This window comes from Pleuronectes platessa, chromosome 9 (genome assembly GCF_947347685.1).
Source record: "Pleuronectes platessa chromosome 9, fPlePla1.1, whole genome shotgun sequence".
Taxonomy (NCBI): Eukaryota; Metazoa; Chordata; class Actinopteri; order Pleuronectiformes; family Pleuronectidae; genus Pleuronectes; species Pleuronectes platessa.
This window is the reverse complement of record NC_070634.1, coordinates 18,269,828-18,341,916: the sequence shown is the minus strand read 5'-3', so window position 1 is coordinate 18,341,916 and position 72,089 is coordinate 18,269,828. Positions and strand designations below refer to the sequence as shown.

General features: G+C 41.3%; 2 protein-coding genes across 3 annotated transcripts; both read right to left on the bottom strand.

Annotated features, from left to right (window-relative positions):
* Positions 1–33,222: 33,222 nt before the first annotated feature.
* Positions 33,223–50,293, bottom strand: LOC128448377 (hydroxylysine kinase). 2 transcript variants are annotated; one of them, XM_053430985.1, is made up of 5 exons: positions 50,044–50,293; positions 48,667–48,963; positions 35,821–35,963; positions 35,134–35,314; positions 33,223–33,978 (listed from the first exon to the last, which is right to left on the bottom strand). In XM_053430985.1, the coding sequence occupies exons 1-5, from the start codon at positions 50,048–50,050 to the stop codon at positions 33,524–33,526; spliced, it is 1,083 nt and encodes a 360-aa protein (XP_053286960.1). In that variant the 5' UTR covers positions 50,051–50,293; the 3' UTR covers positions 33,223–33,523. The 2 variants fall into 2 exon arrangements, with proteins under 2 accessions (XP_053286960.1, XP_053286959.1); XM_053430984.1 differs by lacking the exon at positions 50,044–50,293 and having other exon boundaries at positions 48,667–49,114.
* Positions 50,294–53,090: 2,797 nt separating this feature from the next.
* On the bottom strand, positions 53,091–58,188 carry hykk.2 (hydroxylysine kinase, tandem duplicate 2). Its single transcript, XM_053430986.1, has 5 exons — positions 58,103–58,188; positions 56,923–57,230; positions 55,906–56,048; positions 55,504–55,684; positions 53,091–55,384 (listed from the first exon to the last, which is right to left on the bottom strand). Exons 2-5 carry the CDS (start codon positions 57,224–57,226, stop codon positions 54,942–54,944), a joined length of 1,071 nt encoding a protein of 356 aa, XP_053286961.1. The 5' UTR covers positions 57,227–57,230; positions 58,103–58,188; the 3' UTR covers positions 53,091–54,941.
* Positions 58,189–72,089: the final 13,901 nt, after the last annotated feature.

Sequence of the window (72,089 nt, the reverse complement as noted above, 5' to 3'; positions counted from 1 at the left end):
GGTTTTGATTAATCTCAGCCGTCAGGGGGAAGTTCCTGTGTTTGGGTCCCGGCAGGCAGGTTGCCCATTCCACATCTGGAAGCTCTAGCCCTGCCATCTCCACACACACACACACACACACACATTTGCACTAAAAGGCTGCTGCCGCCAACACACAAATCAACGGAAAGCTCTCTCCCAGCATACACCTTCTCCACATTTGCTACCTTTGTTTTCTCCTCTGTAACCAATTACTGCCGGGATTTAAACTGTCTTTGCATTTTGATTTAGGAATCTCTTCTTTTCCCATTAATCTACAGGAATTCTCTAAAGAGCCAGTCTATAAAATTGCACTTGTGTCTTGTATTTTAAGATGATATTGACATCCCCTTGTTTCAGATGAAGCCAGAATTGAATAAGAAAGAATCCGCTGCAGAGAAACTTTAAATCTTTGAAGAATAATTCCCAGAAAGACATAAGATATTATTTGTTTTTTGGCTTTTCTTTCCAGTGGATAAGTGGCCACAGTTGACAATGTAATGTTATAGCGATCTGCTACAATAGTATCATCTTCTCTTTCAATCATCGGCCCAAACTGCCAGGAATTAGTGTCAGAGTCATGACACCGATTTTCTTTTGTGAAGCTGCAGAACAACAACTAGCTTGGCAGAGTAGAGCACGGACCAATCAAGCCGCACCACACTTCACACACTCATAGATACAGTATCAGTTCTCTAAATGTGATTGAAATGTGATGACATTTTTGGCCTTTTTCCCCCACGGTTTTTTTAACGTCCTGTCCCACAATGTTCAAGAAAGTGAAAACAATCCTGTTTATTGTCCACTGATTTGGATCCACAGCTACATTTATAGGATGACACTTAAATCATCCATGCACCAAGTTTCATGGAAATCAGTTCAGTAGTTTTGGTGTAATATTTGTACAAACAAACCAACAAACAAATGGACAGGGGTGAAAACATAACCCTCCCTGGTGGAGATAATCATATGAGGATCCACTGCAATTCATTTTCATGTTGGTGTTCATTAATTATATATCTACCTCTGAATAGGAACCCATAGCGTCTCTCCAGGAGTGGGCAAAGTCAGAGATAGCAACAGGCATCTCCAATCTGAAAGTTGAAGGTGCAATTTTCCGTGATCTGACTGTGCGACTATTTACTTGCTGTGACAAACTTTGAAAGCTAACATTCGATTCATGTTTGTAACTTCTGAGAAAACAACCATATGAGTGCGAGGAAAGTTAAATGGTCTGGATGATTATTGAAGATGGTTGTTGGATTAAATGGTGGTAAAGACACTAAAACTAAATTATCTGCAATGTTATTGAAACAATTGAACCTATATATTTGATCTATGAATTGATCATATCCACACACTGCATTACATGGCCTGCAGTTCACTATGTAGATATCATTATCATCTAGTGTATATATTTATCTATATCTAAATCTCATATCTAAATAATGCAGCTCTGCCTTGTGGTTGTACTCTTCTGTTTAAACCTTGTACAGACTCCAAACACATGTAAAAGTCATGTTTTCGCCGCCAGACCCCGTGAGTCCTTGTATCCAGAGCCGAGACAATAACTTTCCCTGAAAACATTGTCTTCAATGCAATAAATCACGGAGCAAACACGGCCAGTAGTCGCATAGCAGTGTTTCAACACCGTGCTATATTTACAGATTGGACCTTTAAGGAGTTAACAGGAGTCTGTCTGAAGTGAATGTATACAGTATGTGGTGTGTCCGTGTGCCAGGAACCGGCTTACTCCTCCATTCTGTAAAAATGAAAGCCAAGTGGACACAGACGCACTGTCTGGGATGAGCATGTGCAGAATGAGAAAAATCAGAACATGCAGGCAAATAAAGCAGCGTATGGACATTTGAACACGGCCACATTTATATTTAATACACTGCTGCCATGATTTTCACACTGAGACACTCTTTAAATGTGTTAAAATAAATGCATTGTCATAGTTTGATATAGGGATTGTTATATTTGATATATTTGGGATCTGGAGGTTGCAGAAGACTGGCTAAAATCTCTAGACTTTGTTTGAAGGTAGCATATGTTAAAACACTTGAATATAGTGTTTAGGTATAAAGGACCAAGTAAGGTTGCAACATCCTGAATTATCTGGTCAAACATATTAAAGAGAATAAATTCAATATCAACCTAGAGGGGCAATCAGAGAGTGCACACCTCCGCCCAACAGGCCCTTCATCAGACCACATTTAAATTCACTCATTCTGCAGTTTTATTTGGAGCTTCACCAAATCGCACACACTCATAAATATCAGTCCTTCACGCCGCACTTTTTATATCAGGAGACATGAATTATTCTCAAAGAAATCAATGAAAACTTTGGAAAACTCTTGACTTCCTGGATTTGCCTGTACCAAAACTTATATTATATATCTCATCCTTCCACCAAGTTGTGTGATAATCATTCCAATAGTATATGTGTAATCCTGCTGAATAACAAACAAATATAACTTACTTTGAGAGGGTATTCAAAAAGTGGTTGAAGATTTGTTGTTCAAAGAAAGAATGAGGCAGGTGTGTGATATACAGGGTCCAATAAAAGATGGAGGAAAATGAGACATATTGCAATGTGCCCTGGACTTTAACGTCCACTGTGTGTAAAAAAAAAAGTTTTTATTATGTGCCGGCCATTATTTTTGTGCAAGTCCACGTCATTTGTTGAGTGGACACTCTTTAAAATGTGCTTGTGACATCCCCGAAGAGAGTGAAAGTGAGACCCGGTCTCTCGGAGGCCGGCCTGTTCTGGCTGCTCCACTTTGACCTTTTCTGTGAGCGAGTGAGACAGGGCACCTTTCATTCCCAGACACTTCGTTAAGTCAACTTCCTCTCTCCCCTCAGACCATAGTGTTATTGTAAAGTGTCACTTGGTGCTGTCAGAGACAGAAGAGATTGTTCTCTTACTGCATGTGAGTGTCTGTGCATGCCTGGTGTGTGTGTGCGTGTCCCTCATTCTGGCCATATATCTTCTCCAACTGGCCTGTGAAAAGACTGTGGAGGTGTGTGTGTGTGTGTGTTTGTGTGTGTGCGCTCTTGTACAGCTGTCTTTGTGAGGACCGGTGTGAATCTACCACCTATATTTTGTATTTTGGGAAAGTGAGGACCTTTTGGCCGGTTCTCACTTTGTGACCCCCCTTTAATGGACTGTGTGGAGGCTAAGACTTGGATTAAAGGTTAGGGTTAGAATTAGGTTTCGGTTAGGTTAAGGCATTTGGTTTGGATGGTTAGGGTTAGGGGATAGGGAATGCATTATGCCAATGAATGTCCTCACGAGGATAGCTGTACAAACGTGTGTGTGTGTGTGTCTGTGTGTGTCTGTGTGTGTGTGTGTGTGTGTGTGTGTGTGTGTGTGTGTGTGTGTGTGTGTGTGTGTGTGTGTGTGTGTGTTTTGGTGGCAGGAGATGGTGCCTGTGTGAGCCTTAGCCGTGACATGACACTGCCACTCAGTGGACTGATGCCAGAATGCAGCATGAGTGGAAGGAGGAATGAGGCCTCCATCACATATACTTAGAAACAGCTGCTGCCATATGTTGTGAATTTAAAAATGCATTAAGTAATGTATATAGCAAGAAACGTCAAGAACTCTGAAGAGTAACTGGCAAAGCTTTCAGTGGCCTGTTACTGATTGATATATGTGAAAGAAAGAGGAAACCCCACGATGGAAAACTCTTTTTCACCTGAAAGTAGTATTTAAAACTTTAACACACTTTGGAAACTATTCATTCGTTCAGCTCATCTAATCTCAGCTAAGTTAGCTTAGCTTAAGAGAGTAGCTCTATATAGCCCCCTCGGGGTCCGTGCGGTAAATATGAAGCAGACTCCAGGTGCTCGTTGGCAGATGCTGTTACTTTTTGGAAAGTGCAGAGTCGAGATGTTTTCCCCCGTCGCCCCTTCTTCACGCTAAGCTATGCTAAACAGCTGCTGGAGGTAGTTCTGTGTTTAATGTGCGGACCTGAGGGTGCTGTTGATCCTCTCATCTAACTGCAAGAGAGTGAACAGCGCTCTTTCATTTAACAATCTTTTAATTTTCAGAGAAGTAAAAAAAACATCGGGGTTGTTTGCTCTAATACCTTCACACTAAAACACCGCTCTCTGCCGTGTGCTCAAACGGGACACGTTTAAGACACAGGATATCTGGTGTCCTAACCACAGTGGAATTCTGATAACACCCCAATTATCATAAAGTGCTGCAGCAATTATCAGAGCGTGACACCGCTGAGGCGAGTTTTAGAAGATAACAGTTGTCTTAATTTAAACTGCCACCGCAGAGCAAACTTTGCTTTGAACTTTGAACATGCTTTTCACCATGAAGTCGCCCCAGATTGGTCCCCCGGGGTTACTTTGGGAGGACAGTGCTAGGACAGCGGGTGGAATCGTGGGACAAATGTAGGTGATGACACAGACGGATGGAGGGAGCGCGCGAGACAGTGAGAGAGGGGGAACAATGCAGAAAGCGAGATGACAGTGTTGATAAAGTGAAATTGGAGATCAAGCCAGCAGATGGAGGAGCAGAGAATGTGACCTGCCAAGTTGCTTGTGGCACCCCAGGCCCGGATAGACGGATACGTACAGTCGGGAGATAAAAAGGGAGGGAGAGTGGGAATGACAGATGCACGGTGGGGAAGAGCCAGGGAGGGGGAAGGAAGAGACAGCGAGATGAGAGGGAGGAACTAGAACAAAGGGGGAAAATGTGCAGGATATGAGTGGGCAAGCAAACGGGGGAGATCCGCCAAATCAAGATGGAAAAAAAGAGTGCGTGGAGCAAAAGCAGGGGGACGAGATGAAAACGAGCAAGAAATTAAGAGAGGGAGAAAAAGGCCGTAAAGTGAGGGAGGGAAGCGAGAGAGCAGGGGAGAGGCCACAGCTCGCCTTCCTCCGATTCAGACGAGGAACAATAGCTGCCTATCAGTCTGTCAGCACCTACAGGCGCAGAGGGAGTGAGAAGGTAGGAGTGACACGGCGCTAGCATCAACGAGCTATTGTCTGTGCTTGAGTCGCCACCGACCCAAATCTCACCAGGTTTCCTATTAAAAAGTTCTAAGGCTGTGAGTAATGGCTGGAACTCAGGGACCCCGTCTGAAGCCCGTAAACAGAGTGATTGTGCAGATGCATGTGAGTGTGCCTCAACGTGACCGAGGTCCACACATGCATAGCAGAATAATACGTGAGTTGTTAAAGATGCACACACACACATATAATGATAGACAAGTACACACGCACAAATATTGAAGAATGGCGTCCTCTAATGACTTCCATTACCTCCCTCCAAGCGGAGGCTCTGTTTCGATTTAAACTTTTATTGTTTCTTGACAACGTGCATTACACCGACGGAGAGTAGAGAAGGACTGGAATAAACATTCAGGGATTCAAAATAAGTGCTGTGCATATGTGTGTGAGTGTGTGTGTGCGTGTGTGTGTGTGTTTTCCCCCCAAGAGAATAACATTTATCCCGTCTATCAATACACTGTAAACATACACAATTGAACTTTGGTGCACCAAAAGTCAAAACTATACATTATAGACTGTATATAAAGATTGATGACATGACAAACTAAGTAATAAATATATCAATAGGATATATTGGCGTCATTTTTGTAAAGTGGGAGGAATTTAAGAGGTGTCATCCATATTTATTTACATTCTAGGATTCAAACCAACACTCGAATGCTGGTGTGTACATCAACTGTGCATAAAAAGGTGCTGTTTCTTTGTTGTCACATCATGTCACACATCTCATGCAGGACAAAACTGTCAAAGCGTTAATTTCCTTGGAATGTTGGCTGATGTTTGTGCAACTTTTTTTTTTTATCTCTGTGAAAAAGGAAGCAGCACTGCAGCAGAACAGACTTCACAATAAAATGTAAATCCCAAAGGGAGCAGCAAGTGGTCACAGCGTCTGACCCTCCAACAAACAGTCTGACCAGTCAGTCCGGTCATGGAGGGTGTCAGTGCACCAGGCAGCACCCCCCCCCCCCCCCGATCCCCTCTCATTCCCTTTATAATATGGTATAGATAACACTTAAAGCCAAATCGTCTTACTTTAAATCTTCTTAAATCTACCCGACTGAACACACGACAGCTGTGCATACATAAAGTACTTCTGAGTGAATTCATTTCTGTTTGTGCATGAGTGTAATTCTCTGTCTTCAAGAAGGAAAAAAAACTAATTAATCGAGTGTATTTGCGACTCCTAATTACAGGATTAATGGATCTCCCCACAGACGCTCAAATTTGACTCCGACAAACAGTAAACACGTCGGAGCAGCAGAGGTGAGACAGTGAATCGTCGTGAGAGCCATGGTGTTTGTCGTGCTGTTGGTTCTGTTGCTTTGTAATTAGCTTTGTTATTCTAGAATTACATGTTTTTTTTGTGCCTTGCACGTGAGATGATTTTCGATAACAGGCAGAAGAAGATGTCAGTGTGAGGAAGCCAACAGACCAGAGTCTTAGAACTGAGCATCTCCATGTTTCTTGCACATAAGACCTGCTTGTCACTGTTTGTGCTTAACAACAGTAAAGCTCCGCCAAGGCCCAACAGTGCCTTTAAATTCAATTAGCTTGCACCAAAAGTCACACACTGGGCGGCTGTGACTGAGGGGTAGAACGGTTGTCCTCCAACATGAAGGTCGGCAGTTCGATCCCCAGTCTTCCCCATCTGCAATGCCGAATTGTCCTTGGGCAAGATGCTGAACCCCGAATTGCCCCTCATAGAACAACAAAGTGCTCGTAATAGATGCACTGTATGAATGTGTATGTATGTGTATGTGAATGGGTGAATGTAAAACTGTATTGTAAATACACACATGTGTGATCATATATCAGGTCCTTAAACATTACAGATCATTTTCCTCTAATTCTATTCTCCCTAGGAAAAAAGGTTGAAACTTGAAGAACATCCTATATCTCTCAAGTCAAAAGAAAATGAAACCAAATTCCTGGATCCACCCCCTGATCCGGATCTGAACCAAAATGTAATGGGTTCCTCTCTCACACATACCACCACCTCCCACCAGGTTTCATCGAAATCCGATGAGATTTGTTTTGTTTAATATTGCTCACAAACAAACAAACAAACATACAAACCAATGAAATGGACAGGGATGAAACAGGACCTCCTCTGTCCGTGTCAGTAAATATTTAACAATGTAAAGTATAGAAAAGTCTTTCTGCTTGTATTAGCAGTAATGACTCAAACTAAACTAATGTGGAAATGAATAAGGAGTAAGGAGAGAACTGTTTTCACACCCCTTAGATTTAATAAAATAGTCTGGCTCCTCTTACAGGTTATTGCTCCAAATCTTTCATATTCAGTGACAAAACAGAGATGACCTATGTTCCCTGCGCTCATAAACTAAAAGAGAATAATCACTGTATTATTTCAAACATTCCTTAAAGAGTTTTTGTCCCCGTTTGGCAAAGTGAGGAGAATGTAAAGTAAGTTTTGACAGCTACAAATTCTCATCATCTGACGAGTCATTGTGTTAAATCAGTGATTTTAATATTTAACCCAAACCCTCACATAAATTATATTAATGAGGCTCTTTGTGGTCGTAAGAGTATTATTGATAACCCTTTTAAACTGCTCGTGTGGCACTGTTCACATGTACCTCTTGTGCAGACCCTGACCACGAACCTATAATGCACATTAGAAACATATCTCCTCCGTCACATTAACCACAAAACCTTCATGTAATTGCAGCAAACTCACATGCAGAGCAGAAGGGGCGCAAACCTCACGTCAGACCAATTCTTACAGCTTCATCAGCGGCCGAATGAATATATACTCCCCAAGTAATTTTGACAAGGTAATCATTCAGAACACCAGGCAAAGCTTATGGCAAACCGTCGGTTTATTTGACTTCAGCCCGCTACATGTAAAAACATGGCTTTTCTGTGACCTGCTAATATGGTACAGTTATTAGCCTGGCCCGGGCCCAGCAGCGAGTGTGCCCGCTCCGCTCGTTCCACACGTAGAGCGGCTCTGGGTGCTCTGTGCGTTCAAAGGCAGGGTCAATGTGGTTCTGGTTAGGAAAGGAAACGGAGAGACAAAGAAGCGAGAGGACCCGAGTGCAGCCTATGTAAATGTTCTCTTAAATCAACATGTCGGAGCACACTTTCCCAGATGATTTTGACGTTCAGAACTATAAACAGTGTAAAATAAATATCTGCAAACGATAAAGCAGCACTTCTGGGGGTTTATCAGTCCCTTTGTGTGTGAGCACGAGGAGTTGAGTGAGGGGATTGGTGGCTGGGAATGTTTATGTGTATTTTAATGCACACGTGTGTGTGTCGTAATGGGAAATGGAGGCAGAGGAGAGAGTGGCATGCTGTGCGCTCGTCGGGGTGTGGTGCTGGGGGCGGGGGGGGGCGGGGGGGTAAGTGACGGCGGTTTGCTTGGGCGTCTTTTCAGGACTCGTGTGTATAAATATCCATGAAAGGCACATTTAGAGAAAGCAGCCAACCAGCTAACCAGGCAGCCAACCAGTCACACAGACTGCCAGACATTCCACAGCCCTCATTTCCCCCCCCCCCCCCCCCTCAACGTTTCCTCCGTTTTCTCCTTCACCAGCAAACAGCAACTCTCTTTGATTCCGTATCAACTTGTTATCTATCCTGGTTTTACAAGCAAATGGGAAAAACGTTACAAGCCGTCTGTGGTGGCTCCACATTACTTATGCTCTTTGAAGTGCATGTTTCCCCAGAACCCCCCCCCCCAAAAAACATCCTTCTCATTAAAATCTTTTAATTCAGCACCAGAGTCACGAAATATTTATTTTCATTGCTAGTCCAGTTAATCAAATAGAGCATGGTATATTTTTAGTTTATGACAAATTGGTATAAAATTAAATCTATATGTAAAGGGATATAAAAACATATTTAAAATTTCCTCGCTGGTAGTTTTCATCATTAGGGTCAGAGTCGTCAATGTCTTTTATGATACTGCTGCTTTTTTCATTTGATCTCGTTGTTGAATAATGACTTCAATTTCAACTTTATCGGAGTAGGACTCGGCAATTAACCGGTAATGTACGGACTTAATCTTGCTCATGTCAGTTAATTCAGTCAATGCTTTTCCCCGATGGGTGCATTCACGAACTGTCAGGTTTCCGCTGCGTTCATTTAGTGCTGTGTTGTCGTATTTACCCTGACGCACGTCCTCCCTCCTCACTCCCCTGAACAGGAAACACCATCGCTAATCAGAAGTTATCAGGACCCGGACACAACCGTTTACTTTGTGTTTGTTTGATTCGCTCTAGACTTTATGAGACATTTAAACACTTTCAAGTTCAACATTTTGTGTGCACGCATTTCTAAAGTGAATGGAACGAGTGGATTTATGATCCGACATCATCGATTGATATCTAAATACATGTGATCCTCAGTTTGTTTGAAGATATCAAATAATCATTCAAGTTTTTTACAATCATGATATTGATTTGAAGTCATTTCACCCAGCCCAATATCAGAGCTGGGAGAACCATTAGGTTACTGCTAATGTTCCTTGAACTTACTGCACATTAAGTACCAGTAAAAAAAACGATTTATCACCATAATTAGCTATCATCTGTTAAAAAGCAGAACATTTCAGTTTTTAAAAGCCTGTTCTAGTGAGACCTAATAACATTGACAAGCTACAGTGAACAACAGGTGAATCATTGCAATCAACACATTGCACACTTCCAACTCTTTTTAAAAATTTTACTAAAATACAATCTAGTTTCTCTTCTTCTGTAGGTTCTGTAAATATTTGCCCTATAATTAAACTGCACGAGCTATTACCACAAGTAACCACAGGTGTCGCCAAATCAACTTTAAAGTTTTCCTCCCTGTATGAATCTGACTCGAAGACAAAATAATATCAAAAAACATTTTTGACATTTCAAATCTTATTACATGAGAATATTTGGAAAGATAATACAATTCTACGAAACTGCTGTATATCTCATTCAAGGTTCTTACTGGGGATTTATGAATAAATAATAATCATGTTAAATAATTGTATGTATCATAATTTGTTAAGCGGGTCTAAATGTGTATTGAAGAGAAAAGGAAATAGACACAGAGCACAGAGGAACACAACAGAAGCCTGATATTTGCATGCACGTTTCCGTAGGTCACTGGTGTAAAATCAGCTCACAGCCCACATTTCCATATTTTGAGATAAAGCAGACCACGCTCACAAGCCAGTCGAGCGTCCTGCTCTACCCTGTGGACTTTCCATTCTCCTCTATCTGACTGACATGCTACGGAGCAGGAAGGGGTGGGATGTGCGCTCAATGGTTTTCACGGTCACAGTCCACTGCACGGGACCCCATAAATGTCATTCCGCCTGGTGGGAGGGGGGGGGGGGGGGGGCGAAGACGGGGAGCTGAGGGCGGGATCACCCCGGTGATAATGTGTTTCACAGCCACTGCACTGTAACCACCTGCAGGTTTGAATCAAAACCCACCGGCTCCTTCCCGAACAGTGGAGATTGCTCTTTGAATGTCTGCAGCACAAACCCCCGACATGCCCTCACACTCACATTCCTATAGTTCTGAGATATATGGAAGTGGGGGAGAGGACGGACTGGTGGTGGGGTTTCTTCCCAGCCGTTCCAAACCACGTTGGTGTCGCACCGCCATCTTGTGAACAGCTGGAGCCTGGTTAGTGTTGGTCGTAATCACAGCGAGCAGCCATCACCGAACAGAGAACCTCGGTAAGATAAGCCAGCGTCGTTCTGCTATTGGAAGAATTGGGGGCTTTCCTTTTTGGAAACTTTAAAGTGGAGATCGGGTTTCTGTTTGTGGGGATGTCTCCTCGGTGAGTAACACAATGAACACAGGGAAAATCAAATCTCATATTTCCGCGTGATTTACGGCCCCTTTGAGCTTCTCTGGCGTTGACGGGCGATCGGGGGGTTTTGCGTGCATCATCGTGGCGGAACTGGCTGAGAATAACCAGAGTTTCATTAAACTGCGATTATCAAAGGAAACACGCTTTGAGATTACGAGCGCCGTGAGACTTTATGATGAATTTTTTTTCCGAGGGCTCCAGTGTGCTGTGTGACATTGTGCAGTGACACAGTGGTTGGAACTGGCTGCAGCTTGTCATGCAAACTCCACCAGCAAAATACCCCCCCCCCCCCCCCCCCCCCCCCCCCCAAAAAAAAAGGCCCGGTTCATTCATGCATGTGCTGCGGTTATCAGTGTGCGTCTGTGTGTGTGTGTTTATGTACATCTCAGCCTGTCACTAAGCATTAAATACAGCGATAATAATCAGAGGTGCTAATAGTTACTGATTGCACCGCCTGCTCCTACGCATGCAAAAGCAAACACACGGAGAAACATAAACACACACACGGAAAACCTGCACACATACACACACACACACACACATGAGTCTGGCAGGGCTAATCCAAACAGCAGGGCTCCTCACCAGGCTTCCTCAGGCAATTCTGGTGTCGGTGGCTCGCTGCCCTGAGGGCATCAGCCAATCACTCTGCCTGTGGGGCCTGACCGGACCTCCAAGCCTCGGGGGCAGATGCTCCCCTCCACCGCACCCAGCCACCGGCTCCTCTCTGCTGCATTATTAATGAGCTCCTCTGCCCTGTGGAACTCTCTCTCCCAGCCTCTCCACTACACAGGGCTTCTGCTGCAACAGAGTCTGAAGCAAGACGAAGTCGGATTGGACTTTAGGAAGTGGAAGAATGTATGAGAATGTGTGTGTATGATTGTGAGGGTGGATAGATGGACAAACAGGAGACTCTGACTGCATGAGTGCTTTCTTGGCCTCTGCACCGGGCCCCGCAGGCCTGTTCAGTGAAACAGTGTGTGGTGTGAAATCACACATGTGGGTCACGGATGGAAAATGCTGATAAGCAACCTGCCTCCTTCTCTAGGACCACTCATCGGGACTTTGAGGACTTGAAGAAAAACTCGCCTCTATATCACCACATATCCAGAGGGAGGAGAGAAAAGGGGCTTCCGAGGGGATTTCTGAGGAAACTCAGCTTTGTGCGTAAGTCTGCATCCAGCTGGAGCAAACCCTGCTGATGGAAAAATAAAGAAAGCCATTCTGCAGTGTGCAGGTATTGTACGACGGTCTGAGAAAGTGAACTCGTGAATGCACTGTACTGTGTGGACAGATGACGAGTAATGTTCTTGTCTGAGAAAGAAAGTTCACATCCAGCCAAAAAAACCTGGGAGCAACCCTGGGAGCCTTAAACTGGCAGGGATACCATAAAGCCTCTCTTTTAAAAGCCATAAATCAATGAGAGTAGACTGTACTTTTCAAATAAATACCGCTCTCAGGAGAGGGGCGGGGGGGCAGGACCGGGGGGATTTGGGGTCGGGTTCTGGGCAGTGAGTCACTGGCAGAGGAGCGGGGCCGTAAGAAGGGTGAAAGTTAAAAGTCATCCACATGGTGGGTGACGTTATAGAAAAAATGGCAAATTCTTTACTATAAGCTAATGTGTTGTGACCCATGGAAATGTTTGCACTTCTAGAAATGGTACTCGTAATTACATACTTTTTTCTAACAATATTTTCTATAAAAACTGTAGTTAGTAGTTTTTAAGATGGACACTGCAAATTATTTTTATTCTCTCATATCTTGCTTGTTATATTTTGAATATAAAATTCTTCCATTTCTGAAAGCCTTTACATATTGTTAGAAAGATGGATTTCTCTCCGGCCTTTCCCCTTCACATTCTTGGCCCATGAAAACATGATCTCTCTGCTTCTTTGCTGTTGTTTTTCCACAGAATTCACACAATGATGTGATTAACTGACCGACAGTGAAGGAAAATATTTGGCAGTGACAATGTTTGTAAAGGAGAAATGAAACTCTTAAAACAACATTGAGTATTTGTCAATTTCAATAATCAAATGTATCAGTATCTGTCATCATCGGCTTTCGAGACGGATTCAGTGAGGCCAACTCCTATCTCGTACCCAGAATGCTGTGGGTCATATTGACACAGGGGATAATTCATTGACATGTACATGACAATTTTATAACTTAATAAAATATTAAAAGAGTGATGTGAAAAGACGGGAACTCCTTGTAAGTTTACATAACCAAATTTTGTAAGCAATTTACAACTTGTCAGTGAAGAGTATTTGGTCTCTGTGCTCCTCTTGATTTAAAAGCTTAGCATACAACACAAACTCCCATATTTCCTGCGTGCCTACAGTTGCTTTATGTAATCAACATGTGCCAGAAACGACAACAACAACAACAACAATGGTGGCTGTCTCCCTGTTTCTCCACACACAAGGTCTTTAGAAGTTTCCAGCTTAATTAAACGCTGCTGCCCGACGCTACCCGCAGCGTTTTCTCTGGCATTTGGTGGATCATTGATGTCGACCTTAAGTCCATCGGCTGGACTGTTATGCTTCTTTGAGCGACTGTAGTTGTTATTGTGTTCTCGTTTGGACAGAGATTGATCCATAAACCCAAGGGAAAATTACCACTTCAAAAAGATACAATCTTGACAAGGCCTAAAGGTCACCTCTGTGCTCCATGTGACCTCCTCGCTGCGCCTGTTGGAACGTGTAACCTGTCTCCTCTCTGGAGCCCAACATGCTCCCAGACTCTCATAACAAGCCACATCAAGAAGGGATTTCCCTATTGACATGACTGATAGCTTTTCAGTGGGGCATCAGTTCAGATCAGCGGTAGATGGGCGGCGAGCAGGAGATACGACTCCAGGCAAACAGAAGACACATGCAAAAACACCAGCTCGAGGTCTAATCTGATATAGAGGGAGGAAAGAGGAGAAGCGAGGAGCAGGAGCGTGTGAGGGGAGAAAGGAGTGTGAAGAAGTGAGGGTAAGAGGAGGAGGCAAACGAATGGAGGGACAAAAAAAGGGAGTGGGAGACAACAGGGGAGACAGTGAAGAAGCAGAAAAAGGAGGTGACATATGAGGAGGAGGGATGAAAGCTCCCTGGAATACTCTCTCCTTTGTTTACTTAGTGCGCTCGGTGAAATTATGGTCAGATGACGACAGCAGCCGAGCTCGCGCGCTGCAGCACACGAGCAGATAGGACCTGATGTGTCGGGAAGGGAGAGCGGATTGTTTCTGGGCAGCGAGCATCGGCTTGCAGTGCGCCGCCACCAAGCTCGGCTAATGCTGCCTGTCTTTCAGATTCCCGGTGCTGTTGCGGGCAGAGTGCCTGGAGACTGGAGCTGTCAGGGCCTCGGCTGAGACGCCAGCCGCTCCCCCCCCCCCCCCCCCCCGTCTCTAGCCCACCCGCAAATTGCCCTGTTTACCCCTCCTCCACCACCCCACCACCCCACCCCTGCCGTTACCTCAGCCCCATCAGCCGGTAGGCCAGCACGGCTCCCCCGACCGCTGTTTTGACAAGTGCTTTACACATAATGTCACTGGGAACCCCCCGGCCTGCCAAAAAATGCTAACTAACCATAACACTAATTAGTCAGCGGGAGATTGGGGTTGGAAATGGTAGCTTGAGCAGTGAGCGGCGCTGGTGCTGGTGGTGGTGGTGGTGGGGGGGGGACTTGGACCCCATCCTGATTGACTGAGGGTAAAAAGAGAAGCGGGAGATGGGGGATACGGGGGGGGGGGTGGGCTGATGAGTGGAATTTCATGGCTCCATTTCCCTGATTTGCGGACGGCAAGGTGAGCGGCGAGGCTATCGGGGGGGGCGGGTTGAGTTTCATGTGGTGCGCTCCCCTCCCACTTATCTGTGATAGCATCAGTGTCAGCAGGATTACATCTCCTGTAACCATTTAATGGTTTCATCACCCGTGTCCCCGAGACATTTTACAAGACAAATAAAGTCCTTTCTCCTGTTACTAAGAGGTTTCCTGTTTCCTGCGGCTGTTGACTCGGTGGGACCTTTCGGCCGCAGTGTCATAGCTGCTGAAGAAGATGGATACAGTATTAAAATTAATGAATAGCAAGACAATTGTTGATGAATGACCATTCATTCATGTCAAATGGAGGGATCTGAGATTTGCAGATGGTCGTAATATTATTGTGAAATTGGAGACCAGAACAATTAGTCGTGCTTATTGTTTTCTTGGGATGACAAAAGTTAAACGATACTCATTTTCCAATGTGCATCAATCGGTAGATCTGTCAGGGTTTGAAATAACTCAAAGAAAGAAAGCGATTGTGTTTTACTGATTTATCCAAAGCATACGAGGAGAGGAGGAGAATGCCCCACAGCTGCTCTCAGTAATGTAATGTCTGTCTCACTGGCTCCTCTCACTGACACAAGGACGACATCCGAGCGACAGACCCCCGTCTCCAAGCAGTTAATCAACGTCTCTTCTTTTAAAGAGTCACGCGGCTGACAGAAAGAACTTCTCCCCCCCCGCCGCTGCCTCCAAATCATCTTCATGGCCACGCTGGCTTATTTGCTTGGATTGGCCCCGAGTGCAGTCAGTGAGGGGGCAGAGGCAGGAGACAATGCAGTCAGCGCACTCAAGGATATTTTGTTTTATAACGTGCCAAAGAAATACAACCGGAGTTTCGACAGTACATTTTTCACATGTCACAAACGTCTTGTGAAAATACACACGGGCCGGACGGATTCCAGCACCGCGTCCAAAAACATTAAAGAGGCTGCATCCAAACGGTTTCGTAGACTTTCTCAAAGAGTCATGCAAGCAAGAACACAATCTTTGGAGGCGGCAGAGATTGTGTGTGGTTTCCTGAACCACTTTATTCTGCAGCGTTTGACTTTACAGGGAAAACGGGATTAAGCAAAGGGCTGTGGTGTGTTTAATGTTTAAAGCCGTGGGAGGTTTATACTCGTGGTTTGGTTAAATAATATGCAACCGCTACCGGGGTTTATTGTTAATGGCACCAGCTCGGTTTCCAAAGTGAGTCATAGTGTCATACTGATGTCTTCTTCTAATTGGGAATTTGAATATCATGACCTTAACGTAAACCGTCCCAATCAACGATGGGAGCGAGGCGCCTGAATCATTTGTGTTTGGAAGAGGGAAAGTGTTTCTAGTGAGGATTTTGTTTAGAAATTAAACCAAACAACAGAAAAACGAGATGGATCATTAGTCATTAAACATAAATACCCACATATAAACACATTTACAGGTGTGTACTAACACACACTATCACACAACTCTGTGCTAGCAAGGTCCCGTTGATACACTCACTCGACCAATCAGGAGTCACTCTCTACTTTCAATCGAGACTCTTCACCGAATTTTGATTGAAACAAATAACAAATAAAAAATGGAAAATCAACACCTCAACATTGTTATGAGAATGATCTCACAAACAAATAGGGTTAGGGTTAGTATGTGATGTGTACTTTGGCTTTTTAGTTTGGTCCAGGTCCCATCAACTGACATGAAGGAGGAGGTGCAGGATTTATTATCCCCACTGCAGCCAGCCACCAGGTGGCGATCGAGATGCATTGGCTTTATTTTTTCGGAGCTGCCATTTTGTCAATCTTTATATACATAGTGTGTAAATACACACACACACACACATACACACACACACACACACAACCACACACACACACACACATGGGCCACTAATTCTATTTTTAAAGCTTTAAATTATGCAGTCTGCACATGAGATGCTTAAATGATGAAAGTGTTCATTTACTAAGAAATGCAGGAATAGTTAGCGGAGAAAACTGTTGCGCGTTGATATAGAACATTAAATCACTTGTCTCTTGTCGCAGTGTACCCAGTACCATAAAATACCCAAGTTGGATTTTGTAGGATTTTAATTCCTCACTGTGGAAATGAACCACAACTCAATGATGGGCGGAGTCTGAGAGAACAGATTCTGACAGAAATTCGATTTTGGAAACGTTTTTTATTACAGGCTTTGGAAGGCAAAGAGACGCTGAGTAAAAACCATAAACGCACATCAACGTGCACTCACAAAATGCATGGACAGACATATGAATAGTTCTGAAGAGAGCATATCAAATACATAAATGATGTCCTTGTCCTCAGTGAAACATTACACAGCAGACTGAATGTACTTCTACTCAATGTTATTTGTGGAGTGTGTTTATCAAGGCCTTCAATTTAGTGGTGAAATACAGTCGTTACTCTGAATCAGTGCCACTTGCTGAGTATATGTTGTGTTATTATACTGATGCTCAGTGACTCCTCTGATCAGTGAGATGAAATATAACAAGAATTTAAATTGGATGTTGTATTATCAAAATCACTGTCATTGTGATAATGTATTTGTAGTTTTACATAAAGTGATGCACACAAACACAGAAACATGCATCACTGCTTCCAGTGACTACAGACTCCTAACTCTCACATTCCGTCTCCTACTCACTACTTCTCTACCACACCATGCAAATTACTGCAATCTTAATCCAGAGCTAACTAGCATCACTGCACCAAGGTTGTATGCTCCCATCAACCAGTGCAGCTTCAGTCAACATCCTCTTTCATCCAGATTCAGATGAGGACTCTGTGACCTTTGTCCTTTCACCACTGAAATATAATCAGTTAATCTTTGAGTCCAATTTACAACTGGCAATTCTCTTAAGGCAGACTTTCATGGACCAAACAATTTAGATTTTTGAGTCCAACATGGCCTTGACCTTTGACCTCCCAAATTTAATTTATTAGCCTTTGAGTCTGAATGACAATTAGTGCAGATTTTTTAAACAATCTCTCTGGGATTTCTTAATTAGGCAAAAAAGAGTTGAACATTGACATTCAAGGTCCAATCAGGTCATTTGAGAGTCCAAGTCAATATTTGGGCCAAATGTAATGAAATCCCCTGCGTGCTCCTGGTATGTCTTATTCACAAAAGCTTTGTCTGTGACCTTGACCTTTGACCATCCAAATCTCATCAGTTCATCTTCGAGTCCCAGTTAACGTTTGTACCAAATTTAAAGATAATCCCCACAAAGTGGATTTGAAAAGTCACAGCAACCTCAACGTTCGACCACCAAAACCTGATCAGCTCATCCTTGAGTCCAAGGGAACGTTCATACCAAATTTGATGAAACTTTCATCCAGGCGTTCTTGAGAAGTCATGTTTACAAGACTGGGATAGGCCGACGTTTACGGGATGGACGGACAAGCCCAAAACACAAGGCCTCTGACCACTGAATGTTGGGGGCTCAGAAGCATGACACCTAACTCTATAGTGGCAGAGGGCCTTTCCTCTGTGGGTGTGTGGGTTTCTGTAGCCGCACCACCTCAGGTGTGATGTGCTGACACTGTGAAGTAAAGCTGATTCCAGGAAGTTGGCTCGCATGCTGATGAAATCCCACAGTGCCTTTCATGAGAGATGCGGCTTCACACAGAAAGTTAATTGAGCTGGAGATGCTGGAGATTCAACTCGGTTTGGCAAGATGTCTGGGTTTGACAAGGTGAACGTGTTGTTGCCAATGAAGTTTTTCTTTTACATTTGGAGAGAAGTGAAGAAATAATGAGATGATTCAAATCAGGTCTAAGGAGGCAGGTCTCAAACGCTCTGGGTCAAACTGTGAGTTTACCACCCAGGCTTTTTTTTCACGAGCCAAATACTGAGTTCCATCTCTCTGGGGCTCCGTTGCTTCATACACGTCATTAGAGTGTTGCAAGCTGTCAGATTGAACGACTACTGCAGAGCCTCTGACACAGCATTCAATTTGAAGTTACTGGAGGTCAGCCCGGCACTTGTTGCGGGGTCACATCCTGAGCACCGCGCTCTTCCAGGACATGGCCGCAGGCACAGCGGCATCACTTCCTCTGGGCCGAGAAATTACCCAACGTGTTGTTTTTCTGTTAAATCCGAACCATATGAGAATGTAAGTGAAGGACCAGGATTATAGTAAAGGGTCGTCCCCACAGTGACTTATTAGTGGAGCAGGTCATTAGCACTACAAAGAAAATATTTAGTCAGCGAAGAAACTGAAAGAGAAGCCACTGAGAGCAGAGCAGTGTTACCTCAGTGTTTAATAGCTTAGCTTGGATTCTTCCTCTGTATCCATTGTTTCCATGAGTGTGACCCGACAAGTTATTTCCCATCAGTGTAAAAAGGGAACTATATGTCTGTCAAACTTTAAAATAAAATTTTTAAGTAGGTCTGTTGTTTGCGCCAAGTGTTATGGTAGTTTCCTGGCAGCTGGTGAAAGGAGAACTGATGTCTTATGCAGATGATTGTAATGTAGACTTGAAGCATCAAGGAGACCAGAAGGTGGAACAATATATAAACTCTAACACAGTAACATGAGCAATCATCACCCCCAAGTCTCAAGATGTCTCCTACAGCATCCCAGTATGTCTTCCTCTACTTGCTTCACCCATTCTAACAGCACATCCATGAATGGTTCGAGCTGCTATCACTCTCCATGTTACACGGGGTGGCTGTGGCTGAGGGGTAGAGTGGTCGTCCTCCAACCTGAAGGTCGGCAGTTCGATCCCCAGTCTGACCCATCTGCATGCCGAAGTGTCCTTGGGCAAGATGCTGAACCCTGAATGGCCAACCATAGAATATCAAAGTTCTGCGAATAGATGCACTGTATGAATGTGTGTGTGAATGGGTGAATGTAACACTGTACTGTAAAGCGCTTTGAGTGGTCATCAAAGACTAGAAAAGCGCTATATAAATACAAAACCATTTACATGTAGGTGTTCGCATCCTATTGGATAGTTAAGCCTAAAGTTTGAATTCCTAAATTGTGTCCTTACCTCTTGCCACTGGTGAAATACGCAAAAGAGTTTAAGTTAGTGAGAGTTGAAGTTGGTGCATCTGAGTTAGATATGAAAGTCCCTAAGTTTAGACACTATGATTTAATGGTGGTTGGCCCAACCTGAGCTTGGGTACTGTTTAAAGAGAGTATGGAGAATCTGGAATTAGTGGAATTAGACAGGCATTATTCTCCTGTATAGATATAATATGTCATATACAATATACATCATATATAGTGGGTTATACAGTAATGTGTGAGGATGGTCAAAAATTCCTCAACACCAAGGAGGTTAGGTTTTTCGCCCCATGTTCGTGGGTTTGTTTGTTTGTCCACTGGTTTGATTGTTGCTTTGATTGTAAATTAGCTGATCTACTCAAATCTACTGAATGGATTTACCAGTATTCCCCTTGGTGGAAGGATGCTTGATGGTTCATGGAAGAACGGCATTTAAGGTGATATTGAATTCATGTACTTTGACCAGATAAGGGTGGACTTTGTAGCCTCAGTTTATTTGTTGACATTGCGAGTGTGAGGATTGTGCAGCTTGCCTCGCTGCCCTGTCGTCTGTGAACCAGGGGCGTGGCTTCATGTCTCTCTCCTCCTCCTGTAGTTCTGGAGCCCATCCCACCTTCTGATCATTTCACCTGCTTTCAATCATCCTGTCATCTTCTCCTGGTCTCCACAGTATAAAGACCCTGGCTCTCGGTCAGCTCGGCCGATATTTGTGCTTTCACTAACCTTACAGGCACATGACATGTTTTGCTTTAGACTAATCCCTGTCTCCCTGCTCATCAGGTCCACCTACACTCGGCTGGTCTCTTTCACACTGGTCCAATCTCCCTTCCTGTGATTCTCCCTGAAGACAGTCTCATCACTTGCTGAGCTCTGATCTCTCCAGACTCAGCTCATTCCAAATGATCTGCCTGCCACTCGTGTAACCCCTTGGAGTTTCAAAGTGTTGATAAACATGATTGGCTTTTTGGAACGGCTACTTCTACCTCTGCATTCTGCTCCTGCACAGTGGGTCTGGCCTCGTGTGCCACATGAGAAAGTCCGAAATGTTAAGGGAACTGATATCTATGAGCGTGTGGAATTTGGTGTAGATTGATTGAATTTAAGGGGACTGCAGAGCCTTGGTGGAGGTATTCACTCTATACCGTGTGTCGCTCTAGTTTCAAAAACAAGAAGCAGGATTTCATGGATCGTAATATCATGACAAAGTTCGTTTTCCCACAAACATCAATCGCTGTTTCTTTATCAAGGAACATAAATGTCAAAGATGTTGGGAAAATGTTCAGATTCACATTCTGCAAGTACTAATCTGGAATTTGACAGTTATATCATTCCGCTTTGTTCCAGATGTCAAATAGTCACACTGACTGCACTCGCGTTTTCACTCTTGGCTCAGGAAACGCATATCGTGGCCCATCTACTGATCAGATCCAGAATTCAGCTGATCATTCCCGGGGAGAACAAAACAAGCCAGTCAGGATCATAAATCCCTGCTAGTGTGTCAAATAACTCGGTTTGTTGCCGTTTGTCAGTGAGAACTCAGTCTCCAGGCTTCACGATACACCGTACACATCCAAATGTAGTTTGAGTCATAGCTCATACACAAACAAATATCCTGTAATTGATCAATTCACATCAATAGAGCCATGACTCACAGTATGAACATAAATCCTCCTCCACAGACATGAGCGTCATTTTCTAGATTTAGTGTTCCATTGGGATTTTATTATCTTCAATGTCCACTCAGATAAATGGCCATAAATCCCCTATGAATACAAGAAACAGTCTTATAACTTAACCAGTTATAGTAGCATGTACATCTACTGGTACGAATAGGAAATCCGAATATTTATATATTCATATTACTATACATATTTCTACTCACAAACACATGCAAATTGGAACACAGAAAGCTAAGCTGAGATGTAATGATCCCTGTGGGGAAATGAAGAATAAATATGTACACAAACAAGTGTGTTTAAACCTAAGAGCAAAAACATAAACACACACACACACACACGGCACTCATATAAACACGGCACTTATTTCTGTTTGCCTGCTTCTGATCCAGCGGGGCCAGCAGACAACTCTGCGTCTGTGTCCTTCCAGTTTATACACAATCAGATTTATGAGGCTACAGCGTTCAGCCAGAACAACAACGCCTATGACCTCCTTTTCCCACAGTTCTCTGTCTCTCTGTCTATCACAAGGCGCTGAGCAGAGAGACTTTTATGGGTGATGACCCATGTCCCACAGCTTTTTGCAAAAAAACACACTTTGGAGGGTGTTTTAGTGCATTCACAAGGTGCACGTGGGGCAGGATTTATGCACGGCACCACACAAACGCAGCCAGAGACAGACCATTTATAATGTGTGTGCTTTTTAAAACTGCTAAGCTGTCCCACAATCTTAATTGCCCTTATGCAGTAAATTACATGTGTCCTGTAAGATAAACCACTATGTTTGCACTGCATTGCAACTCACCAGATAACACCAGACTGAGAAAGTGAGGCTGAGGCTGAGGAGCATGAAATAATCTGTTGAACAGACAAATTCAGAAACAGGAAACAGAATCAGGTTCTGAATGAGAAGCAGAAACAGCCTCATATTGAGCAGCAGGGGGATTGAGACCCGGAATGGAAGAGGTGCCGGTCACTGGCAACAGGAACGCTGCAGGAGACATGAGACTGTCCTCCCATTAATAACGACCCTAAAGACCCAAAGTTATGTTTCTTCACTGAGCAACATCCAGCAGTTGTGTAAGACAGTATTAGTGTCTCCATGCATTTACATGCTGAGGTCACGAAGCCCCCTTGTGGATGTAGCGATCATTACAGGGGCAATGGAGGAAGTCGGGTGACGACAGATTGGTGGACAGAACTTTGACATGGGAGATGTTGTATGTTTCCCATTTCAAACTGGTTGCCAACATTGTGGTTCCTTTTTAAAACAATCATGTCACCACCTTCATAATCAGATTCAAACATAATATAATAGTAATCATATAAAAATACATAGATGTAGAAATAAAAATTGGGTTTCGTTTCAGTCGCTCCAGCCAAGAATAGAAGTAGAAACAGACCAAGACAACAAACAGGTGAAAGTATAAAATAAAAAGTTCTAAAAATATGTGCATTATCATACAATATAGAATTAAGAATATGGTAAAATAATATATCTACAATACATACAGTATACACAGCCGAAGATAACTTTAAAAAGAATATGCTGACAGAGAGAAATAAGTCACAGGCCGGTCTATCGCCTCAGGGGGTCTGACACTCAGGGAGGAAATGTCTTTGTGTCTTATCATTGTAACAAACTTTTTATTAAAGCTTTGCCACAGGATTGGCACGGTGGTCCAGTGGTTAGAGCCCACAGGAAGAAGGTGTTTGTTCTCATCAGGTCTGTGTTGGTTCTCCATCCTCCCCCACTCCTAAGACATGTAGGGTGAGGTTAAACTCTTACTTGCCCAAAAGTGAGAATGTTGTTTATCAGTCCTGTGATGCGCTGGTGACCTGATCCAATGTCAGCTGGGATTGGCTCCAGCGAACATCAAGGAAAAGTGGTACACATAATTGATGGATGTCACAATCCAAAACGTATCACCGGATCAACCCAATTGTATTTTTATTACAGAGAAATACTTATTGGTGATGTATTTTAAAGAGAATTTCTCCTCGCTGGCTTTGATTTGGAAAAGATCCGATTACCCAAAACAAACACACTCGTACAATCTTAAACAATGATAAATCTGTGAGGTATCTTTGTTTTGTGATGTTTTCTTCCACTTACGTGTTCTTTTAATGAAATCTTGACCCTGGCCCTGACATTTGGCGATCGGACTCCATGTGTTTTCACTTATCCTAAGTGAAAACTCTCAAAACACCGGCACAATATTTAATCTCCTTCCCTCGCTGTGATGGATGAAATTTGTAATTCAGAAGGTGCTGCGGAGCCAAAGCCGAAGGATCCAGGCTACATGTTTGCAGGAGAGCCTCATGGGTAACGCAGCGTTATTTGATGTTGGCTGAACAGACGAGTCAGGGGGGGGCCAACAAAAAGGCCTCTGAGGGGTTTTGCATCATGTGGATGGGTGTGAGGAGTCATCAGGGGTCGCGATGACCCCCTCGATCCGATCGCGTGATTCATGGTTTCGATGTCCACACATCCCACTCGCTCACTTTTCCTTCTCCTGATCTCTTGCCATCCGCCCTACTCTGTCTCCAATGTCATTTAGACTCAGACTCTCTATCTGTAAACACACACGACTCTCGACAGAAACCCAAGTCCTCGGAGCAACTTCCTTAGATCTCGCAAATTAATCCGGAGAGGAATAAAAATATTATGTTCCCTATTGTAACTGCTGAAACATTAATAGAAGAACAACGGGAGGGGAAAAAATGTGAAAGTTTCTTAACTGTGTTTCCTCAATCTCGACAACTGCCGGGAAATCAACCCCGCGTCACCTCAATTTCTCCCCTCAAAGGCCGGGGAGGTTTTGCAGAATTACAGGAAATTACATGTTGAATTAAAAGTCAATTTCATCCATAAACATTGGGCCTTTACGACAGAGACAAAATATTATGGACTGCTGGCAAAAAAAAAAGCTGTGTTGGCTTAACTACTCCTGCCACCCTACATCATTTTACATTACTTTATTGTCTCAGTAAAATAGTTTTTTTCCACCACCAGCTTTTTTCCTAATTTCTCCACTTTGCTTCTAATGGATGTCATTTGTCAAAAGGGAGAGAGATAAACACACTTTCAGTTTGGGGGATTTAAAAGAAGGGAAGACATTCAGCTCTTTTCCTTCTTTCTCTCTCCCAGCAGAACTTTTGGGATTAGTGCTGTTACTCTTCTGTTTTCATATAATGATTCTTGATTCCAGTTGCTGTGCAGCGAGACTCCCAGTGACGCTCGCGGGCTGTCGTCCAGGATGACAATCTGTTCGTATAGTTAACTGTCCACGCAGTAGTCTCTCACTCTCTCCATCATCCTGTGCATGCTGACCCACCAACGCTGACAATAAGCCACACACACACACACACACACACACACACACACACACACACAGAAATGCAGTCCTGCTGACCCACCCACACAGCCACCCATCTACCTACAGACACGGCTGCATTATTTGCAACGTGATGAACTGTGTTTGACTTGTGCAATCTGTTCCAATGAGCGGACCGGCACCTCGTGTCACAGTCAATTATGAATCCACTGAATCACAAAATGTGTTTACATTCACTCTAATGATGCAGCTTTAACCTCAGGAAGATGATGGACCAAGTAATTGTCATGTAAAAAAACTTAAACAAGTTAGATTGGATCAACGAGGACTGGATACGGAGCCGCGTCCCTTCGAATGACTCCTCCTGTATAATCTTTAATCTTGTTACTTTGTGGCGTTTCTGTTCGGCGTACTCACCACTTACCTCATGACATGAAACAGATGCAGGGCAATGGGTTTGAAGAAAAGAGAGGAATGGCTGGAGGTGGTTGAAGGATAAAACTTGTTTTCTGCAGCGACAGAGAAACAGCTGTCGGAGCACATCACACAATGGAGCTTGAGTTAATCACTCTAAATGAATCAGAACAGCATTTAATGTATTATGAGCCCACAGGCCCACACACAAACTCCATCGTCCCATTGAACATTAAGCGCCTCACAACTCAGGTTATGGAGTAAGCAGGTGGAAAGATACTAAATACCTCTTCTTAAGCACTGCCATCAATTACAGCTATCAGGTACTTTATTTGAATTATTTAATTTTATTCCATTTTATCCTTCTCCTCTTTCAATATCACATTCATTGGGCAGTTTTTATTCAGCTTTGTTTATCCGAGAGCTATAGATACCTGTTAGTTAAGATGTGTTTGCCTTCTAAAATGTCAAATGTGTATGTTTTCAAAGAGTTTTAAAAAAGGGAGTAATACATCAGTATGATAAATCAATAATATAAACTAGAACACTCTGAATGGAACCATAATTATGTTTGCTTGCTGTTCCACCTCACACATAGAAGTGTGCTGAAAGAGCACATACCTCTGCAAAGGCTAACGCACTATCTCGCCAAGTTACAGAAAATGAAATATTCCTGGATCTGTCCGTTTATCTAGATCTGCTCCAAACTGTAATGGATTCTTTCTTGGGTCATGCCCCACCCTTCCATAAAAATATCTTGGGAATCCGTGAAGTACTTTCTGCGTAAGCCCTGCTAAATAACAAACAGACAAAGAACCTGCAAATGAAAAAATCTAAAGATCCTTTGTCTTTCGGAGCGTAACCTTCCTCAGAGGTAATAAAAAAGATGTCGGTTGGCAGATGATGCTGCTACAGGCGACCTTCCCAACTAAATTCATAATGTCTGTAAAAACAACTTTTTTCCTCTTTTACCTATCTGTTTGGATTTGAAAGTTCTGTTCAGCCCCTCCTTAAGCTTGACAGAATGGGAGAGAGTCCAAGGTCTATTTCAAACACTGACCGGGCCAAATACAAAAAGCAGAGCACTGGTGAAGTTAAGCTTAGAATTAGAACAGAATCCAGGACTTCTGTTATAAACATAGTACATTTACACTGATTTCTAAAAACTAAGCGGGACTGGAGTCCATCATCCGCCCCTGTGAGAAAGTCAGGTTATTCTCCATTTAGATTCCTCTATTTGTTTTAAATTTATAAAGGTATAAAGTCAACGTCTTTCCAAACTAGCAAGAGAAAACAATAAATGAAGGAAAGAGTGACTAGAATCTGGATAATCTTCTCAAAATATGAATTTGGCATTTTACCCCTTTTGGTAAACTGATACTCTAAATTGTTTGTAGGTTTGAACGTGAGCATGAATTGTTGTTTGTCCCAACGGCAGCTGGGATTGGTTCCAACGACTCTCGAAGGATAAGCGGTGTAGAAAATGAATGGCTGGACCAAATCTAACCCCACAACTTCCTGCTAATTTTGTGTTTTTTTAAAAGCCTCACCATCTAAATCAACTCACGCAGAACAACTCTCTGGAACAATTCGGAGGATTTGAGTCCAAACAGAGCGATCAGGAGTCTTCTATTCCTCCTACGTAGCCGGGCTGAACCCACCTGAGACCAGATGGTTAATGCGTTCGAGAGGATACAGCTCCTGCTCCTCCCCCGCCCTGTGTTTGTCCTTGTTTGTAGCAAACGTTTGTCTCCTCCAATCTCACATTTTTGGACGTGTTGGGTTTTGGGGTCGTTTCCCTGAACGTGTCTCTCACCTTGAGCTGTGCATGACGTGAGTGTCAGACAGAGAAAAGCTCCGACAGCGCTTGCAGGGGAATATGAGCAGCCTCTTATTTGGTGGATTTCTCTTCTGTACAGCTCACTTCCACTCGGCGCTTAATGCCCACTTAACCAGACAAATAACGAGGGGAAAAAGAGAGTAAATTAAGGAATGAGCGACTGCACAGTTATCCCTCTATAAACAAAATGGTTAAATATTATTCTGGCATTGACCCTAATCGAAAAAATAAGGTTAACTAATAGCTACATCTAAAATTTTACTTACAAGTGTGGTCATTAGACTATTTATAAAAATGTGAAATTCCGGGTCTGGAAGGTGAAGCAAGGGTGCAGGTGCCTGTATTCTATAGATTGACCAGTAGAGGAAAGAAGTGAATGAGAAAATGACTAATTCTCACTTGATGTATAAAGTCAGTAAACCTTTTCATAAGGAGTTTATGGTCGAAATGACTAGTTTTAAGTCTTCTTCGATACAGCATGATGTTAATGATGTGAATGGTGGTCCCATTTAGAGAAAATAATGCACAGCAAGCATTGGGACGTGGATTGACGGAGAGACAATATGTCAAACTTGAGACCACACATCGGCAGCTCACAAACTTTGTCACAAGTGAGCAGTAATGCTCTTGTGGTCAAGCAAAGGTGATGCATATGTTCCTTAGAGTAATGCATTACATTTACACTTACAATCATGTTGAGTGCATTTCCTTCCTAGTATGAAAATCAAAAAGCCAGTTTTCAAAATATTTCCACTCACGTTTTTTGTTCATTTACAAGCATACATTTCCTGAATAAAATGAAATGGCAGGATGGAGGCAGGATTGAGTTTCACCTCCCAGATGCATGTGCGTTCATCCTTCTGACAGTCAGCAGCTTTGCAGTGTTCAGCATGGATACAAATTAAACCTCAAACTTTTATTCTACACACTATGTCTGGTTCTGTCAAGCAATAAACCATAAAAACAGGGTGCATAGTTTGTGTGGGCTCTTTTGTAATGAGATTCAGATAGCGTTATAAAAGTTTGTATTGCAACAACGTGGTAAACCAATCCTGCAGTTGGAAGTTTTAGTAACATGTGAGATTGACAAGAGTTGTGTGTCCATTGGCTGTGGGGCATGTGGGGGTGTTAGAAACTATCTTTAGGAGTGAGACATAGTGTGAATTTCTATACTTTGAGTTCAGCTGTACATCTGCTGTGTGGGCGGTTCAACAACACAACAACATCCAGTCAGACAGAGAATGTGAATCACAGAAACAGAAAATTGCAAAGTGTAAAATAATATCACTTATACAATTGGAGAGTAATGGGTGTGTAGATAGTAAATATGTCCACCTTGCTGTTGCTATAAGGATGATGTTACTATGTCATTTAAAACGGGGCTGAAAACTTTATGAAAACTATTTTTTTATTATCATTTCCACCTTCTGCAAGAAGAATGAAACAAAAAATTGATATCACAATGTAAGAACAGCTACAGTCCCCTGCCTTGCTCAAAGAGAAGTGATTGAGATGAAAGCTGGTGCAAAGGTTAATATGGAAATAAAAAGGTACAGATCCGGCTGGTATGAGTGAAAAGCTACAGTTCTGAGCTCTGGGTGCCAACAGCGCGCTGATATAATGAGACAAGAGGCTCCACTGTCACCCCCCCCCCGCTGTGAGCACAGTTCAAGTGTGTTAAAAGCTTTTACTGTGTTTTGCAATGATTATCTCTTGTGCATGGAAATTGGCCAATAAAAATAGAGAATGTACTCTAACAGAGCCGTAGTCACATCTCTCAGTAGGTCCTGATCATCGTTATTCAAAATATTATTTAGGCCCCGGGTCTCTGCTCTTTCTCTCCCTTGATGGATTTGGTATCACTGAGACTCGCTGAGTTGTAATGACAATCAATCCCAGCACATCGTCGTAGTCTGACATCATGTCGTTTCTATTATTACTTTATTATAATAAACAGCTGATATAGTCACACATACAGTTGCCATTACCTTTATCTAGATCATTGAGACGTATTAGAATAGAATATTAGAATAACATTTTATTTATTGTGAACAGGAGGAAGAGACTTTGTTTCTCGGACCCAAGCATGAAGTATTTATCTATGTACCAGTGGGGTGTTGTAGAAACCACTGTATGGAAACCACACCTGTACGATATTGAGGAGATAAAACACAAAACATTCAATATCACAGATATAATGTAATGATTCATTTATTAAAGGGACTTTCTAAAAGCAAGTCTGAACCTTTAAACATCTATTTCGGCTCCTTCCAAGATGTCCTCACTTTCCCACAATGTCCTCACTTTCCTAAAATGTCCTCTCTCCATAAGGTCTGTGTCCAAAATGGTCCTCACAAAGATATTACTAAAAAAAAACATTCAGTGTGGACATCCTAACCAAAACCTTATCACTAACGTTAACCATGCCCACCTTCACATCTTAATTTAACCAGGACCTCAGAAATAAAGTTTAGCCTCATTAGCTTTGGTCCCGGTGAGGTCTACCCGTCCAGACAGGGTCAGTGTTTAAACTAGAAGATGTCCTCAAGAGGTAACAAACTTGAGTACACTCCCACACTCCCACACACACACACACACACACACACACACACACACACACACACACACACAGATTTCTTGCCTGGCCTGCACAGTCTCCCTGTGACTCAGTAAATCCAGTCTGTTTAATCGATTAACCGCCCCCTCTGTGCCCCTCCCTAATGTTGGAGCTCTCGGAGGACACTGTTCTGCTCACCTGTTCGCTGCAGATAGGCCACCATGATGCCTGCTACCGCAGATGTGGAGGCGTCCACTGAAAAGCGCCACGTGATGCTGTGCGAAGGCCTTTAATGAATTCCCGCTGACGCCTTCCCTCTGCTCTCCCGCTGGTGAGCTTTGTACGTCCGATGGGGAACGGTTTGCGATAGACGACCGATTCCAGCATCCGTCTGCAAAGCCCAGACCTTTCTGAAACAAACTGATAAGACTGAAGAGCCCGCCGAGCGACGGCAGCCGCTTACTAATTGAAGCCTCTTCCTCGTCTCCAGATTTCCTCCTGACTGTGCGGAGCGTCCCTTTTGTTTTTGCATGATTCTGCCGGCTGGATGCCGTTGTGATTATGCATCTTTTAGAAAGTTGCCACACTTTCGAGGTGAATCCAACCTTGAGTTGTTCTCTCTTGGAATGCAAATGCTGCACGATAAATTTGTATGATTCAATCAGTCTCAGAAAGCAACGGCCGACGATAAGTGTCAGGCCCCTGCACGCTGCATAGGCTACACAATTAAGTAATGGACTCACATTTGTTTGTGTAAACCTGTTTAGGCCCTCAGCAAACTGTCGACTAACATAATGGATGAGAGACATGTCTGTTAACAGAGAGAGAGAGAGACCCATTAGCCTGGTATCAAACACTGACATCTTGGCCACTTGGCGCGGTCCGGGCGTAATATGCATAACACGAGCGTCTGTCAGGGATCCATGAGGTGAATTAGTCCGGACGGTTCAGCTTGGCAGCGGTGAAGGCTTGGCACCACCGCCACAGCTCTGTGATGAATCCATATTAAAGACAGAGACCAACAGTTGTTTTCAATAAAATAAAGAGGCGAGGAAGAGGAAGAGGAAGAGGTGGGATGATGGGGCTTGTTTTTTTTCCATTAGCAGTTGATAGGGGGCAATACTAAAATGCATGTTTAAGATAGTATCGGACATTTTGAATTTGCGGTGCCACTGACCGAGGGTTCTAATTGGATGTGTGTCCCTCCTCCCTCTTTACTGGACTCTGGATTGTTTTCTGTTTTGCATTTTCTCATGAGCTTGTAAAACTCTCTTAAGAACCTTGTATGGCCCTTTGTGACTCTGTGAAATGTGCTATATAAGTAAACATCACTTAATTTACTTAGTCATTATAATTGGCGATGGCGTTTATTACCTCCGACGATGAGGTTGTGCTTACGGCTGCCTGTGTTGGTTTTTACTCAATCGAGCTCCATGAACCTTTGTGGAGGGCCGGGGCAGATCTGGATTTTTCCTATTCACTTTCTTTTTTACATGAGTTTGTTGATTTTTCAAAAAGTAATTCATGGTAAAAAAAAAGAATCAAGCCTGTTTATAGGACTGATTTATTTCTGCAATTTGGTGCAGATTAAAAAATGATGTATCTGGTGAGTTGAAATGTGGTTTCCTAGCCTTGGAGGAGGCGTGTGCTCTACTCAGTCACATTCTAGTTTGTAATGAAATTAGTTTCTTTTTTTTCTCCAAGCTTTTCCAAGCCAGTATTTGCATAGTTAAAGTGTAGCCTGGCTTTTCAGTAACCCCGTCAATGATTGGTGAAGACTGCGGTAATGCTTGGAAACCTTCACGGTTGTAAAGTCCAACAACATCAGACGAACGACCCTGAGGAGCTGAACCACAGTAACAGAAAATATACTTAAATGGAAATCAGGAACGCTGAGCTCGTCATTTCAGATACTTGTGATTGGCGAGTGGACGCAGTGTGCACCCCCGACAGCGTCTGGAGATGTTGTGTCTTTTGTAAAATACAAAAAGGTGTGAATTATCAATAAACCATCAAAACACAAGTAACTGAGATCTTTCAGTCATCCTTGTTTTTCACTGTACCACAATGATTCCTTTGTTTGAACAGAGCTGGACGAATATTCAGACCTAGAGTCATTCCAGAGACTAAACAATGTGTGCAGCATTTATTTTTAAAGCACTTAACTCTGCCGTTGAAGGCATGCAGATCGGTGGTCTTTGGAGTGTGATTTAAATTTCAGTGCTGCATTTTCAAAAAGGTGCAGTGTGGACCCCGGCGCTCCGTTTGGAAATGCCAAGAGGATTAATGGCGCTGATAAGTGGGGTTGGTGGATCAAGCTAAGTCCTTTGAGTGTTGCCATTTCTGTTTCATCTGTGGTAAGGGAAGCTGTGGGATGGTTGAGATCTGTGCCTCTCTGTGCTCACTGGGCTCCGACGCCGGCTTCAGGGGAAACAGACGGAGAACAAACGTGAATGCAGGCAGACGCACACTGTGATTTCTTTTTCTGCATGACTGGAGGTTACATATCAAGAGCTGCAGCAGGGGTAGAGGGCAGATGGTGCCTTTGAGGTGGAAGGTTGAAATATACAAAGGTAGACGGTATGAGTGTGTGTGGTGTTTACACAAAGCTCTGGCTGAGGTGTCTGGAGCACAGCAGCACTTGTGAGGTGAGATCCAGTTGAAGAAAAATAATCCTGTAGTTTTTGACAGTTTCATCTGAGCATCTTGTGCATTTTTTGTTTGTTCTGCTTTACTCAAAATGATGGGACCAATATTAAACTTAACTTCCTTGAACCATGGATTCTTCATAGGTTCCCTCTTTCGTTCTGTTCATGCTCTTTAATCACCTTCCTATTCACACCACAATGTTTATCTTGCATTTAGAAATGATTTAGTTTTGGGTAAAGATGGAAACATTTTCACATTTGGAGCACTTACTGTAAAGTCACAACATTTTTCACAAATTACAAATGTTTCACAGCATTCTCACGAGATATGAGGCCCCTCCACAGCTCAGTCGTCTCAACAACTTTAGGACCTTAAAGGTTTTTTAAGGAGCATTTCATGCAACATGTGCAGCTGGATAAGTGGTTGGATGTCTCCATCTAGTGTTCAACCTTTTTCTTTCACCAGCTTTCTTTATGGAATTTTCAGGAAAAGGCCAATTATATCAATATAAATAAATATAAATGATTATGAGAGCAATTTATAACCTTGTAATATGTTTCAAAATGTTTTTTATGGAGTACAACAACATGATCAGCAGCAGAAAAAACATATAATGAAGGGAGCACTAAGTTCCCTCACTCATCTCACAGATGTTAAACTTTTATAATTTTAGCTGTGACTTCATGTAAATCTTTATTTTATGTATTTAGCTTAAAGACAAATTACAAGTATAGCTGTGTATATTGACTCTTAGGAATATTTTATATACAAAGACTTGTAAAGACTAATGTAACACACCACACTGTGTTAATCCCTGGTTCTGCCAAACCCCAACCGCTGCCACAATTAACATTATAACACGTGAAATTGTATTGTTATCACAAAATGATTTGTCACACCCGAAATCAGTCAATAACCCAATCACAACCCCAGGGTATTCTGAAGCACTATATGGAAGTGACTGGTGTTCCAAATGTTGGGGATTTAATAAACAAAGAAATGTTTTCTTACGCACCAAATATGTTGAATAAAACATCCACAATTCACTGAAAATAGAGATTATTTATTTTATGTGTGTTGTCAAGAACCCCTTAACCATGTTATTGTCAACATATTGTATTAAAGAAAACCAAGGACAATAAGCAGGGTAATGAGATGATTTTAGAGCAGTCGTTTTTTCTTCTGTTTTCCACACGTTTCCTGATGGACTGCTCTGATCACATCCTGCTGAGGATCTCCATCCATCACTGACAGGTGGCTCTCCACGACCGGAACATTTTGCATATCCCACAGTTCATCGTCCCTTTCACTTTTACTATAAGGATTTAAACCTCCATGCCAATTCACGGAGACACATTTATTTCTTGTTCGAATGTGCTGGCATCTGTGAACCACTTCTTCTCCACTTCTTTCTTGCCCAGCTCCCAGAATTTGTTTAATATCTGAGTCCCACCTTTGGCTGTGGTCAATAGGTATTCCTTGTTGCCGGGGTATTTGTTGACATTGTGCCTGCCATAAACCAAAGACTGGCACAGCCGACCGAGCACCATCAGGTAGAGGCAGTCCCTCTCATCACTGTTGAGCAGCATGACGCTCTCCCAGCCGGCTAACAGTGCGCCACCTACGTCCAAGGGACTGGGGTTCTCCAGCATCATGTACATGATCATTATTGCCAGATCATACACGTGGCACCCGATCTTGAGCAATGAAAAGTCCAGGATGCCTGACACCTCATGGTGCCCATTGGTTAGTGGTGTGACAATGATGTTCTGGTCACTCAGGTCCCCGTGTATTATCCCTGTGTAGAGACAAAGACTTCGAACCTAAAAAGGAAGTGTGGCCATTCTTTTCTCAAGGCTGCTCGAAAGAGATTAGTAGCAGCCTCCTCACACAAAGGGCCTGTCTCTATTGTAAAACTATAAAGATGGATGACATGACATCCTCCCATAAGGGAAGCCTGATCATCTTGATCATCCCCTGGTGGCTGGCTGCAGAAAGGTAAAAATGCCCCTCCTCTATATTACAGGATGGGACATGGACCAAACTAGAAAGTTAAAGTCCAGATGAAAAAAAAAATCAAAAACGGTTTCTTAAAAAAAAAAAAAAGTGTTAACACTGATATATGATTTGGTTTTAATTCAATATGTCATGACCTATAGCTGAGGCTCAACTCTACGATCACCACTGCCTAATCTACACCACTAAAAGGAAGTGAAGACACGTCATCCATCTTTATAAAGGCTCCAGTTTATGGGACCTATTGCAATTGTAATTGAAATTGTATTGTAGACATTTCCCTTTTTTTTTCTTTGCTAATCAGTCAAATTAAAATAAAGAAATGAATAATTAAATTTACACTCTAATATAACTGTATCAACAATAGATCATTTTCTGTGAAACCCTTCTTTCTGTAATATCTGCACGTTGCAGCTGCAGTATGGTTGAGGTCAGGGTAATATTGTTAAACTATTGTTTAAAACCTCAGATTAATTAATACTTAATTAAAGTAGCTTTAATAAAATTTTGTAATTAAAGCTACATTTGTATTGTGGTTATGGTTAAAGCAAAACAAATGTTTACTATGTAGGGCTGTCCAATAGGATGATATACTGTATTTCATTGAGAATAACAATTGAATATCAACAAACAACAATAGAAAATGTTTCATCATTTGGATTACGCTTTGCAATCTTCAGCCTAGAACGGAAACATGTAGGAAATCGAGTCAATATATTCCGGTAAAAAACTGACTTATATCGAGGAATGAGATTTTTTCCGTATTGCTCTTCGTCATTTCTATAAAAACATAATTTCTAGGTACTCTGGCCTGGAGTAGCATTCACACTGTTTACATGTAAACAAAGATAATTTAATAAAATCTGAAAAAAACACTAACAGGGTTTCACAGCAAAGACAAAAACATTATAGCACATAATCAATGTTGACTTGTTACCTTTATGGAAATTGCTCATTTTGGGCTGCACATGTGATTGAAACTGTTGGATGACTGATTGGATCACATCCTGCAGAGGATCTCCATCCATCACTGACAGGTAGCCTTCCACAAGAGGAACGTTTTCCATATGCCACGGTTCATCGTCCCTTTGTAACAGATCCAGGTTTGGAGATGAAAGCTGAAAAGTTTGAACTGTTAACTGTTTTGGCAACATTTGGGCAGAACTCTACAAGTTGAAACTTGCATAAACATTACACATTATGAGCCCTGACAACAGGTTTGACTTCATGTTAGCAAATCCAGGCCCTCAGTTAATCACCACTGAGCCGTTAGCCGTATGTCAAAGAAATGTTATTATGTGCAGCTGTAATTCTAAGAGGTATTTTTATTGAGCTTTGTGAAAGAAAAGTCTTGCAGAGAAGAACCCGATGAGAAGCATCTCCAGACTTTGAAGTTCCTTTTTTATTTTTGAGGTTTAACAGTCCACAACTCTGTTTTGGTTCAGTCTCACCACTATAATAGCTTTGGTTTCAGTCACAGCATGCAGTTGTTATTTTTTCCTCTTTTGTGAAATTCCTTAATTCCCACTGTTTAGCCCCGTCAACTAATGACAGACAGACTTCAAATGTGGAGGAGAAAGTCCTCCTGCATCAGCCATCAAAGGGGTCTGAGGTTAACATGTACCTGAAGCAACGTCTTATTCAGGGTTGCAGCCAACTTGCCCAGATTATACAGATCGTGCTTCGTGACCGGAGACTTTGAGACCATCTCCCCAGGGAGGTAGGTCAACAACCTCACACAGTAGGTTTGAGCACCTTGTCCGCAGTCTGAGGCGAAAGGGTGGATAGAAAAACACAGTCAGTTCAGAACCAGAGCATCGCTATCAAAGTTCAGTGTTTTGCTCCAAGAAAAGTGCAATTAAGGATTAAGATAAGGTCCCATAAGATAAGATAAGGACAATACAACATAAATACATAAAAAACACTATCCAGGCAACTATTTAAAAAAGAATATGCACTATTAAACTAGATATAATATATATATATCATATAAAATACATTTATACCTATTTATTTATATATATAAACATACGTCTTTATATAGTTATACACAAACATAGATTATTTTGTACACCATACATATATACCTATAACAGTCTATATATACATATATTGATGCATCTATTTCAATATCTCGTTATACTAATATAAAAATAAACTTGACCTAATTACATTATTCTACAAAACATATTTCCCCATTGAAAGGTGTATATTATATATACTCCCATATACTCCCTGGATTTGTATTATATCTTTTATTTTTACTATTTGTCTCTTTGTATTTTCGTTTCTACCTCATTCTGACTATCTGCTGCTAAGTGAATTTCCCTCGACCGGAACACTATAACAGTATTGCACATATATCATAGCAGTGCATAGCATTGCAAATCAGAAAAAGATAGACGTACCGGCTTTCCGATTTCTCAATCACTATCGAGCTCCTGCTCCAGCATACCTTTGGTTTATAGTGCCTCTAAGCCATCATCACAGATTCCTCTGGCACTGTGCTTCCCGTACCACAAGCCAACCCACAACAAATCAGTGTTGTGCATGAACGAACTCAAAAGAACGCGCTCATTGAACACGTTCACTTTTATGAGAACGATGAACTGAACGCAACTCAATGACAAATAATGAATTTGAACGGTGAACACGTTCATATTGTAGCGTCCTCGCGTATAGACGACAGGAAACTTCTCTCTTTATGTGTAACTTTATTAAAGTCCAGCGAACACGACACGCTTCTTGTTCGTAACTCTGACACTCCTATCCATAGATATATATAAAGACTAGATGTCTTCCGGCGGAGTCTAGAACGTCATCACTGGCGGCCATCTTGCCACAGGCAGGCTTTCTGGAAGGATCTGTAGAACCTGAGGTAGGGTCAGTGATCTGCTCAAACACTTATACTCTTATCTCGCTGAAATCTTGACGGATTTACAAATGGTTTGGTTTCTTACAAACGTTATTAATGTGGTTATAATTCTGGATGCTTGAACATGTTGAAATCGCAGCTTTTCTCTCCGAAAAACGACTTAATCGTGCAGCTTAGTTGTGTACCACGGCTAGGCTAGGCTAGGCTAGTACAGAGTAATTTTACATTTATGGGAGAGGCAGAATTGTTCTTTCTTTTCAATATAACTTAAGCTGCACATGATTTAACTGAGGTTTCACATCTTGCATTATGATTTATACAGGAAATTGCTGACTTTATTGCCAGTGGACAAGACCAGCTTCTTCCCGGCTGCAACTGACCCCCACCTGTCTTTGACTCTTATCCCCACGCCTCAATTCTGTGTTACATTTACACACACTACAGTTTATTGCATATTGCACATCCTCATTCTGTTCTGTTTTGCATTTACATCTTGTATTAATTTTATTTTGTTTGTTTCATGTATAGTTATTTCTTTCTTATGTGAAGTCCTTATTGTGTTTTTGTAGTACTTATTGTTTTGTTTTTTTTGTTTTTTTTGTTAAATGTATGCACCTTTTTTACCAAAGAAAAATTCCAGGTAGGTGTAAACTGTTGAGATATCTATGTTTCTCTGTATTTTGTGATTATATTTTACCTATATCCTGTGAACAAATATTAGCTGTTTAATCCATATAATCTATAATGCTACAACTGTTTCTTATATTTGGAATGTATCTTTTTGACTCAGACGCAGGGTCAGGCCCAGAGCACGACCACTGAAAGAGCAGGTATCAATCTGAATGCCAATCTGACCCAAAATACAATTCGGAGAAAAGTGTGTGATGGAAATTCATTGTATCAGCCAGAACTAATACAATGAGGTGCTTCATGAAACGTGGTGAGAAAAAGATATGAAATCCTCCTGAAATGTTTAATCTGCTGGGTCTCTCCACTGTAGCAAGCTCCCTGTTTGCCAAGGCCACAGTAGTGGGACACCTGGTCAGTTGAAAGTGATGTGCTTGCAAAAAACTGCACTTTGAGGATGTACATCTGGCCAATGGCTGAATTCCCTCAGGGAAAAAGAACCGCCTCTGTGCCCACCCTGTGTCTGATTATATATACTGTGGACTTAGGATTGAACTGGGCTTCTTCTCGACATGATCCACTGAACCTGGTGACGTGTCCGGCAGAACCCCAGAGACTCTCTGTAAGTATTTCAGTGAATACAATAAATGTTCAATTTCCAGAACTTCATGTATAAGTGTCTAATTATTCCTTCTCAAATCCTGGATCAACAAACACGCTTGTCCAATCGCCGGAGGCGAGTTCAAGTTTAAAAGCCTGGCGACGACAAAATTGGTGACCCCGACGTGATCCAGTGAAGGAAAAAAGGACAGATCGTATTGACGATAAGAGGACATCTCGAGGATCTCGTTGTTCACAGTGAAAGACCGCGGTCAACATAAAACAGGTGAGCAGCGACCTTTTTATAACTAAAACGGCTGTGATTGGAAAAAATAACTAAATTAACTGTGAGCAAAGAGAAATACGAGATGTAAGTATATTAAGAGTGAAGTGAAGGAAATTGTAAGGGTCTGGGACCCTATGGTTTGGAACCATTTACATTTATTGAAAGGATTTGGGATCCTATGGCCAGGGGCCACACTGAGAAGTGTTTGGAACACTGATAAAGTGGTGCATGGAGCACGCACTATAATTTAAGGGATTTGGGATCCTATGGCCAGGGGCCACACTGAGAAGTGTATGGAACACTGATAAAGTGGTGCATGGAGCACGCACTATAATTTAAAGGATTTGGGATCCTATGGCCAGGGGCCACACTGAGAAGTGTATGGAACACTGATAAAGTGGTGCTTGGGGCACGCACTATAATTTAAAGGATTTGGGATCCTATGGCCAGGGGCCACACTCATATCTGTGTCCGGAGTCAGATATGAAGTGAAAAAGGGAATCAGGGATTTCCTAGTCTGGGACTAAAGGGGAAAAGTGTGGGGTGGTTTCCTGTGACATCAAGGTAATTACGAACACAAAGAGTGTTTTGAGTCACAGTTCTGAAAGGGTATTGAGGGTTGGAATAGATATTGGCAGAATATTAATAGATTGTGGAAAAGTGTGTATTTTGGTTGTGTTAAACACCCAGAGAACGGGCGCTACTGAAAATATTTCTGTAGTAGAAGCTTCCTGTTCTGACCAAGTATACATGGCAATGCGTCCTCCACATCTAAGTTCTGCCAACAGTATTTGATAAAAATTGTGAAAAAAGTAGTTAAAGAAACAAACAAAATGACGACTACTAATGCAACATTCCAGGAGGTGATTCATTTGGCCCTTTTGAAAGAAAATAAAATGTCGACCTGCCGTAATAAAATAGAGGCGGTCATTTTAAAAGCCATAGAACACTCTGTGGATCGTGACAAAGCCAGAAAAGAGGAACAGAGAAAATTACACAGGTGGATTAAACAGGTATGGATGATCCCAGTCATTTAAAAAAAAAAAAAACACTTCCCCCAATAACACATAGGCTGTCGGTACTAAAAGGGAAAGAATTACTAATATAATAATTATAAATTAATATTGATTATATAATATAGGGAGTTCTTTCTGAAAGAACTAGTGTGAATGAAAAAGTGTGTCTGTGAAAACGAGAGAGGAGGAGAGGAAAAAGAGTCAAGGTCAGCTTGCTGACTGAGACAGAGAGGGAAACGACTGACTGAGACACAGAAAAAACTGACTGAGACTGAGAGAAAACCGACTGACTGACAGAGGAAAGACAGAAATAATACAAAAACTAGACTAGAGGCTATACGCCTGCCATTTGATGTATGTTGTATGTATGGATGTGAGGGTAAACGTGTAAAGGATTTGCCAAAGAAAGTAAAAGAATGTTGACTGAAGGTTTGAGAGATGAACTAAGGACGAGAAAGATAAAGCTATGTTTAGGAATAAGAAAGATCTATAGGAGTGAGATGTTTCAATTCAGTAATATCTTGCTCTGAGATGGATAATAGAATGTAAAACTTGAGTGGCAAAGAAAATAGGGGAAGAGAAGTGGGAATAGAACGTTTTTGTAAGTGCACAGGATGAAAGGAGGGAGATAAGAGTGTTTGGGAGTCGGAAAGCCATCTGGGAAAGGCCAGAATCCTTACAGGTTGCAACTGGCATTGAGACCATAAGGAGGCTTGGATGTTTGTTTGTCTGTTTGTTTGTTTTTACTATTGCTTCATTCAGAAGTAAAAAACTCCAAAAGAAATTGTTAAATTTACACTTTTGGTACCAATTTGTTATTTTGGATTTTTCCAATATATCCTGTCCATTAGAGGAACGGAGAAAAGCTTTTGGCCTCCAAATTATTACACAAAATCCAATCATTAAATAGCTTATTCTCACACAGCAGGGATAATAGGATACACCAGTTTAATATTTCAGACAATTTATTATTTGATTCTTAATATAACTTCAAGGATGAGTGATTAACCAAATCACATTAATGTGTCCTTTAAAAGTCCATCTCTAGGTACAGTTAATGTGCAATTTTTTTAATTTTTTTTTTTGGGGGGGATTTTTCTTTCTCTGTTTTGTATTATTTTTGAGCCATTTTACATCTTTACAAAAGTGTCACCCTCAACTGTGGTTTTGTGACAATTAAGATGATAATTGTTTTTGTTTTTAGTATGGAGAACTTGTTTCTCTGATGCAATGAGCCTCGTGAAGCTAGACAGAGCTGATCTTGCTTTGCTCTGCTCAGGTTTGATGAGAAGAGGAAATGCTGTTCTATTTACTTGTATTTCTTAGAGCTGAAAATCATTCATGTGCTTTCTATATGAGCAAAATCAATCATATCATGATGAGAAATTCAAACTTTACTTTAAACTTAATTCTGTGCTGCCTAGAATTAGATTTTTTTTTTTTTTTTTTTTTTGGTTTCACCTGAAGTTGCTTTAATTCCACATTCAAATCATCCATTTAAGATTAAATAATCAAGACATGTTTAATCTATTTACAGTTGGCCTTTAAAATAGGAGTTTGATTCACCCTCCATGTAATTATTGTTAGACTCTTGCGACCTAAAAATAAATATGTTTCACCATTGAAAGAAGAATAAATCTTATTCCAATTAAAGGGACAGATGTCTTAAACACTTTAACTCATAGCGTGTTTAATCTTAAATGAAAAGCACAAACCATAGTACAAGCCCCCTTGTTGACACACTTGATTGAATACCATATCAATAATTATATTTTAATTTTTTTGCAACACTTTAACTTTTAAAGAACCAGAAGAAGGGAATTTCTTTTTGTTTGTTTTGTTTCACCAATTATCTTAACGTCCAATGTTCTTAATTTGAAAGATGTTGTTAAGCTCTACTTTTTGTTTTTATTTTATCATAAAGGAAAGTGTGGCAGAATGACTTTTATTAATTTTGTTTTGTTTTGTTTCAGCTGTCTCACACATTTGTCCTTTGTATGTGATGCCTGTTTTACCACAGGGCAGTTTGACGTCAAAGCTTCTGAATTATGATGTAATGAAGCAGTCGATGACTTTTGGAAAATGGTTTGAACACAAATACTCAAATGCTGTTAAATTTGCTGCTTATTGAAATTCAGCTTGTTAATCATTTAATATTTCATGAAATGCCAAAGATTTCTGTCGCTTTTCTGCCACTTTTTGAATCTTTTATTTTTTAATGTCCACTTATTTGGCTATTACTCCTCAAAATTGTAAAGAAATTGTTGACCAAAAAAAGATGGGTCTACCTGTATGTCTTGTTTTGATTATTTGTTTATTTTCCTTTTCAAATATAAGCTTATATAATTTACTGTAAACTCAGTTACGCACTGCAGCATATTAATCACTTTTCAGTTTGTTTTCTTTTCAATCTCTGGGATCTGGGCTCCATGTCTCCACAACCCACTCCCATCCGGTGTCAACTCCACCTCCTCCACCCTGACCGACTACGCCCTGCGCCTGGCTTGTACAGTGCAAGCTTAAACACCTGGCCTGTAGGCGAGTATCAATTCCACGAAAGGATCTTTACAAGGCTGAGATCCAGATCACTGACTCTTAAAATTAAAAAAGCCTCACTGACAATTCTTGACAATTTTGTTCCTGGAGCAGATCTGACAGAAGCTGATATCTGAACAGCTTGCTCCTGTACCCTGTGTGGTCACATAGAAACGAATGGCCCTGGATCTGCTACTGGCAGGAGAGGGTTATGTGTGTGCACTGCTATAGGAAGTTCTTAAAATATTTTTTTTTTTTTTTTTCCAAACTGCCCCTGGTGGCTGGGTGACCAGTGCCCTCTCCACCTCTACGCACCATGACACAACAAGGATGTAGACTCTGAAATTGCTGAATAGATCGCCACGGCTCTGATGAAGGATGCTGTGGAGCTGAAGCTGAGGAAGCTGAGGAAGCTGAGGACGATGGAGATGACGATGCTACGATGATGATGATGTATGAGGACGGGTTTGCACTGGATGGGATGACGGTTGAGGGGTACATGAACTCCCCAGTAAGTGGTTCACACCATTAAATGGTGTGAAAAGAAGGATTGTTAGGATTGAATAATTCTATATAGTGGGGGTCTGACTGAAACTATTTGCAACTAAAGGGGGGGTGGAAGCATGAGCAGTTTGAGCCAGATATTAGGCCTTTATACAAATCATAACTAAATAACCTTTTCCTTCCTACTGTGTCATCTTGAAATTAGAATGTATGTGGGTCACAGTTCTGTTTCGTTGTTTTGGCTTAGTTGTCTCGAATTTCTGTACAAACAGAACATTTTAGCCGATATAGCAGGAACACAATAATACCTTTTCTCCAACAACAACAGTTTGGCCCTCATGGCATCAGCTGTGTCAAGGCCTTGAGAGTGTCTACTGTTCACTTCCTTATTCCAAATGCCAAGAGGAGGGACTACGCGTGCGCACTTTCGAGGAGGAAGAACCAAGACCTACTGTTATAAAATCTTACAGACACCGGCTGTTTGATGCGTTCTAATGTGCTGATGCGTTCTGCTGGGTCTCTGCCACTTCCCCCAGGCACACTACTGATACAGCCTGAAGTGCTAGTAACCTCTCAGAGCTACACCACACCCCCTCTCACACACTGATAAAGATCCTCTCGGCGGGACCTGTGAACCGACGACAGAGTTTTTTACTTTTATTTCCTATTTTACTAATTATTTTAATCATTTAACAGAGTCCACAGTATTAGAGTTTTATTTTTACCTTTTGTGTTAAATTTTTCTATTCATTTTAATCATTTAACAGAGTCAACAGTGTTAGAGTTTAATTTTGTTTCTTCTGTTTCATTTTCTCTCTGAAATAAATCCACAATATCATGCATGTGTTTTAATTAAATAATAAGGAAAAATAGAACCAAGGCAAAGACCTTGGCATCCTTTCAGACACCCTGGGTTATACTGGTTTAGGGGGACATTACTGTTTTTGACCTTAATCCCTTTAGTGATAGTTTTTCCTCTACTATGGTTCGAAAAGAAACTAACCCCAAGCTCCACCACGTTCCCCCGACTCCAACTGCCATCCCTAGGGCACGCAGATCAGTTGATGCATTCTCCAGTAGTCCGGTGTACATGGATGCTATAGGAATTCCCAAGGGGGTCCCAGATGAGTATAAACTGGCAAATAACATTGCAGCATGATTTTTTAGCATGTATATCCTTAGTGCTATGTTCCCAGTTACTCCCAATCAACTATCTCCACTATAACATCCAACGCTTGTCCAATTTCACCAGAGACGCAGTATCTGCGATACACGAACAGCTGTCTGCCACCTCCTTGATTTCATTTCAAAATCGTGTAGCAGTTGATTTCCTGTTAACAGAGAAAGGGGGTGTATGTGCTATGATAGGTGCACAATGTTGTATGTTTATCCCTAACAACACAGCCCCAGACGGTACCTCATCTAAAGCACTCCATGGACTGCGCTCACTCTCTGTGGAAATGAAGGAACACTCTGGCGTGAAACCATGGGATGATTTTATGACTTAATTCTTTGGCAAATGGTCTAAACTGGTTAAGGCCTTCATACTATCTGTCGCAGTGTTCATAGCCCTGTTCGCCATCTGCGGATGTTGTTGTATTCCCTGCATTCAAGCCCTGTGCAGCCGTGTCATAGACTCTGTGATACAAAAGAATGACACTGAACGTGCATTACAACTGCCTCTGCTAGCTCACTCTGAGGAGACAAGGGACATAAGAGACTGCGTTTCTTATGATTTCTGCTCAGATGGTGACAACTTACCAGATATTGACCATGCCTTTGCTCTTGCGTTACAGACTGTCCCCTCAATCGCTCTGACCCCTGCTTTCGGACTTCCCCAATAAGTTGACACTCAATTATGATTAGTCACATAGCCCCAAATGGTGATGTATGGACCCATTCTGGACACGGTTTTGACCCAAATTGGCCCCTTTTGAGTGCATACAGCCCCTACTTGCTAGAAAAAGGCTTTCCTGACACAATATCTCTCACAGGAGCCTTAACAGTGGTTAGAACCCCCCTCTTGCTGCAACTAAACTTAATGTACAGGGTCCCAGGGGGACTACTTCATGCAATAGCCCGATGAAATGCTGGGAGCCTTACCCTGATTTTAGTGACATGTGATTAACACATGTCAACAGAGGGATTGTTGAGATATCTATGTTTCTCTGTATTTTGTGATTATATTTTACCTATATCCTGTGAACAAATATTAGCTGTTTAATCCATATAATCTATAATGCTACAACTGTTTCTTATATTTGGAATGTATCTTTTTGACTCAGACGCAGGGTCAGGCCCAGAGCACGACCACTGAAAGAGCAGGTATCAATCTGAATGCCAATCTGACCCAAAATACAATTCGGAGAAAAGTGTGTGATGGAAATTCATTGTATCAGCCAGAACTAATACAATGAGGTGCTTCATGAAACGTGGTGAGAAAAAGATATGAAATCCTCCTGAAATGTTTAATCTGCTGGGTCTCTCCACTGTAGCAAGCTCCCTGTTTGCCAAGGCCACAGTAGTGGGACACCTGGTCAGTTGAAAGTGATGTGCTTGCAAAAAACTGCACTTTGAGGATGTACATCTGGCCAATGGCTGAATTCCCTCAGGGAAAAAGAACCGCCTTTGTGCCCACCCTGTGTCTGATTATATATACTGTGGACTTAGGATTGAACTGGGCTTCTTCTCGACATGATCCACTGAACCTGGTGACGTGTCCGGCAGAACCCCAGAGACTCTCTGTAAGTATTTCAGTGAATACAATAAATGTTCAATTTCCAGAACTTCATGTATAAGTGTCTAATTATTCCTTCTCAAATCCTGGATCAACAAACACGCTTGTCCAATCGCCGGAGGCGAGTTCAAGTTTAAAAGCCTGGCGACGACAAAACCTACTGGGCAATAAATCCTTTCTGATTCTGATTCTGATTCTTAAGATACCAGACTTTTGTGCCGCCTACGGATGCTCCAATCGCCGATGTCTCGAAACGAGAACCCGTGGGATCACCTTTCACCCGTAGGATATTACAATATTATGATTTAGTTTTAGGATAATCGTTAGTTACTCATTGGAAGTATGTACAGGAACAGCGGGGCTATGGCATAATAGTATTGCTAGATTGTTTGGACACCTTTTTATTGTTTTTAGTGTGGTTCTTATTCTTAATTTACATATATACATACATAAATGAAAACGCGGAATGAAAATGTTGACAATAATTTAAATATCTGGGTACATTTCTCACTTTTTTTTTAAGGTTTCCCAAAACCAGAGAGAGGAGGAGGACGTGGGAGGTTGCCCTAAGAAGGGACGGTTTTGTTGCTTCTGACAGGACGCTGCTCTGCAGTGAGGACTTCAGGAGTGGAGGGCATTAGCCAAATGTTACCACGGTTTTACAGAACTGATCTTTGCACCACACTTTTGGTTTCCTGCGCTGTTTTACCGATCAGCATCAAACATTGTTATTTACAGACGTACAGCTAGGTAATAATGCAACATATCTTTAGAAAGCTAAGATTTTTCTGATTTCACTGATGTAAACCATTTCAAGATCCGATCACCACAGCCGGTACAATCAACGTCTCAGTCAGACCGGAAATAGAAAAAATAACGTTCACAAAGTCGATGCGACTCACCTAAGAATCACCATTATCATATCATATCAGCGTTTTAGGCGAATATCACCAGCCTCTTTAGAGGTTAGTAAATATTATTAGATTTGTATTGATTTCCTCCATCTGTATACCTCCACAGTAGTCTAGTTCTCTCTAGAGAGGGTGGGAATTTTCATTTATATTTTATTTATATTTGTAAATGGAAATCTTACACCTTTTTTTTACTGCAAAGAAATGTCACTTTTATAAAAAGGATATTACTAATATAATACAATAATTTGAATTATTACTTGTTTAAACTAAACATGTAATAATTCAAATTATTTTATTATATTAGTAATATTCCTATTATAAAAGTATACATATGTCTCATGTTGCCATTCTGTATGTTGAGTTTTAGTTGCCTGTATATTCACTTAACATAAAAATCTTGTGCATGTGTGTATTTATGGCCCCATCTGTCCTGTTTCATTATTTTCATATGAAAACCCATGGTTATAATTATTCATAAGTATACATCTCTGTAAAGGGTGAGGATTTTCAACTTGCAGCATTTCTTTATGTATATTTGTAAATGGAACTCTTACACCTTTTTTTTTTACTGCAAATAAATGTCACTTTTATAAAAAGAATGTTACTAATATAATACAATAATTTGAATTATGACTTGTTTAAACTAAACATGTGATAATTCAAATTATTTTATTATATTAGTAATATTCCTATTATAAAAGTATACATATATCTCATGTTGCCATTCTGTATGTTGAGTTTTAGTAGCCTATATATTGATTTAACATAAAAACCTTGTGCATTTGTGTATTTATTGCCCCTATCTATTCTGTTTAATGATATTTCCATATGAAAACCCATGGTTATAATTATTCATAAGTATACATCTCATTTGTAGAGGGAAATTTTGTACCTATTTTAAGAACATTATTCTATTTTTTAGAACATAACATAATTATTAATAAGTATGCAGTGTCATAACTACATCTCCAGCGTTTATAACAAACCAAACCGTTTAAAAATCGGTTGAAAATTGAGCAAGTTATAGTTAATTAAAAAGTACATGTTCCACTACCAACACAATGTTATGGGTGAGCGAGCTGCCTGTGGCAAGATGGCCGCCATGTGCGGACGTTCGACTCCATTGGCCGGCAACGCGGACGAGACATCTAGTGTTTATATATATCTATGCTCCTATCATCCACCACTGTATTCTTCAATCCCCTTCCTCATTCACCCTTGATACGCCAACTCATCAGCCAATGAGAGCCTGGTATCCCACAAAACCCTACAGCCATTGGCCTAGACTGTCACGTGCCCCAGCCCTACCTGTTCACTGACCCTCGGGACATTTCAATACTTTCTCCTCAGGAGAGACGCTGTCTAAATCGAATGCCTTCACCATGTCGTTGCTCAGTGCCCGTAAAATATCCGCGATTTAGCCTAACCGAAACCAACTAACTAGACTTCGCACTACGTTACCCATCACCCATGGCACACATATGCAGACCAAATAAGCAACGTATTCCAAGTGTTTTCTTCTCTGGCCAGTGTCTCGGCTCCGTACCACACAACTTGGTAGAAGGAAGCTTCATGGATCAGCGATGAACCTATACGGCTCTATTGAGCCTTAATTCGGCTCTATTGAGCCTTAATTCGGCTCTATTGAGCCTTAATTCGGAATACGGCTCTATTGAGCCGTATTCATTGAGCCGTATTCATTCACTATACGGCTCTGGTGAATGAATCTGGAATGTTCTCTAAAAAAATATTTTGAGAGTAGTGAACTTGCGCAACACTGCAACAAATATTCTCTTCGTTCAATCTCGGTCAAGACACAACAGTGATTACTTTGATCTTCCACTTTGAAATGGGACCTATACCTCAGGAACAAAGTCAGGTAGACTACTATCAAAAATGTTGGTTTGGCTTCAATTCATTCAAATACAAATTTGAGGGTCCAGTTTTAGTTTGACATTTTGAGAACTTCCTTGCTTTCTGGTGGAATGTTAAACCAGTCTCCACAAGTTTAATTTTTCTCATAAATACCAGATAACCAAATCAGATTGAAACCACATTTAAACTTTGTCATGATGAGAATATTTAGCAGGTTGAGCCCCTAATAAAATTATTTATTTTTCTAGGGGAGACTCAATTGCGACTTTGGAATGTTTTACCCATAACATTAAAATGATCTAGTTTTCTTTGTTGTCCAAGTCCAAAAACTGCAGTTGCCTCAAAGTGAAACATTATGTAACACAAATCCCCGTTTCATTTTGAATATTTGGGTGGTATTTTGGCACTTGGCACAGTAAGATAAGATTGATTCATACGTGAAACTATTCATGGTCAGTGATTAGTTATATAAGTTATGTTTTCATTTGAGTGCAATGTTACCTATTTCCTCCATACTCATCAGCTGCCCTGTGGTGGTGGACACAGTCGTCTGCGTAGGAAATCCATGCTGGTGTAGGAAGGACATGGCGAGGGTCTGCAACTCCAGCAGGGTCGTCTCCTCACTCTCCATTGAGTTCATGATCTTCAGGACGTACCTGGAGCCTTCCTTATCCTCCACGAGGTAGTTCTGGTCCATGTAACTAGGCAGGGGGCTGATCTCCGTCACAGTCACTCCATAAAGCTGCTGCGTCACTTGGGTTGCTTGCTGGGGGGTGAGCGTCGGCCTTGGATCGGCAGCTGTGGGATTTATGCACAAAACAGTAACAACGCAACACAATTTAACACAAATGGTGAGAGAGTACGCAGAGTTTTGCCAGACTGTGAAGCCGAAGCTCACATCAAAGCGCATTGTTCAGTTTGTCAGTCACACAGGATTCATAGACCTGAAGAACGGGTTGAATGAGACGTTGATATTTCAACCAGTGGCAACACTTAAGGATACATCGTGTTTTAGGAATGCATACTTTAGTCTTAACTATCCAATAGGATGCGAACACCTACATGTAACATGGAGAGTGACAGCAATTCTAGCCATTCATGGATGTGCTGTTAGAATGGGTGACGCAAGTAGAGGAAGATATACTGGGATGCTGTGGGAGACATCTTCAGACTTGGGGGTGACAATTGCTCATGTTACCGGGTTAGTGTTTGTATATTGTTCCACCTTCTGGTCTCCTTGATGCATGAAGTCTACATTAAAACCTTCTGCATAAGACATCAGCTGCTGCCCGAGTTCTCCACTCACCAGCTCTTTCAGGAAACTTCCATAACAGATGTAACACCCAACAAGGTAAGTTAAAGACAACCACATCTTCTAGAATCTGCCTCCATACTGGTTTTGAAGGCGGTGAGTGACATTCATTCACTGAGTTTCAAGTCCTTCTGCAATAAATTCCATGCTGCAGTCGCAGACTAAGCAAAAGCATTTCCCCAAATTTGTCTGTGTAAACAATTGGAACAGAGAAAAAATTCCCAAAGCATTTTTACACAACACAGACACACAGATAACGAGGGAGCAGGCCCAGGCAGAATCACACTGTATAAAGGCCGTCCTACCCAAGAGTTTAACTCACAGTGATCTGTCACAGCTTTACACTTTGTATTAATAGTACAAAGCGAATGATCCACAATCTTTCTAATTGGTAATATTCATACATATAAACACATATTGCACACGTTTGAGTTCTACATGTCGTGTGTTCCGACGTCCCTGCAGCCGTGTGCAGCACTTTAGGAGCACAGCAAACATCGACATTCTCTGCAAGACTCAGCAGCAACACTGCTTAATATTATTGAAGAGAAAAAATAAGCACTTACCCATCATCTTCTGCCTAAAGATGTGAGGGGTTGCGAGACTGTAGCAGTACTCTATGAGACCAAGTTCTCCAAATAAGTCAGTTAAAAACAGACGGCTCCACCCAGAACCAAATGTTTTCTGATCGGTTGTTTTGGGGGTTGAAACATGTAATTATCTTTAAGGCTTTTAGGGATGAGGGTACTTTATCAACAATCCCATTAGTCTACTGAACACACTCCTCTGAAACACAGCCTTGAGCTGACGACTGTACTCGCTGTAGTTTCTCAGAAGTAGTTTTTTTCCCAATCAGAGAATGCAAACTTACGCACACCTCTCCCCGCGATTGGCAGATTCCTCAGGTCGTGCACTTAGAGCTCTAGCAGCGGAATGTTGTAAGTGTCTAACTTTGAGTAGCTGCTGTGCAATCCAGGGATTTCATGCTGTACGTTACCTGGCACATCAGAAAGTTCCCTATAATCATCTCAACCATAAGTTCACTGTTGACTTTTAATGCTATGGGACATTTTGCACAAACACCATCATATCCAGGGCTCATAAAAAGTTTTTTCATTATAGGCAGCGTGTCTCTTGCATGTCTTTCGGCTGTTTCCTGCCAGAACATGTGGCACTTGAAGAGAGAAATGTTGTTGGGTGAGAATAGAAAAGTGTCACAAATCAGTCTCCAGGTGAATAATGTGGGGGCGAGAGAGAACTTGTGCAACAAAGTGGCCTGTGGCTGCTTGAACTCCTCACACACAGCACAGGGACAATGTCAACCGTGACCTGATAATATACATTTAAATCAAAATCGTTCCGCATCTGCTTCTGAAGTGAAGGCAAAGCCACCTCAATGGGCTGTAGGAGGGTCTGAGAACCACCAGAGGGCAGTGTTACATCTAATTGTACCCAGAATTGAATAGATAAACTTCACTACAAAGTAAAAAAACACTTAAATCAAACCAATTTTAAAGCACAGTCTTAAAGAAAAGACTGCACGAGAAAACGGTCGATAGGAATCATACTAAATATAAATCAGGAATATCACAAGCTCCTCGATGAAGCCATCCTACAGATATGCTCTAAAATATCAAGATCTTAAAAGTGAGAAAGTTTTAATACATGATTTAATTGGACACATTCTACTTAAAAAGAAATCTGACATGTATGTGTACACAAACGATCTGTTCTGAATGTCTGAGAACACGTTCAGTTTCTCTGTTTTATACTTTCCAAAAATATATTGGCATTGTGTAGCTTTGAGGGATTTCTGTATTTGTTGAGAGATTTGCTGAATTGCTCAAAGTATTGTTGTCTGAGCACACACAGCCATCTTACTGGTTTGGATTGGCTTAGTGTGATGTTGTCATTGGGATTTTGTTCGATTAGAGCAGTTTGTGCAACCACGGATGACATCTTTGTCGTATTAGTGCGTTGGAACGCGATCAAAAAGGTTCCCGAACCTAAAACTGAAATCTGTGATCCTAGTGTAAGCAGTTGCGTCATGTTGTTATTCAGAAACACTCCACGCTACCTAGTTAATGTCAAATGTCACTGACACACCCTCAGCTGCAGAATGGGTTTTAATGTCACATATTTGCGTTCATATGCTGGGTTGCTCAGACATAGTTGCCATCATTGTTCCTTGTTTTTGTCATCAGATTGTAGGTTTCAGAGAATTGCACCCTCGAATGGCCATAGTGGAGACACATGTCAACAACCGACATATTTTTTATTTTATGTCAGCTACAGCCCTCAACATGGTTTATGACCCCCGCCATGGAGGTTACTGTTTTACAACCCGTTTTTTTGTTTGTTTGTTTGTTTGTTTATTTGTCAACTGGATTAAGTAAAAACTACAAATCCAATTGCACCACACTTGGGTGAAGGATGGGGTCGGGGCCTTTAATCCAATTAAATGGGGGATTCAGAGGCACATTCAGGAATTCTTTTCATGTCCTTAAACAATGTTTTATGCCAAAGAAATAATTAAGGTTCCATTCTTACTTTTATATTGCTTCTATAAGAACTAGATAATAACGTGTAGGATTGGAAACAGGAAATACGCTGTTGCTACATTTTCTAACCTTAAACCATTCTACACAGGAGCACGACTGGGACCACTTCTGCCAAGTAATGTTAACTAAGTCCAGTTTATTAATGCTATATTGTGCTGTGTGACATGTTTAACCGAGAAACGTTTATTTAAACAAAATACAGGATTTTAAAATTGATAAACTGGACTTGGTTAACATTACCTGGCAGTAGCGGTCGCAATCGCTGTTCGTCCTTGTCTGTAGAAATGTTTCAGGGAAAAATTGCAGCAACAGCATATTCACTGTTTAGCAGAAAAGCCACACCCGTATTAAACCGAAGGCACGGATTAGTTAAACTGAAGGAATGGTTTGTTAAACTGAGGGAAACGGATTTTTAGTGTAGTAATTGCAAACAGGTTTTATGATGTAGAGTTAAACGTTGTACAAATTAATTTACTGTTCAACAGATAAAGATAAGAACATGAGGGTTAGAACTGTTCTCAGTGCAGGACTTCAGTTATTTATGAATGAGACGGTTGTAGATGAGTAAGTATAAAACTGGTGACGCAGCACTGTCACACATTTAGTGACACACAGTCGTGCTCATTTACTGTTAGATGGATTTAATGTCTTTTAGTTAACTGGCTGATTCATGATGATTCACATGACGCTGACCTACTAGATGAGCAATTAGCACATTAACAGAATAAGTCACAACTTGAAAAATACTACATCAGTCTTTGTTCATTTGCTGCATCATTCACATGTGGAAATGATTAATAGCTTTAATATACTTTCGCAGCAGTAAATATTAATTTAATAAGAGAACCAACAAGAGTGGTTTGACATCACGAAGAAGAGGCTAATGGCAAATTCAAAAAGAACTGTTTACACAGTGAGATTTCAAACAGTAAGTCCAGGAGTTCTTTACTTTGAATGCAGGTGGTATACTTAATTTAATATTTGCAGAAGCTATGAGCTATTAAAAGTTCAATGATTCAAGTGTGAAAAAAGCAAAAAGAAATCTGTCCACATAATGCTATTAGTTTTATTCACAACGTTCTTGGATTGTGAAAAATCATCCTAAAATCTCAACAACAGTGATTCTACACAGGATATTTCATCAAAATTCATATCCAATCAACCATCTCACTTCAAACATGTTTACACTTTTCAGATTATTCAACATGACTCTTCTTTAGAATTTAAACAATCATTGATACAATCGCTTCAGAATATCTACGGCAATATCCACACTACTTTATATATACACAGATCGGATTCAAATATTGAAATTGACAATCTCACGCTTTTCAGTTTGCAGTTCAGTTCATGGTGAGAAACAGGTAAAGTTATAGCATTTAATTATAACTAAACATATCAAAAACTGTAAGAAATGCTCTTGTTTATAGAGATCATTGGAATAGTGTATAAGTTCCAAAGCATTACATTTGTCTTTGTTAAACCAGATTCAAATTTGTTCTGAAGGCACAAAGTTTATTGCAGAGGAGTTGATTCCTGTACATATATATATATGACATATTAATACTGTACATATCGTCCATGTCTCCAATCAGTGCACTTCCAGAATCCAGAATTTATTTGAATAATTAAAGGCATAAGATGTGGCCTGAACATTCTCCTCATTAAACACATATCACATTAACTGGGTTAGAAATAGAGAATCAAACCCTGTTTCATTCTGGATTTGGACAGGAACTTTTACTAACACAGAATATTCTAAATGGTCCTACTAATTTATAAAAATACAATGACAATTTCACACCTACATCATCTCTGGATGAGTCCCAGGTAATAAAAACAGTCCAATGTTCATTTAAGCAAACCATTACCATACAGAGGAATATTCTGTTACACAAGCACATACATAGAAATGTATAAACCCAAGCACATAGGGATGTATAAACCCAAGTTCATAGAAATGTGTAAACCAAGTATATAGAAATACATAAACCCTGAAGACCTTGGGCACTTACTGAGGTATTACACACTGTTTCTTTAAGGTTACAGTGTGTAAGATTTAGGCGAAAAGGATTTATTTGCATATGTTTAGTATACTTTAATCCTAGTGAGGTTTTCACTAGTGTGTTTCATCTAAATTATATGAATTGTTGTTTTATTTAACCCTAAAATGGACCTTTTGTCTACATCTGGAGCGGGTCCTCTCGACAGAGGCCTCCCCTTATTTCAGGTCCACTACAGGTCCTCCACAGGTTCCCTTTCATGTTTGTGAGGTGAGGGTGAGGTATTTAGCTGCAACATGCAACTACGCCACTAGATGTCACTACATTCTACACATTGTACCTTTAAGATACCGGGACTGTCTCTATGATTAGGTTTGAGTTGCTTCTGCAGTTATATCCTATACATCCCTATTCACTACTTTCCCCTAAATGCTTTAGTACTCGCAATCTATTGGTTCGGTTGCTGGCTACTTTTACAGTATATAATCCATTGTTAACATATAGTATCGATATTTCCTATTGCAGTTTTTGTTAATTTACTCATCTCTTACTCAGACACACTTCAGTTTTTATGTTTATGTCATGTATGTCTATGTCCAACAAGGAGGTTGTGTTTTCCTCTACATTTGAAGGATTGATTTCTCCCAAAATAATTCATGGATCTTGATGAAAAAAAGCAGGCACGTTTAGGGTACTGATATTTATGTGTGTGTGCAATGTGCACTATTATTCTAGTTTGGTTTCTGTTGAAAACAAATCAGTTCTATATTCAAGTTGTCTCACTTATTCTAATATATTGTTTTAACTTTTGCTTTTAGAATTCATTCACTTGCACAAACGCTTAAGTGGAATCAACTTATTGTGCTTAGAAATCTGTGAATGGCTTCCTTCGCACATTCCTTACTTTTTGTGAGCAAACTGAGCAGCACTTTGGAACCAGGCCTTCTCGGCCTGCTTCTTTCCGAGCTCCAGGAGTTCACAGAGAATTCGGACGCCCTTCCTGGATGTTATCATCAAATACTCTTCATTTTCTGGCTGCAAGGTCACAGAGTAACGAGCAAACAGCAAAGACTGGCAGAAGCGGCACAGCACCAGCACATAGAGACACTCTTTCTCTGCTTCATTGAGGGGGAGGACACTTTCCCAGCCTGCAAGGACAGGACCACCCACCTCAATGGGGTTAGGGTGCTCTATCATCATGTACATGATAGCGATGGCTAACTCATGGATGTAGTAGCCGCTGTGCAAGTCCCCAAAGTCAAGGATACCAGAGATCCTGTAGCCGTCAGTCTCATCAGGCTGCATGAGCACATTGAGGTCATTGAAGTCGCCGTGGTTAATGCCTTAGAAAAGAGAAATAAAAAAGGATTTGTCAGGTGAATTGAAATACATTATTGACTATTGTATTCAGTGACATACAGGGATCAAAGTGGGGTGTATCATGAGTGAATACAAAACTCACACTTGCGGAAATCCGGGTATTTTCCAACCACAGAGGTCTGGTACTGTTGAATGACAGACTTTACAACCTCCTGAAGAGGGTCTCCATCCAACACATAGAGGTATCCTTCCAGGAGAGGGACATTTGACAGACTCCACTTGAACCCCTCCCTCTGCAGCACGTTGAGGTGAGGGTGTGTCATCTGGGTTGGGGGGGGGGGGGGGGGAGGGGGGAGAATTAGATGGAAGGGGGGAAAAAAACTACACGACAAGAAAATATCACTTAAGATTTGTCAGTTGAGAGCTTTATCATTTCGTGGTGATAAAGCTCGAACTATTGACAAAACAATGATTGGGTTTTTGTCTTGCAGCATTTTACATCTACACAACATTGGACATTTTAAAATCAAAGTGAATAACATACCTCTTTCAGGATTTTGTCCATTCTGGCTGCTGTGCTGCCGATTTCATACAATAACTGGGGCGTTAAATGAAGCTTGGAAACTGTGGTGCCAGGCAGATAAGTCAACAGCCGCACCATGAACCTCTGACAGCCGTTGCCAAAGTCTGCCGAAGTTCAAAACAAACACATTAGATTTTCATTACAATCATGTCCCTCCCTCTTAAAAGTCTCTGACGTAAAACGTGCGTGCTGCAGCCTTGATCAGTGGAACATCTATCATTCCTGTGGAGTAAATAATAGAGTGAAAGGTGTTTGCTCGCCTCGAGGCAGGAAATGTCAGGGTACCTTCTCCGGTGGTTGAGTAGCCCATCACTTATCCTTATGTGCTCTGTGAACCAGCAACTACCCTCTCTCATAGTCAGCATGTCCACACGTGCCCACAGATGATGGATAATATATAATATATATATAAATATTTATTTATTAAGTTTCCCACAGATCTGTTCCCATTACTGAGGGACCTTTAAGAGCCTTCTAGACCTTTAGAGAAATCAGCACATATCTATACTTTGAATTATACATTGGATCTCTTCATGTAATAATTATTCTCACATAATTCTAATTTCATAATTGCCACCATGTAATCCTCATTGTAGCTTCATTTTTAAGTTTGCTTAAGGGATAAGCTAAGTTAAGATAAGAAAGGATACAATAATCGTCCATTAGTTGTCTTTGGGGAAATATCCAAAGTACCAAAGTTACAATCCTGCACAGAAGTCTTTGGTTTTGCTTTTAATTATTCTTTTGGCTACATATGATTTATTGTGAGGTGGATGATAGAATGAATTAAATGGATGAATGAAATGAAAATACTGACTGAGACTGTTGTGAGAAACTGTGCTGGAGAAGATGATTTAACTAACCTACAGAACAAGGATGTCATTTTTAAAGTAAACATATGACAACAATCTCTAACATCTCTCTAACATGCTAGATGACATTTTCCCTCAGGGCAGAGCAGCGTGACTGAACCCGTACCTATTTCTTCCAGACTCATGAGCTTTCCAGGAGCGGTGGGCAGGGCTGTTTGGGCAGGAATGCCGTTCTGTTGCAGGAAGGACATGGCGTACGTCTGCACCTCAATCATGTTGGGGTTCTTGCTGTCCTCCGAGTTCATTACCTTCAAGACGTACTCGCCGCCCTCCGCCGTGGCCATATAGAAGTTTTGGTCATCGTAGCTGGGCAGAGGGCGGACCACTGATGGCGTCAGGCTGAAGAGCCTCTGCACCAGCTCAGACGCCTGAGGCTCACTGAGGCAGGGCTTGGAATGTTGTCCTGACATTGTGCTAAATGAAAAAAAGCGCCATGAGAAAAACATTTATTTAAAAAAAAAAATTGCAATAATTCGCAACACAGAAATATAATGAATGTAATAAATTATACAAATTTACACAAACATTACTGTCTGGCATAACACCAATTATTAACATGCCAGACAGTAATGTTTATTATTGCTGTTGTTGAGTGATTGTAATAAGGACTGTATGCTAATTGTTCCATCTGTGAATTCTATCTCCTAATAAACTGTTTAGATAAACTCTGTATAAACGAGAAACAATTTGAATACTCCATTACTTTGAAGTCATTTATTACAGATACATGACTAGTTTATGTACAAAATAATACAGATCTGCAGATCTGAGACTTTGAGACTGATTTATTTATTGTTGTTTTTGCTTTGTGTTTGTTGCTGTTCTCGTGTCCTAACAGCAAATAAATGACATCTTGAACCCTAGAAACGTGTAATAGCAACTTTTCCTCAGTTTATTTTAGCTAATAAATCTGAAAACTAAACTCGGTTGCAGCATCATCATCATCCTGAAAAGGTTCTGAGCTCCTTTCGGAAGTTCCGCCTCCAACACGTTCTCCACTCTTGCACGTTTGATTGTGCTCGGTGTTTTCCTGCTGGGTTTGCACGAGGTGACTCGGTTCAAATTGCAACGTGTCCCCTCTTCGAGCACAAGTGTGACTCGCAGTAATAACAGAGGAGGGGAAAGTGGGGGAAAGATCATGAAGCACACACACAGTGCATGTGACAGCCGGTGCACGGCTGTCACATGTATGAAACATGCTACAGCGGGATAGCATATCTTTCTGAATCCACAGACTAACGCATGTTTGGTGATGAGCGGAGTTGTGTGTTTTGATCTGTACTCACCTGCAGCTACACACACACACTCCAGAGAGCAGCTCAGAGGAAACGTTACGTCGTTTGACTACCGGACACGTGTAATGCAAACAATTTCCAGCCGCACTATTTATGTCCGGAGAGGCATTTCAAAATAAAACCAAATCCTTTCCACTTCCTGTCCCGAGGTTCGCTCTCAATGTATTTAAGTGAATGACGCAAATGTAACTAAGTGAATGAAAATGAAACTAGAAGGTCCCAACTGCCTGCTAATCGAACCACATTCAAATTCACTTCCATCCATCTCATCCAGATGTGGATTTTGATCTGCACAAAATCATAAATATCGGTCCTGTACACACGCTTGAACTTTTTTCCTCCAAGATCCAGGAATTATTCAATTAGAGATCAGTGAATTTTTTTTAAAAGAAGACAAAAATAAAATGGATTCTTCGCTAACACATGCCGAATCCTGCAACCAAGTTTCGTAACAATCAGTCCAGTGGTTTTTGCCTGAATTAGCAAACTAACAGACAAACGCAGGCGAACACATGACCTCCTTGGTGGATGTAAACATACCAATGTCTCTTCTTTTATCTTACGAGCGATTGCGGCAGAGTCGTCGTAGGCCCTTGAGGTTCTAAGGAAAGTGACATTAAGTGGAGTGATCATCTGAAGGAGGACCAGCAGGGTCAATCCTGGCTAATTCAGTGGCTTCTAACTAGTCATGGTGATATTGGTTGATTTACAATGATATTCCTTGTTCCGGTGAAACCACAATATCGACGTCACAAATACTCAAAGAGAGGTATTCCACTACAACTGAAAACAGCAAATCGAATTTAATTTGACTATATCTGTTGTGGTTATATTTTTGGACTACAGGATCTTAGTCCTACATTCATTATGGATTACCTCACAGCAGTGGTGTAGGGCAGGGTAAACGCAGGTATACCAACTTATTTTTCAATCAGCAGAGTACCCACATCTACATCGCCTGTGGTGCACATCATCATACGTGTTCTGCAAGCAAATTTTTCCCGATTGGTTAGTTAGGACAACAATATCAGATTAAGCTAATAGAGGCCTGGAAGGGATGTCTGTGTTTGTCTTTGTGGTAAAACATCTCACCTGCCTCCTGATTAAAGAAACTCATTATAAAACGCAACTAAATTCAGTCTCGAAGGAAATTCAAACATGTAGCGATCAACAACCCAAACCAAAATGTCATCAGACGTGTCATTACGCTCTGCCTCCTCGGTAGTGAATGTAGTGCCCCATGTCCCCCACCCCCGTCAGAGAGGTTGCTGATGGTGACAGAGATTATACCTCTTTTATAACAATTTAAAGTGAAGACATCAACCACGTTGATCCCTTTTTAATAGCAGAACCTTGTAAATGATGCTGATAACATGCAGTGGAGTTTTTGTATATAGTAATATTGGCAAACTATAATATTTATAGAGTCATATTTGCACCGGACTCAGGTCAAATCATGTTAATTCTATAATGGTGGTTGTACACTGTTCCAAGTAACAGTTTACAAAAAAAAATTGGGCCCATAGACGACTGAGTTGACTCTGAATGTCATCAAGTCGCTGCATCACCTTGTCTTTCATGTCACTGTTCATAACAAGTGACTAATACTAATTAAAAGTAAACCAACTTCTCCAAACAACACTACACCACTGCAACGCTAGTACCCTCTCACATCCTGGAACCTGTGAGAATTGAAGTTCTCCCTATGTTGAAAATGATCTACTGCACTATTATTGTAAATAGACCGGGGGAAAGACCGGAATTCGTGGGTGTCATGGAAATTATTGAATCTAACTGTCCTGTTTGAAATGTAACAGATCCTCCTGTCCTGACGGCTATGCTCAAAGTTCAGCTGGATTGACCTGAGGAAACATCATTATATAAATTCCACTTAATGTTTGCATCTTCCTGATATCAGGAAATGCTAGTTACTTGAGCCTAAATGGCATTGTGACTATTTTATGTTTTGCCCAATGTTTGTGTTTGGACTAATAGAAAAAGCTAATTCAATTGTCTCAGGAGAAGTGAGCTAACTTTGTGAACAGACTCGTGGTATCAACCCTTCTGCTAGCTGCTGTAGACCCCACTCTGCTTCTTCCCCTGACAGTGTGTGCCACTCGTTCGGCCGTGACCTCCAGTTCCTGCCTCTCCCTGTCAATCACTACCTGCAGTTGTCCCTTATCGTGCAATCATCTACACAACTCCTGAAGTATACAAGCACAGGTCAGATCGCCACCTCCCCCTCCAGAGATTCAGCCTTACTTTATGGCATGCTTCGTCCACACCCTGTCCAGTTTGTTGGATCATGTTCTTGTAGCTGCCTGCTTGAGCTGTAGCCCTGCTTAGTCTCAGGATCCCCTGATTACCTGCTCAGGTTGTCCCTCCGTCTCCTGGATTCACCTCACTGCTAGGGCGTAATTGACATTAGAAATGAAGGGGCTAAAAAGTCAGAAGGTCCCTACTGAACAGAGTGGATCTGAAAACGCTCTTGAAAGTATCAATTGGCCTCAGTTACAGATTGTGCAGGCAAGTGAACCCAACTAACATTTCTGCATCCTCCATCACTTCTACAACAGAGTCAGGAGATGGTATGCATTTTTCATGTCTTGTTTTAAGTTGCAGACAGTTGAAGTAAGTATTTCTGACATTTGCTTTTAGTCCTGTTACTCAGCCACTTTTACATTTCATTAGGCCTGGCTTCTACAAGCCTCTGCATTTCCCCTTTAGGTCAGACAGACCTCTGTGGGTTTGTACAAGCTGAATTCATTTGACTCACGTATTACTTGGTTCAACTTTAATTATCAACACCAATAACTTTGTTGTATGTTCTACAAGAATGTTTTGATTTTTGTCGATTTTGGCGCCTCTGTGGACAAAAGTGGTAGTGCTTCCTCTCCCTCCTTAAATCGTTCCGTGTGACCAGTCATTTAGAAAAGTTTATAAAAAAGAAAATTGTCTGATTGTATCATTTGCTGTTGTTGGTCATTAAGAGGCAGCGATATTTAAATAAGATCAATTAAAAACGTTAAGATAAAGTGAGCTAATGATAATTTTCTCATCTATTAAAAGGAAAATCGACTTTCGGCTTCGGCAATAGATTTTTATGACAGTAATTCTCAGTTTGAGCCAATTACAGTCACTTAAAGCTTATCACCCACTTGGTACACCCATGTGAACACTTGTCGCTTATGCTTTGCATATTATACATAGATTATTTATCTCATGATGTTTTGGCATTATAAAGATATTGTCTGAGTGTGCATCTTGTTAGATGGAGGACAATGCTTTTCAGACATGGGCAGATGTGACTGTGGGGGTGCATTTGGGGTCGGTTGGCCTCGAACATGGAGTCATCTCAGACCACCTGTCACAAATCATCACCGACACCGACAGCAACGGGGCAGGGAAAATGTCAGCTGGTGGATTTACTGTATATACCAGCCAGTAGCTTGATTCTTCACTTCATCAAAAACACAGGATTGATTTCCTGACTTTGTCTATGACCTGGCTGTATGTTTGGGTTGAGGGGACTAAATATGATGCTTCTTGCACATTGCATGTTTTCAATGCCTGGATATTGTATTGCCACAGTCGAACCATGCGCTTTCTTCTATTTCCCCCAAAACATCAAATGTACATTCCTTGTTTATACATTATACAGTAAAGCCATTTCAGTCAAATAACTCACCTTGAAGTGTTTATTGCAGCAGGGTTAGAGTTTGGCATTGGGGCTCCAGCTTCATCACTCCCCCTTGATATTATTACAAACAAACAACGGGAGTGATGGGACCTTTTTTTGCAGCTTGAATAAATCGCCACACTGGGAGGGTGTGTGATAAAAAGGAAACTGTGCAGAGTGAGCCACGTCACTTGATTGGAGCAGTGCAGCTCCCGTTGGCCGCCTGAACTAGCTCGCAAACATGGCCACATATATGATTACTGTTAGACATCAAGCTTTGAATATCCCGCTATGTCGAAGCATGTCTTTTTGAAAGTCATGATTGTGATGTTGGAGGGTCCTTGATCCCCACCATGATTTATTGGGGCATATTGACAGATTAGCAACCTTGTGGGAAGCTCGATTTCTCCCAAGTGAGAATCCATCCAGCCAAAACTATTTGCTTGCGGCCAAACCGTAGTTGTTCAGACCAATCAGCTTCTATCGAGGGAGGAACCATTGGCAGCTACAGGCATATCTGTGGTGTGAGAACTGCAACCAGTGACGGTTTGTTAATGGCAGCTGCTAAAAAGATTAGCGAAGTTGCTACAGTAGCATCAGTTATATCAGATATGTAGATGTGATGAAAGAGCAAAGAACAGCAGAGCAGAAGGCTTTTCTCGATCTAAACTGTGATCCTTTGTGAAATAAATACAACTTCACTGAACCCAAGGTGGCCTCTGAGAAGAGAATGGGAGATAAAGTACAAATGCATTATGTATGCAGCCTCCATCTGACATCCTGTTCTTATTTATGATTTGGCTTTCCGCTTGGCCAGTCCCAACTACTCCTCTCTCCCTCGCTCATGACTTGATCAAATGTCCCCTGAGCAACATGTGTCTGAAATGGCAGCTGTCACAGAAACTGTTGACTCTCAGCATTAGTGTGCTGCATATTTATCATCCAGTAATTCGAGCTCAGTGGACCCTGGTCTTCTTCAGCCACCCAGAACTTTATCCCACTGCAATGCTACTATTTGTCCTTGTAATTTCCCATTTATCAGACTTTTCTCTCTCCAATTGACTAAGTGGGGCCTATTCACGCATGCACTGCATCTGAGCTGATAAATTAAACGTCAAGTCAAATGTTCCCTAATTGCTCTAATGTGGAAAAACCAAATCAGCCATTTCTTTAGAACTGCTTTAAGTCTTTTTTTGACCTTCTTTGGTGAATAGCAGACATCTGACACTGATTGCTATGACGTAGTCTCATAATCTTACCTGATATTCTGCAGCAACTGTCTGTTAATGTTCCAATGTGGTCCTACATGTGCCACAGTGGAATGGTGAACCAGTTCAAGCTACAAGCAGAAACCCTCATCTATTCACAAGAGTACATGAAAATGAAACATCATGCCACTACATGTCCATAGAATTTCTTCCTTTTAATATATATGCGTTTTTCCTGTTCATACAACAACTGTGCTTTTCCTGTTCATACACTGCCAATTCAGCCGTCAGGGGCAATTATGGATTGATTGTCTTGCCCAAGGACACTCCGGCGTGTGCCAGCGACAAACCATGGACCTTCTGGTTAGTGGATGTTTCAATCAGGAGAGACTTGGTTTTTACTTTAACGAGTTTATTTTTTTACAGCGCACAGAGAATGTGAATATTTATAGTCTTTGGCATTTTAGACCCCTGTGTGATGTCATCAGGATTAGAAGGGGGTGGAGCAGAACGTTTTACAGGAATGCCCCCCCAGGGGTCTAGACACTGGTGGTGGTTCGTTGGTCAATCGTCTGTTTAGATGGTCCATATATGAGCATTGTCTTATTGGACTTCCTAAGTGTGACATCCTCTGTCCTTAACCCTCACAAGAGTAAGGAAAAACTACGAAAAAACCCTTCTTGAGGGAAAACGTAGAAACCTCAGGAAGAGCTGCATGCGAGGGATCCCTCTTCCAGGATGGACAGAAGTGCAATGGATGCCACGAGTAACAGTCTGTTGTCAGGCAGTCAGCTGCCCCTTAGTCCGTGATCGGTTGTCATCGGGATCCAGAAGAGGTGATGAATGTTCTTCTCAGGACTGGAGGAGATTGGGGTGGAGGAGGGGTTGTGCGAGTCACTGCATTGACACTGCTGAGGAAGAGAAGAGAAGGGATTTTTAAAGTTTGACAGCTGCTGTGTGACTGGCTGAAAGAAACAGCACGGGCCTGATTAGATGATTGGGAACACCTACGATCAGCTGACAGCATGCAGGTTAAGCCCTCCCATGGGCATTCCCGATATTTTAGGACCGCCCGCAGTCAGCTGATCTGAATGGGGTTTTAAGTCTTCCTTACTGAACTTACGCTGAGCTCCATTTGTCATCATAAATGTGAATATATATGTGAAACGGCCTCGTGCAACTTCTAAGACCCTCGACAGACACATCAGCTGTTGTGGTCTTGTAATCCCTAACCCTCAGGAGACTCAGCAAGCTTATATGTGGTATACAGTGTCAGAAATAATGGATTGCACTGAACGGACAAGCCATTAGGCTGTCATGGTCATAACAGCCATGGCCTACACTGCTGCAAAGGGTGCACAAAACAAGAAACCTGACAGCCCAGCTCAGTGTGGCATCCTCTCTGCTGCACATGGTGACTTGAAGGTGGATGTTTCACTGTCAGTAATGTTTTGTTGGCAGAGGATAGTGTTTTTAAGAATGACATGGGATCCCTGCCTTGATGCTGGAAGACAGAGCAAAGGTTACAGCTGGTCCCTCATATCATATAAATAGATGAATAAATAATGAAAAAGAAACATAGATATATATATATATATAGATAGATAGATTGAAATGTTTAAATATTCATCAGTGAAGGTTGGTCAGAGATGTGCAGTTAGCAGCAGCGGTATTGGCAAACATGGACATTTCATTTCGGTCTAGGCTCATATTGCCTTTTCTTCTTTTACAATATCTTGCTCAAATATCATCATTATCAGCTATACATTGTTTTAACAGTTTATTCTTTGAAGGTGTGGGGCTGAAGCCAATCCCAGCGGATATGAGGCGGGGTAAGCCTGGGTCAGGTCGTCAGCATACTCCCGCATATAGAGAGAGACAAACATCTATCTTGGAAAGACAATGCGTTTCAGGAGCTGTTGGTGCTGAGGGCTGATGCTTTACCCAGAAGCCTACCCAAACCGGATTCTTCTGTTGTTCTGAATGCAGGTGACCAAGTCAATCTCCTGCTGCTTTCTTCATATAAGACAAAGCCTGAATAATGTCCAGACCGTATTGCTAAGAGATTAACCGATTGGGTCTAAATGGCGATCAAGATTTGAACCAAGAACCGTTATCGCTCCTATCATTGTCATTATAATTAGTAATAATGAAAAATGACTAATCACGAATCATTATTCAACATGCAGGACATCCTTCTGTAGATGTCATGTGACGAGTGAGTGACGTACTTAGATTAAGTGCTCAATATTACTCCCATGTGTGAATTCTCATGAAAAGCTGTGGAAGTAAGTATGTGTGTGTCTCTGAGAGACAGAGCAAAAGGCCACTTATTAACATGCATCAGTCCTGTCAGGTTAACATCTGTTAAGCACCAATTGATTATTCATGAAAAACAGAAATGCTGTGTGATACCTGTGTGCTATTTCAATTATTCACTTTTATCAGCCGCCTTTGCTCTGTTTTTTTTAAACATGGATTACTGTCTGAAAGTTTATTTTGCAAATGTACGCCCACCATGAAGTCTCCTCTCCGCGTTGTTCGGTAAACTGCATGAAATCATCTCGCCTTAGGCTACTTGAAAAAAATTCCCTGCCCTGTTTACTTTATAAATGACTGCAGTAACTTAATGAAGATAGAGATATAAGAGATATAATGAATCTTGAGAGATTGCAAAAAAAAATTATGTTTCAAGAACAATTAGTCTTCACATCCTCGTTAATGACGAATCACACAGACATTTTATTAATTGGAATCAACAAAGAAGAAACGAGTTCAGATTGAAATGATTGATTTTATGTTAATGCAGAGAACCTGAGGGATGGTTTGGAAAAGGACAGCCAGGTAGTTTGGCAATTCAAAATGTAATCTAACTTTGGGAGAACTACGTGATATGAGCTCCTCGGCCGCCTGCAGCCCGAAGGAGGGAAGAAATTGTTCGCTGCTCCTGCTGCAATGAGTCATTCCATCATCTCTACTGTCGTCCAGGGGAAGTAGAAATAATGTTTTCTTTTCAAATCTACAACTTAAAGGTTCCGTTTCATTCATTCCTGATTCAATCTAAAAAAAAAACCTGTCCTTTACAGATCAGTGAGCATCAACACGAAAGCACCTTGACAGCTCCTCAGCATCCTGTTAGGGGAGAGACACAGGCCTGGAGGAGGAGATTAAGAGAAAATGACAGACAGGAGGTGGCGGTGATGAGAGACCAGCGTGTTCACTGTAGAAGGAAAATCGATAAGTGAGATAAATGTCTTCAATCACAGCAACAAATGATTTTGTTGCTGTGATTGAAGATATTGTTTTTTTTGTCATGCCGAGCAGTTTTTATGTTGGAGCATTACATTACATTACATTCCAATTTGTTTTGTTCTGTTGGCAGATCACCTCCCATTTTCAGATGTTTCAGAAAGATGAAGTCAAAAGTTTGCCTCTCACATTTGAAGGACGCAACAGAAGATATTCCAGGTCAGACGCTGTCACATCGACAAGGAAACATTCAGGTGTGGGCTGGTGCCTGGGTAGAGCACTCAGGAGGCAGGACACGACGTAGAGACTCCGCTGCAGAGTCTTGTAGCTTTCAGTCTCGATTGAGCTTTTCAGGCGAGACTGAACATAAATAACAGATGAGAACGGTGCCTCGGACCACAGGCTGGACCTACAAACCCAAAATGAACCCAACCAAAAGAGGATGATGTCCGTCCAGAACAAACTGAACCATAGTAAGAAACAAATAAGCTCTGCTGAAAGTCTTTGCCTCCGAAGATTTAATGTATGGTTTATTTTGATGGTTAATAAAATTCGTTCGTCCATGGCCAAGGTTATCAGTGGTTGATTGCTATAAACAAAATTGTGTAGCTTCTGTATGATAATCCTGGAACTTGAGGCAAAGGTAACCTTGCTCACACACACACACACACACTGACTCCACTGCTCTCTCTCTCTCTTTCTCTCTCTTAGCTGACATCTCTGACGTTTTACAGTATAATAGGTCAAAATATCAACACTGATCATCACATAGTGATCGATATTTTTCTCTCTTGCACCGAAACACGCACTCACACACTCAAACAGTGTCATCAGACACATGTGTGAACTCAGACTTGGTAAAAACATCATCATTTGTAAACTTAGTCAATGTGAGCCAGAGGATAAAGTGAGGCGCGACCCAAAATCTACTCTGTAAGCGGACTACTTAATCGCTGTAACGACTTATTTAAACAGCATTTTTATAGGAACCCCTGTACTGTTCTAGACGGGAACTCCTTTCTTCTGTCTGTGATTATATAATATTATATTATTATCCACTAGAGGCAAAGCAATCAGGCCAGAATCAGGTGGGAGCAAACCATGCCTGTGATTATATGTTCAGTGAATCTGACATATTTTATATGTAAGGACACCACAGGTTATATATGGAGATATCCATATATTCCACCAACCAAATCTCACACAGGGTTCCTGGGTGCATCGATGAATCATTGATTATTTACAGTAGAATCTCCATCATAACCCCAGACACTCACTAGCAATAGGGCAATACCTGGAGTAGAGGAGGCTGGAATCATCAAAATCCATCTCTATCAAGGGACAGTCTTTCCAATAAGTCAAGTAAAATGTATTCCTATAACACATTCCATACAGCATAGAGTCAATGAATGTGAATATATGAATAATCCTCCCTCCATCCATATATCACCTATCCTTTTTAAAGAACGCAGTTAAGGACTGGAGCCAATCCCAGCTGACCTAAAGCGAGAGGCCAGCATATCCCAGGGCTAACCCATACTGAGACAAACAACCATTCCCATGTAGAGTCTCCAAATAGCCTAACTCAGACTACTTGTCTTTAGACTGTTAGAGGAAGCTGGAGTACCTGGGGAGAACCGACGTAAACACAGAGAGAACACGTACACTCCACACAGGAGCCGCACACCACAGGCTGGGATTCAAACCAGGAACCTTCCTGCTGTGAGTAGACAGTGCTAGACACTGCACCACCATATCACCTGAGAATCATTACAATCAATAGTAATACATGCAGAAGTTCCACCTGTTAATGTCATACTTTAATCTAAATTTGCACACAAAAAAATAGGTTTTTCATTTGGAATTCAATTTTGGAGTTCGCGCCGTGGATTAATAATGAGTCCAGAACTGATTTAGATACAGATGGCCCTGGCCTGAGGGAGGTCTAGCATGCTTTTTTCTTCAACTTTCAGATTCTGGCTTTTTTAAAAGCAATGCTCCCAAATAGTGAGTGCAGGAGAAGGAGGAGCACATTGGACGCATCCTGCGGCCTCGCACAAGTTGTCTCTGAGGAACACCTTTAAGTGATGAGCCTTATTTTGGGTAAAGGCCAGCTTGGATGCAGAAACTGATAATCAAGGTCAGAGTCTCAACAGGTCAGTTTGTCAATACTCCTTCTACTTATAGGGGCCGCATGAATTTGTATCAGGGCTTGCAATGCATCGCAATGCTTCACAGCTCTCGATCACTAGGTCTCACAATGGTCTCACCAGATAATGTTGACAGCCGTCCGTCCGTCTCCTGCAACTCAGGCTCACCTTCCTCTCTTTCCAGGGTTGTACAGTAATACCACAGGATCTCCACAGCCCATGTCGAGATAAAAAATTATTGTTCATTAAATTGTGGGAGTCACTTCGACAGATCGGAAAAAAGAACTTGCCGAGCTATCGAGGTACAAAGGACAACTTTACATATATAGTACAAGAGTAAAAGACTGAAAGCTCAATATTCATGCAGCATGTCATTTACCTATTAACATTACAGTCATTATAATTCAAGTGTGGGCAGAATTATAAGTGAAGGTTTGGATGTCTTCAGGTACATGTGTGGTATAGAGAGGGCGGAGGCGAGGGAGAATGATGAAGAGGGACAGAAGACGAGAGAGAGAGAGAGAGAGAGAGAGAGAGAGAGAGAGAGAGAGAGAGAGAGAGAGAGAGAGAGAGAGAGAGAGAGAGAGAGAGAGAGAGAGAGAGAGAGAGAGAGAGAGAGAGAGAGAGAGAGAGAGAGAGAGAGAGAGAGAGAGCGCGTGTGTGTTTTTACTAAATGTGCGAGTGTGTGATCATGAGTGAGGCTAGAGGAGAGGAAGCGTCAGAAAGGGAGCAGAGTGGACTGAGAGAGCAGCTCATTGTTTGCCGACCTCTCAAGACACTAATCTGTGTTTACACCAGGGAGTAACAACAAGGGAAGCACATTAGAGGTAAGACGATTTATACTCTTTGGAAAATTAGATATCAGGGGTTCTGGATTAATTCAGTGTAAATCCATCATTTCCCATAGAAATGACAATAGAAGGATCCTGGTGCATGTCTTCATGTTATTCACCAATTCATTAATTTATATTTCCACGTTTTGAAATTATTGTTAATGCTCCAGTCATTTTTTGAAATAGATAACAAATGAGGTTAGAATAAACACTCGCCTTAGCTTAAATAAATGTGAATGAATTTAGTTGATCAGTACACGGCCATCATTTACTCTTATGTTTGACTTTCTTCATAAATAATAAATATATAATAAATAAAAAATAAATATTTAATATCAAGGACACTGTTGATTCCTATTTGTGCAAGTAACCAGCTAAAAAAGGGATTCGCTTAGACTACTACACGGAGGCTATAATTTAATTTCTTGTGTGACCTTCATTATCTAAGTGGTAACTTTCTGTTAAAGCAGTGCCAGGTTTAGTATAACTGGATTGTAAGGGGAGCAGCCTGTTTTACACCAAGTAAGTGTAATCAGACTACCTGTGAAATAAAAGCATCTAAACATTATTAAAAAAAAACTTACTGTCCTGCTGACCAAAAAAATATCTCTAGGCTCTTATTGCTTCCAAAAATAAACTGTAAAATAGGAAAATTATATTGATATCGGGGATGTTCTGTGGAATCAGTTCGTTATGTGATGGATCATAAAATGTGATGCGGTGTTATTAAAGTTCTTCTGTCTTAATACAAATCATACAATTACTGCTGATTCCACATAAAAAGTGAAAAACAGCGCCGGTTGCAGAACCCGTCGCTCAAATCCAATTTCATCCCACACTGACACAACACTGTTGACTCTCATCGGGAGCAGCATCAGCTTTTGTGCTGCTGTTTCAGTTATTTTGCTGTGTGGACTTCTCTCAAGGCAAATGCACACGATTTGAACTTGTGATTTGGATTATTCATGACATCGCCTCTGGAGGAAAGTACAGAGATGTCGGTGCTCTCAGGACAAGGACAGAGACTGCAGGGCAGCAGCTTCAGGGCAAGGCAACGGATGTTTGCTCAGGATCAGACACAAGGCGTGTGAAGTATTGAAGGCTGGATATGTTGTTGCATTGGAGCGAGAGTGGCTTACTGCAGAATACTGTTCATAATGAGCGGTACAATGCACGGCTGCTGTGCACCTAATAAAAGCTGTATGGAACATTGATTTATGCTCTATGTTTTAACCAGCATGTAGTAATGTAGTAATGCGAGCGCCCTAGCTGAACCTCATTTCATTCAAAATCAGAAGATGCATTTCCCCATGAGGATAAATAAAGAATATCAACTGCCCTACCTTGGAGATTTCTGACAGGTGAGGAGAGTGAATACAATAGTTTCCAGGGCTGACGCTTCAATACATTGATTTTAGGACAATTCGTGTTAGGACTTCGTTTCACTCATTTTAGGTGAAAACAAGTCATGACTCTGAGGAAGGAACAACAATTTATATAAGCTGGGAAAAAAATACCTTTAAAAAGATTGCTTCCAAATCGAAAAAAATTCATGAGATTAAATAAGAGAGGATGTTGCTGTGTATTCATTTAGAACAAATTGAAACAAAAGAATCCAGAGCTACAGAGATTTTCTACGTAGAATGTTTGTGACATGTCACTTGCAGAATGCTCATGAGGATGTGTCATCCATTAATGCGTCAAATACACCGTCGATCCTGTTCCTGAAACATTCATTACAGTAGTGTCATCGTATTAATAAAGCCTGCGACTTTATTCATTGAAATCCGTCCAGTCAGAATGCTAATAAGCTGTTGCCAACAACAGTCTGATCTGTGACAATTGGCCTGATTGACAGCGGGCGCTGTGATGTGAAAATCCTATTGACAAGTGAACTCATTTATGGCACAGCAGTGGTTGCACTCAAAGCCACAGGGGATCAGTCACTGGTATGCTGTTTGTTTTAATGCACTGGATGTGGCTTTACAATACACGACCAACCTGCCTCACTTTCTGTCAGGATGGAGAGGGTTGACAGACATGAGCTGCATTCTGATGAAACACAGACACTCTGAGCCACAGACAGACAAGGCCTCCGACTGATATATGTAAATGTAGGGTAAGGTCATTGTGGTATTTTTCGCCTCTCATCATCAGAAGACATTAATATGTAACTGGCAGGAAAGCCCTTTCTTTTCTCATTATCCAGCTCTCATGTTCTAAATTGCAAATATCGTTCCACTTCACCTCCATGTCACAAGTTTGCATGAAGTTAAATGAAACGTGTTCCCTGACGTCAAGTGAAGAATGAACAAATGCAAGGACTTAGCCGGAAATAATCCCACCCAGAATTTCTTATGTAAAACAAAATGAAATTTCCTTGATGTAATAAAATTACAAACCACTAAATGAACTCCTCCTCACTGATCCATGCTCAGCTGCACTGCCACACATGCTCTGCTGCCGGCAACTTGCCTCCATCACCCGAGCCTCCACATTTTAGCACTGAGTCCAAACATGCTTGTGGTAAAATGGTATTCATCTTGAACAAGTGTATCTTGCCTGCTACGCCCACTGCATGTTTTTTTATGTTAGCATGCTGCATGGCTAATCCAGGGAACATCCAAAGAATGGAGCATTCTGCGCCAAGCATAACTGTATTCTCATTTATGCAATAAATGGTTAAATTATGGCCAAGTGTTCTAGACTGAATTATTATCATCTTCGTAACAGTTACTTTCCATCAACCCGAGCTTCAAAAGCCTTCAAAGATTTTATATATAATGACTCACTGCTTGGTGATCTGCTTTTCTTTGAACCGAAGTTAAAGTACCTTTCAAGGACAAACAGTATACTGCT

What these genes read in the sequence shown, in the direction of transcription:
- LOC128448377 (XM_053430984.1), bottom strand. Translation starts at nt 49,075, where the DNA reads ATGCGCTTTGATGTGAGCTTCGGCTTCACAGTCTGGCAAAACTCTGCG. An exon ending in GATGAGTATGGAGGAAATAG is followed by an intron (nt 35,964 to 48,666) that starts GTAACATTGCAC and finishes CTTTCGCCTCAG; the next exon opens with ACTGCGGACAAGGTGCTCAA. An exon ending in TGAATAAGACGTTGCTTCAG is followed by an intron (nt 35,315 to 35,820) that starts GTACATGTTAAC and finishes CAAACTTTTCAG; the next exon opens with CTTTCATCTCCAAACCTGGA.
- hykk.2 (XM_053430986.1), bottom strand. Translation starts at nt 57,226, where the DNA reads ATGTCAGGACAACATTCCAAGCCCTGCCTCAGTGAGCCTCAGGCGTCT. An exon ending in CATGAGTCTGGAAGAAATAG is followed by an intron (nt 56,049 to 56,922) that starts GTACGGGTTCAG and finishes GAACTTCGGCAG; the next exon opens with ACTTTGGCAACGGCTGTCAG. An exon ending in TGGACAAAATCCTGAAAGAG is followed by an intron (nt 55,685 to 55,905) that starts GTATGTTATTCA and finishes CCCCCAACCCAG; the next exon opens with ATGACACACCCTCACCTCAA.